General features: G+C 46.8%; 3 protein-coding genes across 3 annotated transcripts in view; all 3 read left to right on the top strand.

Annotated features, from left to right (window-relative positions):
• Positions 1-12,527: 12,527 nt before the first annotated feature.
• On the top strand, positions 12,528-37,362 carry WIPF2 (WAS/WASL interacting protein family member 2). Its single transcript, XM_021704159.2, has 7 exons — positions 12,528-12,654; positions 19,601-19,733; positions 20,450-20,566; positions 20,924-21,580; positions 30,422-30,631; positions 32,198-32,299; positions 32,541-37,362. The coding sequence occupies exons 1-7, from the start codon at positions 12,592-12,594 to the stop codon at positions 32,579-32,581; spliced, it is 1,323 nt and encodes a 440-aa protein (XP_021559834.1). The 5' UTR covers positions 12,528-12,591; the 3' UTR covers positions 32,582-37,362.
• A 3,255-nt stretch (positions 37,363-40,617) lies between these two features.
• Positions 40,618-52,296, top strand: CDC6 (cell division cycle 6). Its single transcript, XM_021704304.1, has 12 exons — positions 40,618-40,636; positions 41,368-41,555; positions 42,979-43,260; positions 43,385-43,584; positions 43,828-44,003; positions 44,411-44,517; positions 45,405-45,544; positions 46,555-46,655; positions 47,805-47,869; positions 50,620-50,822; positions 51,488-51,628; positions 52,150-52,296. Exons 2-12 carry the CDS (start codon positions 41,381-41,383, stop codon positions 52,237-52,239), a joined length of 1,680 nt encoding a protein of 559 aa, XP_021559979.1. The 5' UTR covers positions 40,618-40,636; positions 41,368-41,380; the 3' UTR covers positions 52,240-52,296.
• A 15,446-nt stretch (positions 52,297-67,742) lies between these two features.
• The window catches only part of RARA (retinoic acid receptor alpha), a 35,048-nt gene continuing 32,988 nt past the window's right edge, over positions 67,743-69,802 (top strand). The window contains exon 1 of the mRNA XM_044921934.1: positions 67,743-67,931. The gene's annotated coding sequence lies outside the window, so the exon portion shown is untranslated. The remainder of the gene's footprint in view (positions 67,932-69,802) is intronic.

Consider the following 69,802-nt stretch of genomic DNA (forward strand, 5'->3'; position numbering starts at 1 on the left):
ACACAAGCAGGGGGAGCAGCAGAGGGAGAGGGAGAAGCAGGCACCCTGCTGAGCAGGGAGCCCGATTCGAGGCTGGATCCCAGAACACTGGAATCCTGACCTGAGCCAAAGGCAGACACTTAACCGACTGAGCCACCCAGGCCACCCTATTTATTTTAAAGATTTTATTTATTTACTTGAGAGAGAGAGCACAGAGGGAGAAGGAGAAGCAGACCCCCGCTGAGCAGGGAGCCCAATGTGGGGCTTGATCCCAGGACCCTGGGATCATGACCCGAGCCAAAGGTAGACACTTAACTGACTGAGCCACCCAGGTGTCCCTGTTTCTAGGGTTTTAAACAAACCTAGGACAAGAGGAGTGTCACATTAGGAGGAAAAGCTGCATCGTTGGGATGTGTACTTAACGTTTCTTATTAGAGAAATTATATTGAAAGGATTTCATCATACAGTTACATATCTTTATTCTACGTCTTTCCTTTTCTCTTTCAGGCTTGTGTGCTGCTTGTAACAGTGAAAAATCATTGATGTGGAGAGTTAAACATTCAGGTTTAGTTGTAGGAGTTGTAGGATTTTCAGTTTAAATATTCATGGTGCAGGGCGCCTGGGTGGCTCAGTTGGTTAAGCGACTGCCTTTGGCTCAGGTCATGATCCTGGAGTCCCTGGATCGAGTCCCGCATCGGGCTCCCTGCTCGGCAGGGAGTCTGCTTCTCCCTCTGACCCTCCTCCCTCTCATGCTCTCTGTCTCTCATTCTCTCTGTCTCAAATAAATAAATAAAATCTTAAAAAAAAATAAAAAATAAAAAAAAATTCATGGTGCATATGTGATTTTTTTTTTTTATTACTTGTTTTGGAACAATCAGATTTGCTGCATAGTTGAATTTCCATGATGGAAAATGCCTGCAGTTGGAAAAATGATTTTTTACCCTTCGTGGAGTAACCTTGGAGTTTTAATTAATTCCATCTCTATGCATGACAGAAATCTGTTTCACCGGAGGTTTGACTGAATTGAATTTCAAGGGGAAGGTAGCACCTTCTCCATTGAGAGAAGAGGGCTGTGGATTATTTTTAAAACTATATAAAGCTTTTTTTGCACGGGTTAGGGGAAGGGTGGTAAGGTATCTGTAACATGAAAGTTATTCTAGTCTGTTTCTTTTTATTTAGAGAAACCAAAATGTTTTAGTGGAAGCCCTCCACTATATTCTGTCCTAGAACACAGAAAAGCGTGTTCATAATTCTGTGTTGACATCCGTTCCCATGTAAGTATAGGAACCTGTTTGGCTCCTGCTGTTTGTTAGTCTCCTGGAGTGAGTGGCATGTGAATACTCTTAGGTAGCTCCTGGCACTTCTCCCATGTTGGGGTTCTTTGGTTTGGGAACTGGATGCCATTGTGTTTACTGTGGTAATGAACTCCTACCTTGCCGTGCTGTACTGCTTTTCAGGAGCAAAATTGAAGGGCAGGTGGACAGGCAGACATTATCATCAGGTGATTTTTAACCCTGGAAGGCTTCCAGTTAGAATCTGGGTCCCTAGCTGTGCTTAAACCAAGCGATCAAGTACAGTCTGTGGGATTAATGAGATAACTGATTGAACTTGTTTACTTTGGGTATGGAACTGTTAGTTGGTTTAAACTTCTTTGGTATAGGCATATTGGATGGAGAAGGATACTAGTTTTAAGGGATTTGGAGAATGGCCTGTAAGGTCTCTTTCCTTCTGCCACTCTTGTCTGTACTCTGTTCTAGCTACCCTGGCTTTCTTACTAGTTCTCTGACATGTCAAGCTCGTTCCCATCCCGGGCTTTTTACTTGCTGTTTTTTAATTCTTGGAGTGCTCTTCCCCCAGATGTTCATAGGGGTTGCTCTGCTCATGGAGAGACTTCTTTGTGGAGAGCCAGCCCCCCTCCCTGCAACCCTATCTAAGAGAACATTCCTCCATACTCCTACTTTCACCCTTCATGATTCTTTCTTTCTTTTTTTTTCATTCTTTTTATCAGTAACTGAGATATGAGATTTTATTTGTTTTCTTGTTTATCTCTTCCCCTAGAATGTAAGCCCTAGGATTGTAGAAACTTGTTCAGCCTCTAGAACTGGGTTTATCAACCTCAGCATTATTGACATTTTGGACTAGATGATTCTTTGTTGTGGGGGGGGCTGTCCTAGGAATTATAGAATGTTTTCTATCCACTAGAGGTCAGTAATACTCCCTAGTCATGATAATCAAAAATGTCTCTAGACATTGCCGAATGTCTCCTGGGAGACAGAATCATTCCCCTTAGAACCATTGTTATACAACAATGCTTTGGCACCTAGTGGAGAAATATTTATTGAATGGATTAAGTGATGGGTGCTCAATAAATATTCACTGGATAATAAATTCATAAATGAATGAATTCAGCAAGTTAAAAACGTTTGGAGCACTAAACCAAGCACATAGCCTCCTTGTTTCTTCCTTTTCTCTTTTTCTTTTTTTAGATTTTATTTATTTGTCAGAGAGAACACATGCTTGCACAAGCAGGGGGAGCGGCAGGCAGAGGGAGAGGGAGAAGCAGGCTTCCCTGTTGAGCAAAGAACCTGATGTGGGGATTGATCCCAGGACCCTGGGATCATGACCTGAGCCTAAGGCAGACACTTAACCGACTGAGCCATCCCGGCGCCCCTCATTTTGAACTTGATGTGAGTGTTTCTAGGGTTTGTTGTGTGGTTATGAACATTTGATTCATTAATGGGTTTTAATGTCTATGCTTGGAAAGTCTTGCCACCCCACCTACCTGGATTATTGAACCCACATTAGGCAAGGCTATAGTTCCTTCTGGCTGGGATTAAAGTACACCAAACACAAACCCCATTTTGCATTGTGACTTTCTTTGTTCCAAAGCAACTGATTTTCTATTTCTGCCAAACATTTATGTTCCATCTCTGATACTATTAGATTTATTTTGATTTGAACTGTTGAATCAGAATTCCATTGAGGGGAATGTCTAGAATCTTTCCTCTTGAAGACACAGCTCTCTTCTTTAGATTATCTGGAGACAAGAGTAGGCAGAGTTACTGGTCTTTCAGAGAGGATCTTGAAATGTCTCTTTCATCTGTCTCTCTGTTTCTTTAAATTTATTTATTTATTTATTTGAGAGAGTGCACCAGTGGGGGGAGAAGGGGGCAGAGGGAGAGGGAGAAGCAGACTCCCCACTGAGCGAGGAGCCCAATGTGGGCCTCCATCCCAGGACCTTGGAATCACAATCTGAGCCGAAGGCAGACATTTAACCGACTGAGCCAGCCAGGTGTCCCTTCTCTGTTTCTTTATATTGGGGAGAGGTTTAATAGGATATTAAAGACTTGAACATGGGGGCACCTGGCTGGCTTAGCTGGTGGAGCCCTCAACTCTTGATCTCGGGGTTGTGAGTTTGAGCCCCACGTTGGGTGTAGAGATTACTTAAAAATAAAATCTTAAAAAATAAAAAATTGAACATGTATTTAAGAAAGGAGAGGGGGGTGCCTGGGTGGCTCAGTCAGTTAAGCATCTGCTTTCTGCTCAGGTCGTGATCCCAGCGTCTTTTGATCGAGCCCCACATTGGGCTCTCTGCTCAGCAGGGAGTCTGCTTCTCCCTTTCCCCCTCCCCTGACTCATGCTTGCGCTCTCTCCTTTTCTGAAATAAATAAATAAAATCTTTAAGAAAGAAAGAGAGGGGGGCGCCTAGCTGGTTTAGTCGGTAGAGCATGTGACTCTTGATCTCTGGGTCCTGAGTTTGAGCCCCATGTTGGGCATAGAGAGTACTTAAAAAAAAAGGGGGGGGGGGAAGAATTTTCTTATTGACATCCCAAATTCATATTCATATAACGGATTCCTGTAAGGTAAAACTAAGGCCTTTGAGACTTTGCTGAGGGAGGGAGCCTACTTTTTAAGGTCAGTTTTTTTTTCTCCCCTATGGGATTTTGTTGGGTACTTCAATACAAAAACTGTAATTTACTTGGTAATCAAAGCTGAGATGAAAGGAAAGTGCTGTTACCTAAGGTCTCTTAGCATGAAAGTAGATAGCATTTAGATTTAGAATTAAAATTTTTTTTTTCTTTTAAAAATAATTTGCAATTGAAACTTGAGTTTTATAATAGCAGAATGCCATTTGAATAAAGGCCCCAAATGGTAGTGGTAACTAGAATACTTTTGAGATAATTTTAAATATATGAAAAAAGCAACAACTAAATTGGATTTTTCATTTATCAAATGTGAAAGGTCAGTGTCTTTGTACTTGGGAAGTCTCCTACTCTTAAAATGTAGGAATACATATTTGGAATGAAATGTTAGGAAATTGAATAGAAAAATAGGTTTTGTTTTGAGGAATAGAAGAGAGTGCTTTTTAAAAGTGCATTGCTTGAGTTTTATGAAGACTTATCTCTGAATTCTGTGATAAATTTGACATCAGGAAGATTTGAAATAATGCTCTCTGAACTTGATTTCAAAGAAACTGACTCCTGAGGATGTGAATAGCTTATTCTATCACGGTTTCTAAGATAGAAGGGCTTAAAAAGGTAATGAGAATTGGTGTGTTGCTTAGCTGGAGGCAGCCTCATAATATTTTTGAAAATCAAGGACTCTGAAGAACACAGATGGTGAGGTTTGTAGTTCTAATTTAAAAGATCAGAAAGGAAATACTTAAAATTCTGGAAAGAACCCTTTTTTTTCTTCTTAGGTTTAATCTCAGGAATGTTACTTTTTTTTTTTTTAAGAGATTTTATTTATTTATTTGACAGGGAGGGAACACAAGCAGGGGGAGTGGGAGAGGGAGAAGCAGGCTTCCTGCTGATGTGGGGCTCGACCCCAGGACCCCGGGATCACGACCTGAGCCAAAGGCAGACGCCTAACGACTGAGCCACCCAGGCGCCCCAGGAATATTACTTTTTAAAAAATTGCAGTACACAGTGCTTCCAGAAGGACTGAATTTGTCCTTTGATTAAAAGTAGTTGGTTGGGGTGCCTGGGTGGCTCAGTCAGTGGGCCGTCTGTCTGCCTTTGGCTCAGGTCATGATCTCCAGGTCCTGGGATCAAGTCCCACATCAGGCTCCCTGCTCAGTGGGGAGTCTGCTTGTCCCTTTCCCTCTGCCTCTCCCCTCCACTTGTGCTCTCTCTCTCAAATGAATAATGAATAAATGAAATCTTTTTTTTTTTAAGATTTTATTTATTTATTTGACAGAGACACAGCGAGAGAGGGAACACAAACGGGGAGTGGAGGAGGGAGAAGCAGGCTTCCCTCCGAGCAGGGAGCCTGATGCGGGGCTCGATCCCAGGACCCTGGGACCATGACCTGAGCCGAAGGCAGATGCTTACGACTGAGCCACTCAGGCGCCCCTAAATAAAATCTTTTTATAAAAATAAATAAAAGTAGTTGGTCACTAAAATTTGTCATTCTGTGGGGCACCTGGGTGGCTCAGTTGGTTATGTGTCTGCCTCTTGATATCAGCTCAGGTCTTGATCTCAGGGTTGTGAGTTCAAGCCCTGCATTGGGTTCCATGCAGGGCATGAAGCCTACTTAAAAAAAATTGTCATTCTGTTACAAAACTTTATGAAGGGTTTTTGGTTCACTTGTTTTTAACTAATGGTAGTTCTCAAAGCAGACCCTCTGCTTTGGTTTAATGATTGTATCAATATTAAATTAGTTTGAATAAAGCTTTTGGGGATTTTCAGGGGAAGGAATGTTGTATTAACGTAAATTTACTTAAGTTGGGCTGCTCTTGGGAAACATAGAAAGAGCTGTTTGTATTCTATTAATAAAATAGAAATTTGGGGTGGGTTGAATTTTCATTTGGGGAAAATAGTAGGAAATTGCTACACCAAACCAGTTTCCATTGCAAATGTTTTTTGGGGTGATTAGTGAAATAGCAGGGGATCAGAAGATCTAGATTTGAGTCCTAAATCTGCAGTTTGCTACAGAATGATCTTGGGCAGGTGCCCTTAGATCAGTCTTTCTCTCTAGTGTGCTTGCATGCGATTGCTCCCACTTCTGGAGCTTTAGTGTCCTCGCCTGTAAAATGGGAAGCAGTGATATTCGACCATAGTGTATCATTGCATACTCAGTGTCAATAATAGCATGTCACTCATGCAGTCTTTGTGGAGGCAGAAGAAAGGTTGAGAAGCACTGCTGGTTGTCAGCACAAAAGCCTGTCTCTTGATGAAGGTGATTTTTTTTTTTTAAGTGGGTCTATTTTGAAATTGGAGTTTGAATTGAGCCTATTTTAAGAAGGCATCTGTAACTGTGTATTATATTAGTGGTCTTTTCCAGTGGATTGCTTTAAAAATTTTTTTTTTTTTAAAGATTTTATTTATTTGCGAGAGAATGAGAGACAGCATGAGAGGGAGGAGGGTCAGAGGGAGAAGCAGACTCCCTGCTGAGCAGGGAGCCAGATGCGGGACTCGATCCCGGGACTGCGGGACTCGATCCCGGGACTCCGGGATCATGACCTGAGCCGAAGGCAGTTGCTTAACCAACTGAGCCACCCAGGCGCCCCTCCAGTGGATTGCTTTTAAAAAAAAGATGTGCCTTGCTAGAGAATTACTGTTTTGCCTTATAAACGGTGCTCACTGTTAGGCATAAGGTTGTTCCTCTAAGTGATTTCTTACTTTGTAGCATGTAGGTTGGATTACCTGTGGATATGAAAAGAATTAGGGACTTGTCTGAGTCTCTTTTCCCGATCATTCTAGGAGACTGTTTCAGTCCTGGCAATGGCAAAGGTAGGTAGAACTGGAAACTCAGAAAAGGCAGGAACTGAGGTGACTGGAATTAGTTGAAAATGTTTGTTTCTGAATAGATTATTATTATTTCCTATTGTTTTCTGCTAGCTTTTTATTTTTTATTTTTAAAGATTTTATTTGAGGGGCGCCTGAGTGGCTCAGTCATTAAGCATCTGCCTTCGGCTCGGGTCATGATCCCAGGGTCCTGGGATCGAGCCCCGCGTCGGGCTCACTGCTCCGCAGGAAGCCTGCTTCTCCCTCTCCCGCTCCCTCTGCTTGTGTTCCCTCTTTCGCTGTGTCTCTCTCTGTCAAATAAATAAATAAATAAAATAAAGTAAAAATAAAGATTTTATTTGGGAGAGAGAGAGGGGAGTGCATGAGTAGTGGAGAAGGGAGAGAGGGAGAGGGACAAGCAGACTCCCTACCGAGTGCGGAACCCGACACAGGTCTCAATCCCAGGACCCTGAGATCATGACCTGAGCCGAAGTCAGATGCTTGACCAACTGAGGTACCCAGGTGCCCCTCTGCTAGCTTTTTAAAAAAATGCTTTGGGGGAACTGTCAGAGTGAACCCAGAGAATTCAAACAGAAGAAAGTGTTTTTGTCTATGTCTTCCTTTTATTTTAAATTTGCATGCCCCCCCATTATAGATGAATCATGAGGATTTACTGTTTTGATCAATTTTTATTTATTTTTTAAGATTTTATTTATTTGAGGGGCACCTGGGTGGCTTAGTCGTTAAGTGTCTGCATTCAGCTCAGGTCATGATCCCAGGGTCCTGGGATCGAGCCCCGCATCAGGCTTCCTGCTCGGCAGGAGGCCTGCTTCTCCCTCTCCCACTCTCCCTGCTTGTGTTCCCTCTCTCGCTGTGTCTCTCTCTGTCAAATAAATAAAATCTTAAAAAAAAAAAAAGATTTTATTAGAAAGACCATAAGGTGGGGGGGGGGGTCGCAACAGGAGAGGGAGAAGCAGGGCTCAGTCCCAGGACCCTGAGATATGACCTGAGTCGAAGGCAGACACTTAACCGACTGAGCCACCCACGTGCCCCGATTTTGATCAGTTTTTGTTTTTATTTTTATTTTTATTTTTTTTAAAGATTTTATTTATTTATTTGACAGAGACAGAGATAGCGAGAGCAGGAACACAAGCAGCAGGAGTGGGAGAGGGAGAAGCAGGCTTCCCCCCGAGGAGGGAGCCTGATATGGGACTCGATCCCAGGACCCTGGGATCATGACCTGAGCCGAAGGCAGACGCTTAACGACTGAGCCACTCAGGCACTCTATTTTTATTTATTTTTTAAATATTTTATTTATTTATTTATTTGACACACAGAGAGAGAGAGAGCACAAGCAGGGGAGTGGCAGGCAGAGGCAGAGGGAGAAGCAGGCTCCCCGCAGAGCAGGGCAAGCCCGGTGTGGGACTCAATCCCAGGACCCCGGGATCATGACCTGAGCCGAAGGCAGTCACTTAACCAACTGAGCCACCCAGGCGCCCTTGATCAGTTTTGAAAGTCTAGTATGATCCCTGGCAAAGAAAAACTAGACTTAGCTTTGAAACCAGACATCAGAAGGTGTTTTCCCTTGAAGGATGGTCAGCTGCTCAATTCTTGAAGTGAGTTCAGACACCATTCCCCATGGGAACCATTTAGCCAAAGTCTAGTTGTCCAAAGTGTACTGTCCAGTTCTTTGTGATTGGAGCAAAAAGCTCTGTTGGGCATCCAGCCTGTAGTGGCATTATTGGAAGGGTTAAGATTGTGAAGACCTTCACAGTCATGTTTCTGATAAATTCTACCCGCCTCTAAAGGTTCTTGGTTTTTAGAACCTTTGGAATATTTGCCCTTTACTTTCATCATTGAGAAAGTGTTTAAATGGTTTTGAGAGCATTGAGGGAAATGTTTAAGTGGTTACTCCTTTATTCACAGGGAAATTGTGATCACCTGTGTCAAGAGTTCAGAACCAAACTTCCTCAGTGGATTGCCATGCTGGTTTGATCTTTTAGGCTTGGCTTGGTGCACATGGTCTCTCATCTGTGCTAGGGGCTACCTGTGAGATTTCCTGTGTCCTAATCTCATTAATCACCGTGCTTGGAAGCAGTTCTTCCCTGGATTAATTCGTGAAGTTGATTACCGTGTCTTGAACCTTTCTTGTCATCTGTAAGTTGTATTCCCAGTGGTAATGTTATTTTGGCTCTGATTTGGAGGGGGGAGCAAGAAGTGGGATTTCCTTGGAACAGCTTTTTGGGTGAATTATTGGTCTTGAGTTTTAGTTTTATTTTTGCCCGCCACTTTAATGTCTTAGGGCAAGACAGTTCCCTGGTTTGTCTCATTTGTAAAGTGCGGATCACTAGCAGACTGTAACAGGAGGACAGCTGTATAGTTTTTTTTGTGACCTGATAAGTAGCTAAATTCTCACATGGTATTTATGCTCTGATCAGATTCCAAGGATGTGACTATACTGGGAGTCAGTAAACTATGGCCCACGAATCAGATCTGGTCCATAGTCTGTTTTAATAATGCCCATGAACCATGAATGGTTTTTACATTTTTAAAACGTAAAAATGTAGGTTTTTTTTTTTTTTTTTAATTTTTATGGATCTGACAGAGAGAGACACAGCGAGAGAGGGAACACAAGCAGGGGGAGTGGGAGAGGGAGAAGCAGGCTTCCCGCGGAGCAAGGAGCCCGATGCGGGGCTTGATCCCAGGACCCTGGGATCATGACCTGAGCCGAAGGCATACACTTAACGACTAAGCCACCCAGGCACCCCTAAAAATGTAGTTTTAAAATGTAAAAATCAAGAGGATGAGAAGACAGGCCACACACTGGGAGAAAATATTTGCAAAAGACACATCTGATAAAGGACTGTTATCCAAAACAGACAAAGAATTCTTAAAACTCAACAATTAGAAAATAACCATATTGAAAACTGTGCAAAAGACCTAAACAGACACCTCACTGAAGAAAATACACAGATGGGAAGTAAGCATATGAAAAGAAGTTCAACTTCATATGTCATCAGAGAATTGAAAAATTACAACAGTGAAATTGCACTACTACAGACCTATTAGAATGGCCAAAATCTAAAACACTGAAAGCACCAAATGCTGACAAGGATGTGCAGCAGCAGGAACTCTCCTTCATTGCTGGTGGGAATGCAAAGCGGTACAACCACTTGGAAGACAATTTGGCAGTTTATTATACAATGTAACTCTTTACCATAGGATCTGGCAATCACAGTCAGTGGTATTTACTCAAATGAGCCAAAATTTATGTCCCCACAAAAACCTGCACAAGAATATTTATAACAGCTTTATTTATAATTAGTTAAAACTTGGAAGCAACCAAGATGTCTTTCAGTAGGTGAATGGATAAACAAACTGTTGTACATCCAAACAATGGAATATGATTCAGCACTAAAAAGAAAAGAGCTATCAAGTCATGGAAAGACATGGAGGAAACCTAATGAGTATTACTAATTGAAAGAAGCCAATCTGAAAAAGGCTACATATTATATGATTCCAACTGTATGACATTCTGGAAAAGACAAAACTATGGAAACAGTAAAAAGGACCAGTGGTTGGGGGAAAGGAGGGATAAATAGGCAGACACAGATTTTTAGGGCAGTGAAACTATTCTGTATGATGCTACAATGTGTGCAGTTGTCATTATACATTTGTCCAAATATATAAAATAAAGGTTGCCAATATCTAATCAACGATTTTATTTTAAAGGAGATATCTCAAAATATAAAGGTTATCAAAAAGTTGAATATTTATAGTTACATCATGGGCTACTATTAACAGTGTAGAGCATAGAATATGTAAGACTTTGAATAGGAACTCTATGAAGTATAATAAACAGCAAGGCTATATGTCACTGTTTTGCCACTCTACAATGGCAACTGTACAGTGTCTATGACCTGAGAGTCTTTCTTTTTTCTGTATCCAGAAACCACCAGGGGTAGAAACTTGGCCTCCTGCACAGGCCACTCACTGCTCCACCTCTGTTCGCAGGTACTGGGTACAGTCTGAGATTTTTTTAGTTGAGCGAAGTTTAATCTTTCTGAACACATAGGACATGTGCTTTCAGTGTTTAACATGATCTTAAATTCTGAGTATAGAGCAGGGAAGTCGCAATGTGGACACAGTCCAGTCATCCTTCAACATGTGTTGACCTGTTGCAATGCAATATGGGATGTTATTTTTACATCCAGGACAGAGGAGTTCACACTCTGGGAGAAAAAATTCACAGAATGGACACAGGGTTGTGGCCTCTTCTGTCTCGGATGTATCAGGTCTCCTGACCATGGCCTCGATCTTCTTTTTGTATTTGGCATCTATTTTGTTGTGGTACTCAGGCCTCATCAACATGGCTGCAAAGCTGAAAGCAGAGTTCTTGAGGCCTTCTCGGTGACACTCGATCACCATGGACGTCAGGATTGGCACAATGTGTGACGGAAACTTGCTGATGTTGGCCACCCGAATAAGCGTACGTGCCCTTTTCATATGCTCTCCATTTTTAACATGAATCTTCACTAGTATAGAAGATGCTGAATCATATGTGCAGAATCATGAGGTTGGTGGTCATCTCAGAGGGAATTTTGATCTGGGATTTAAGTCCTGCATACATGCTAAAGAGAAGGTCGTGAGCATTCTGATAGTTTCCGGCAGACTGCTGTTCTCTGGCAATGATGATGGTGGTCCAGGCGGTCTCTTGGTATTGCTTCAGGGCCGTGTACAAGCGGAACAGGTACTTGGCATCCTTAGGCATGCCATCACTCTCTCCCATCAGATGGTCTGTCGGCAGACTGGTCAGCAGTTCATCTTTGGCCTCACCAACAGTTTCAATTGCCGTTTCTGTTGCCGTATTACCTTCTGAGCTTGGACTTTTGAGGAAATGTTTAAGTGCTCGTGAATATTGGCCACACAGCAAGAAGAATTTTCCAGCCTGAAAATGTCTTTTTTCTCCTTTAAAATATAAGGCGATGCTTTGATAGTCTTCATTAGTGGTATCTTCAGAACCAATAATGTCTGCATAGGTTTCCATTTTGTTGTGCTGCTGAGCCAGTGTGAAAGCTTCATTATTACATATGGGCATAACAAGAAACTGGATGGCAGACCCGTGGTCACCCAACTGTAGAAAAAACCTGGCTACCATTTTGTCACCATCCAGAGACTGGATCTCTCTGACTTTGGGTGGTAATGAGGTATCGATTGTATCAAATGTCCAACTGCAGGATGTAGATAGTGGGGGAGGCCGTGTGTGTGTGTGTGTGTGTGTGTGTGTGTGTGTGTGTGTGTGTGTGTAGGGGAAACAGGAGTATATGGGTACTCTCTGTACTTTTCTGCTCAATTTTGCTGTGAACCTGAAACTGCTCTAAAAAATAAAGCCTTATTATTAAAAAAATGTCAAAATAAAGAATAAAATGTGACAGAGACCATATGTGGCCTGTAAAGCCTAAAATATTAATTTTTTTTTTTTTTTTTAGGGAGAGGGAGAGGGGCAGAGGGAGGGAACCTTAAGCAGGCTCCACACCCAGCACAGAGCCTAATGCGGGGCTTGATCTCACGACCTGAGATCATGACCTGAGCCAAAATCCAGAGTCACACTGAGCCCCCCAGGTGCCCCACTATTAGTATTTATTATCTGGCCTTTTACAAAAAAAGTTTACCAAGCCCTGGACTCTATCACAGAGGAACTAGGGGATGAGGTGCTTAGTTTCTCTCTCATGTCATGCCCTGTCCCCTAATTCTCCTGGGTACTCAGTGTCTCTGATGGCAGAGTTGTTCTCATTGAATTTACATTTCATTGCAGGTATATGAGTGACCTAAAGCTGCAAATTAAAACGGAGAGAAAGCAGTGCCAACTGCGAGCAGGGCAAGGATGCCAATTCCTCCACCCCCTCCACCGCCCCCTGGTCCTCCTCCACCGCCCACTTCTAATCAGGTAGGTTATCTTTCCAACTGGGTCTCTCAGAACCTTCATGGATACTTAGGGCTTCCTGGTGTAAGGCATACTCTACTCAAAGATATGTGGTGTAGAAAGATAGAGTATAGCTAAGTGAAGTCTGCCTTCATTAACTAGTTCTGATTTCTGCGAGATCCTCTTAGTACTGTAATGGCTTATCTTGTTTTCTTTTCCTGGTTCAGTCTAAATGGAGATTTGGACAGGTCACATCACAGTAGGAACTTGTCTTTTGCCCCTAAAACTATTTGTTCTATAAAGGTCAGTACAGCATTTCTCTGGCATCATTGAGGAAAGGGATGGCAACTCCTAGTGGTTGTTTCATCTCCTCCTCTTCTACTCCAAACAGTTCATCCTAAAGCCAAGTCCATCAAGTCTATCAGCCCATCAAAAAAGAAAGGAATTTCTGGAAAATACTATTAAGAAAGCTTAAAGGTTTGATAATGGGAGGACAAAAAGCAGTGTGGTTTCTGAACCAAGTAGGCAACCGCTTTTACTATATGTGGATTGTGATATCTGGTGTCACATGAGAAAGAAGCAACCTGGGTGCTCTGTCTCATTTTTTTTAAGTTTTTATTTTTATTTTATTTTATTTTTTAATTTTTAAAAAGGTATTATTATTTTGAGAGAGAGAGTAGGGAGGGGGCAGAAGGAGAGAGAGAATCTCAAGCAGACTCCAAGGTGAGCACAGAGCCCGACATGGGGCTCGATCTCACGACCCTGAAGATCATGTCCTGAGCCAAAATCAAGAGTTGGACAGTTAACTGACTGAGCCACCCAGGCGCCCCTTAAGATTTTATTTTTAAGTAATCTCTACATTGAACTCACACCCCTGAGATCAAGAACTGCATGCTCTACTGACTGAAACAACCAGGTGTCCCTGCTTTATTCAATTTTGTAAAATTTAGAAGCGAAAGGAACTTAGGGAATGAATACCTTGGGGGGAGGGGGTTGTTATATAACAGATGAGAAATAGTGCCCTAAAGTGTCGGTGTATGTGTGTGTTAGGTATTTAACATATGAGAAGTACTGCCTTAAAGAGGAAAAGTGATTTGCGTAGCTAATTTATTTTAGAACTAGGACTAGAGTAAGGTCTGCCAACTTGTTTTTTTCCATAAGTTCTTGTTTTTAGACATTTTGTTTGAGGATATGTATGAACCCCCTTTCTGGATGAAATTTTACATGGAAATTACACTTAGATGGAAGTCTAATAAGTGAAGTAGTTAAAAGCAGAGCTGCTCTGGTTATAGTGGGATGCAAGGACCCAGAATATATCCTTGGCTCTCTGTAACCTCTTGGAATACTGCCCTGCATCGTGCTGTCTTAGTCATTTACTCAATAGCCTTTTGTTGGGGGTTTACTGAGTTTCAGAGATTGGCTACGCATACGACTTAGAAAATCCAGATAATTTTACTTTATGCTTCTATATTGCTTGAGTCTTTCCCAACAAGCTTTATTTATATAATTAAAAGAAAGAGAGGGAAAACATGCAGATAAGAAAAAGAAGCAAATAAAAATAATCTGTAATATCATCAACCAGAAAAGAGACAACTTGTGCCTTCGAAGGCTCCCAGCACAATGGGCAAGATAGACAAGTCAACAGGGAAATTCCATGCTTTGCAGAGATAAATGAAGGCCACAAAGAAGCATGCCTCACATACTGGCTGGAGGGAGTGGAGGCAGTCAGAGAAAGCTTCTAGCCAGGAGGTGATACTTGAGCAGAGTTTTAAAAGATGAGTAGTGTTTAGCCAGAAAGAGAAGAGGGAGGGCAGGCACTTGGTATTGAGGAAATAGAATGAAAGGGTGCTGATTTGTGGGAAAGCATACTCAGGATTGGATCATGGCTTGAGGGGCCTGGTGGGAGATGAAGCCAGAGGCAAAGGCAGAGGGTTTTGGCTTTTTCTCTGGGCAGCGATGGGGAGGTAGTGTATTGTCAGCAGCAGGAGTCACCTGACTGGGCCTGTGTCAGAAAGGTCATCCTTCACAGTGTGGACAGTGGCTTGGGGTTGAGACTGGAGACAGGGAAGTCAAGACTTGGAGATAGAAGCCTATTACAGTTGAAAATCTGAGAGTTTGCACTAAAGCCATAAGGATGGAAGACTACGAGAGACACTTAGTAAAATCTTACGGATTTGGTGACTGATGCAAGGAAGAGGAAGGAGGTTGGAACAACTGTAGTTTGGGGGATTGAATGATGGTGCCATTTAGAAAGCGAGGTTTGTGGAGGAGGATGTGAACTCAATTTTAGATATGTTGAGTAATGTTTTAATAATTTTCTCTTTACAAAAGTAATATATTCAAGAAATTTATGAACCATGGCTGGGGCGCCTGGCTGGCTCATTTGGTAGAGCGTGGAACTTTTGATCTCAGAGTTGTGAGTTTGAGTCCCACAGTGGGCGTAGAATTTACTTAAAAAAAAGAAGATTTATGAACTGTGGGTAAGGATAAAGGAGCAATTACCCGTAATCCAGCCATTCATAATAGTTTTGTGTATATCCTTTCCCTCCTTCCTTCCTTTTATCTCTTACTTTTTTAAAGTAGGCTGTGCTGTATGTACCTACTGATTTTTTTCCTTTTTCTCCCTCCCCCATGCTGCTATGCGTACTGAGTTCTAATCTGCTCTTACTCATTCATACATGGTGAATGGCTTTTTACATCATTAAATGGTTAGTGATATCATTAAAAATTTTTTTTACTGTACTAACAATGTGGCAAAAATTAGAGAATGCCAACAAAAATAGAAAATATTAAGCTATTAATAATTAATCTTTGTTAACATTTTATATGTTTTACATATTTATTATAGCAAAACTAGAAAATTCAAATAAATATAAAGAATTATTACCCCAAATTAACTTTTGTTGATATTAGTGTATATATCCTTCTGGAAATATTCGGTATGTCTGTACCTTTTTTTCTTTCAATACAACTACTGCTTATTGAGCACCAGACACTGTGCTAAGCCCTTGAGAAGTGTTATTATCTCATTTAATTGTCAAAACTACCCGGTGAGATAGGTTTTACTATTATTCCTATTCTATAGAAGAGAATATTAATCTTGTTAAATGTTTTGTAATATTCTTTACTTGATTGTGTCAAACATTTGCTGTCTAAAGATACTTCCACATCATTAAGAGCTTAACTGGCATTTTCCCTTCTATGCTTATGCCATCAGTGTTCCTTTTGATTGAACTTGTAGATTATTTTCAGTTTTATGCTATTAATAACATCTTTGTGTACTTCTCTAGTTGTTTTCTTAAAGTTAATTCGTAGGTACAATTCTTGTGTAGACTTTTTATTTTTTTAATTTTTTAATTTTTTTTTAAGATTTTATTTATTTATTTGACAGAGAGAGACACAGTAAGAGAGGGAACACAAGCAGGGGGAGTGGGAGAGGGAGAAGCAGGCTTCCCACGGAGCAGGGAGCCCGATGCGGGGCTCGATCCCAGGACCCTGGGATCATGACCTGAGCCAAAGGAAGACGCTTAACGACTGAGCCACCCAGGTGCCCCTTGTGTAGACTTTTTAAAGGTGTTTGGTACAAGGGGTGCTTGGGTGGATCAGTCGGTTAAGTGTCTTATCTCTTGATTTCGGCTCAGGTCATGATCTCAGGGTAGTGAGATCCAGCCCCGTGTCGGGCTCTGCATTTGGTGTGGAGCCTGCTTAAGATTCTTTCTCTCCCTATCTCTTTGCCCCTCCCCACCATCTCTCAAAAAAAAAAAAGGTACGGGGAAAAAAGGTGTTTGATACATAAACTGGAAAGATCATACTAATTTACCTTCCTCCGGATAATACAAAAGAGTACCTGTTCCCCTCAATCCTTATGACCACCATACGAAGTTACATATTCTGTGCATTTTTTTGAGCATCCTCCGTGTGCCAGGCACTGTACAACAGTGAGCCGTAGACCCTGCCTTCATGAAGCTAGCAGTCTCCTGTTATAATTTTAACTTTTACCAGTTTCATTGGTAAATAATGATACTGTGTTTTAGCCTGCATTTTTAATTTTTTTTTCCATATTTGCTGGCTCCAGGATTTCTTTTACACAGTGTTTATATCCTTTGCTTATTATCCTATTGATTTTTTTTTTAAAGATTTTATTTATTTATTTGAGAGAGAAAGAATGAGAGATAAAGAGCATGAGAGGGAGGAGGAGGAGAGGGAGAAGCAGACTCCCTGCTGAGCAGAGAGCCCGATGCGGGACTCGATCCCGGGACTCCAGGATCATGACCTGAGCCGAAGGCAGACGCTTAACCATCTGAGCCACTCAGGCGCCCTATCCTATTGATTTATAAGTCATCTTTATGTTAATGTTGCATAGAGTTAGGACACTACCTTTGTGTGTCACAGATGACTTTTTCCTTCCAGTCTATCATCGACTTACTATATTCCTAAGTAAATAATTTATAATAAACAAGTCTTTCAGTCTTTCCTTGTATTTTAGTTGTCATGTCCTTCCCCATACTTATTTTTTTCATATAGTACTCTGGGTGTTTTTTACATTTACGTTTTATAACTCAACTAGAATTTGAGAGTAAGCTATAAGGTAGGGATTTAACTTGATTGTTTTTTCTCCAAACTTAGCCAGTTATTATTAGTAGCTTATATTTAATAGTCTGTGTTTTCTGCACTGCTGAAATACACTTTTATTATTTCTTTTTTTCTTTTTAAGAATTTTTATTTATTTATTTAAAAGAGAGAGGGAGAGAACTAGTGAGAGCATGGGCAGAGGGGAGGGTTGGAGGGAGAGGGAGAAGCAGACTCCCCGCTGAGCAGGGAGCCTGACATGGGGCTCTATCCCAGGACCCCGGGATCATGACCTGAGCCGAAGGCAGATACTTAACTGACTGAGCCACCCAGGCACCCCCACTTTTATTATTTCTTATGTAGACGTAGGTTTGTTTATGGACTTTTCTGTTTTCCATTTATCTGACTGTCTGTCCCTGTGCTCCTGGTCCTAGCTTTTGGTGGTACTAGTCCCATTTTCTTAGTTTTTTTCCTATACTTAATCTTCCAGATAGATTTTAGAATCATTTTTTAATGGTTTCCAAAAAATTCCACTGTGTGGTTAATTTAAAAAGCTCTACATTTAGGGCGCCTGGGTGGCTCAGTTGGTTAAGCGACTGCCTTCGGCTCAGGTCATGATCCTGGAGTCCCTGGATCGAGTCCCGCATCGGGCTCCCTGCTCGGCAGGGAGTCTGCTTCTCCCTCTGACCCTCCCCCCTCTCATGTGCTCTCTCTCATTCTCTCTCTCAAATAAATAAATAAAAATCTTAAAAAAAATAAAATAAAATAAAATAAAATAAATAAAAAGCTCTACATTTAAAAATTATGTAAGGAACATGGTATGATGTGTTGCATTTTAGGTATATGTGGGATATTCATTTGAAGATGTCCTGTGGACATTGGCACATATGGGTGTGAAGCTCAGGGCCAGGAGTGGTGATGAGATACAAAGATTTGAGATACTTGGGCTTTTCAGCAATATTCAAACCCTGTGACCAGGTGAGCTTGCTCGGGGGGATTTAGATGGAGGCTGAGGATAGGACTCTGAAATGGCATTTAAGAGGTAGGTGGAGGGTGAAGAACTCAAAAAGAAATAGGATGTTGGAAGAGACCATAGGGTAAGTGGGAAAGGCATGGGCTTTGACATAATCAGACCAGCTCTGCATTTACTAACTATGTGACATTAACTTTTCTAAACCTTCATTTCCTCATCTTTGGAATGGGAATAATACGGCTATTTTATTTTATGTTACTTTATTTTTAAAAGATTTTATTGACTCGTTTATTTGAGAGAGAGTTTGTGCACATGAGCAGGGGGAGGAGCAGAGGGAGAGGGACAAGCAGACTCCGCACTGAGTGTGGAGCATGCCACGGGGCTTGATCTCATGACCCCAAGATCATGACCTGAACTGGAACCAAGACTCGGACATCTAAGCGACTGAGCCACCCAGGTGCCCCAATATGGTCTATTTTATAACATTGTTTAGAATATAAAGTAATAAGGGGGAGCCTGGGTGGCTCAGTCGTTAAGCGTCTGCCTTCAGCTCAGGTCATGATCCTGGAGTCCTGGGATCGAGCCCTGCATCAGGCTCCCTGCTCGGTGGGAAGCCTGCTTCTCCCTCTCCCACTCCCCCTGCTTGTGTTCCGGCTCTCGCTATCTCTCTCTTTTTCTGTCAAATAAATAATCTTTAAAAAAAAAAAAAGGAATATAAAGTAATAGGGAAGCAATAAGGTCTGTTAGTTGAGATACAACAGGCATTTTGGAATCAACTGGGTTGGGATCCTTGCTTTACTATTTATTGGGTGCATAGCCTCAGGAAACATTTCAACTATTCGCACTTTCCAAATGGGTTATGATGATAATACTTATTTCATAAAAATATTTCAAGATTTAAATGAGATAATGGAAGTAACATGCTTAGCCTGAGGCATAGTAGGGACTCAGTCAGTGTTTGCATTCATACATGTAAAGCTTCTAACACACAAGCCCAGCACACAGGTACTCAGTATTACTTAAGGCCTCTTTTTTTTTTTTAAAGAGAGAGAGATGGGGGGGGTGTTGGGAGGAGGGAGAGCAAAAAATCCCAAGCAGGCTCTACGCCCGGGCTTGATCTCATGACCTCAAGATCATGACCTGAGCTGAAATCAAAAGTTGGACACTTAACTGACTGAGCCACCCAGGTGCCCCAGATAAGGCCTCCTTTTGGGAGCTTCTGAATAGGACCTGCACCCTTCACAGAAGGCACAACAGAAGAAGGACTAAGAAGAATGAGAGCGCACATTGGTACGGATATTTGGTGCAGGATCTGATTAGGTTAGAGAGGCATTAATGAAATCCAGCTTGGCTTAAGGTATTTATCCCAAGCTCCTGGTAAAGGGAACTATTTAGGATGAATAGTTATATTTTCCCCTCTTCCTCTAGGCACACACAGAGCAGCCCAAGCTGAGTAGAGATGAGCAGCGGAATCGAGGTGCCCTCTTACAGGACATCTGCAAAGGGACCAAGCTGAAGAAGGTGACCAACATTAATGATCGGAGTGCTCCCATCCTTGAGAGTGAGTCTAATAATCTTCATTTCCTAGTGAGCCACCAGGATCCCAGGATTGACTTGGAGACTTGGCTGTCATTTTTATTGTTGGGAACATTTTGTCCTTTAGGAGAGTTTTCTTGGAATGTTCTTTGGCTGTCTTCACATCTTTTTATTTGAATACCGTAGAAGTTTCTTTTTGACCTTTGGGAAGTATTCTCTGGGGAAAGGCTCCCATCTCCTACGGTAACTAGTGCTCTCGTTAGGGCACATCCTTGGCTGTTCTCTGAGGAGACCATCGTGTCACTAAAAACTGCTAAGCTGAAGCTAGTGAAGATTTTATAATTGCCACAAGTGTCCATTCTGATAGGCCTCTGGAGAGTTTGCTCACACCTGGATCCCTAAGTCCCTGGCCCCCTTACCATATGGGACTTGGAGAGGAGAGCCCAGAGAACTCTGCTGAAAGTGTCTTGATCCTGGTTTTCTCTTTGCCTTTCCTAAATGAGGGAAGTTTGGCTCCTTGTTCCTTACGTTCTTTCTCTTTCATCACAGTGAAGAGTTTCATCTCTACCTGAAGGTGTGGAGCTGAGAGGCCTAGCCTTTTTTTTTTTTTTTTTAAATGCAAAAGCAGGGTCGCTTTGTTTGCAAATTAAAGCCTAAATAGAGGAGGGGTTTCTACTCAGGATTGACTTGCTCACCAGCTCCCAGCATGTGAAGTGAAAACCCTAATGGTATGCTTTCCAGAACCAAAAGGAAGCAGTGGTGCTTATGGCTCTGGAGCAGCTGCCCTGCAGCCCAAGGGAGGTCTCTTCCAAGGGGGAGTGCCGAAGCTCCGACCTGTGGGAGCCAAGGACGTTTCAGGTATCTGATCAGTACTTTCTTAGGATGTTTCCCAAGTGCGTTAATTTCTGACTAGTCCCAAGTGGGTCATCTAGGGTTCAGGTGTGTGGTAGAGGTGGGAGGAAGGAGAAGTGGGAGCAGGGGAGGAGTTACAGAGCAGAATAAAGCCAAAGCTGAGGGATTAAGTAAAAATGTGTTCAACTTGTATCAGCAGTATTTGTCAGTGAGCCCTGAGCCTGAAACCAGATTAAAATCCAGAACTATACAGGTATTTAACCTGCTACCGTGCAGGTTACACTAAGGAGGCTGGGTGAAGCAGAGATACTGACTAACACGTATCTAGCTCTGTTGATCGCATGCTACCTGGTGTATTTGTAGAGAACCTAGCTGGTAAGCCAGCCCTACAAGTCCCCAGTTCTCGAGCTGCTGCCCCAAGGCCACCGGTGTCTACAGCCAGTGGGCGCCCTCAAGATGATACAGACGGCAGCCGAGCCTCACTCCCAGAACTGCCCCGGATGCAGAGACCCTCGTTACCGGACCTCTCTCGGCCTAATACCACCAGCAGTACAGGCATGAAGCACAGCTCCTCTGCCCCTCCTCCGCCACCCCCGGGGCGGCGTGCCAACGCACCCCCGACGCCTCTGCCCATGCACAGCAGCAAAGCCCCTGCCTACAACAGAGAGAAACCCTTGCCGCCCACACCTGGACAGAGGCTGCACCCTGGTCGGGAGGGACCTCCTGCTCCACCCCCAGTGAAACCACCCCCTTCCCCTGGGAATATCAGAACGGGACCAAGTGGCCAGTCTCTGGCTCCTCCTCCTCCGCCTTACCGCCAGCCTCCTGGGGTCCCCAATGGACCCTCCAGTCCCACTAATGAGTCAGCCCCTGAGCTGCCACAGAGACACAATTCTTTGCATAGGAAGACATCGGGGCCTGTCAGAGGCCTAGCGCCTCCTCCACCCACCTCAGCCTCCCCGTCGCTACAGAGTAATAGACCACCTCCCCCAGCCCGGGACCCTCCCAGTCGGGGAGCAGGTAAGTGCCTGGAAGCACCTTTTCTTCCTATCAGACAGAGAATTGAGTTTCTCTTCTCACCCTTTTCTCCAAAGCTCTCCTTCAGCGATTGAAGAGAAAAAAGAATTCACTTACTCATTCAACAGGTTTACTGAGTGCTTTTTTGTGTGTAAGACTGCTTTTAGCGAAACAGCAATCAATAGAAAAGACAGAAGATTCCTGTTCTCTGTGGACAGTCAAGCAAATAAACTAGTAAAAAAAAAAAAAAATTAAAAAAATACATACATACATATATATAAAGACACAGTATGTAGATGCTTTAGAGAAATACAGAGCAGAGAAGGGGAATAAGATATACTGAAGTGGAGGGTGATGGTGGTATTTTTTATTGCAGAGGTGGGTGAGAGTAGGGTTAGGGAAGGCCTTACTGATAGAGTAACGATCTGGCAAAGACCTGAAGAGAGTGATGGAGTAAGCTAAGCAGTTATCTGGGAGAACAGCTATTGCAGGCATTGGGAACAGCAAATACAAAGGCCCTGAGACTGGGGACAGCAGGGAGGCCATTGTGGCAGGACTGGAATGAGTGAGGGGGGAAGAGTGGCGGGACATGGAGGTCAGGAAGCTAGATTTCCACAGGAGAATGCTGTAGGACTTTGTCAAGACTGGGATTTACTGGGTGAAATGCTGAGCAACTGGAGGCCGTTGGAACCGAGGAGAAACATTGCTTTAGCTTTTATTTTTTATTATTTTTTAAAGATTATTTATTTGATAGGCAGCAAGAAAGGGAACATAAGCAGGGGGAGTGGGAGAGGGAGAAGCAGGCCTCCCGCTGAGCAGGGAGCCAGATGCGGGGCTCGATCCCAGGACCCTGAGATCATGAGGGATAATGACCTGAGCCGAAGGCAGACGCCCAATGACTGAGCCACCCAGGCGCCCCTGCTTTAGCTTTTAAAAGGATGACAAACTCGGGGTGCCTGGGTGGCTCAGTCGGTTAAGCTTCTGCCTTCGGCTCAGGTCATGATCCCAGGGTCCTGGGATCGAGCCCCGCATCGGGCTCCCTGCTTCTCCCTCTCCTGCTGCTGCTCCCCCAGCTTGTACTCTCTCTGTCAAATAAATAAATAAAATCTTAAAATAAAATAAAAATAAAAGGATGACGAACTCCTGTGTTGAAAACAGACTGCAGGGGACAGAGGTGGCAAGGGAGACCACTTAGGAGGCTGTTGCAGTAAACCAGGCAGGTAGGTAGGACTGCAGCAGGTTTTGGGGGAAGAAGACAGGTGTTCACTTTCAAACAAGTTTGACATGCCTGTTAGCCAAACACCAGTTCATTATTTTCTCTTGGATGTCTGTCAGACTCTGAAGTTGAGGTGAAAGATCTGGGCTAGAGAAATTTGAATGATACTGAAAACCACATGCTGGGTGAGCTCACCTAGGGAGTCAGTCTAGATAGAGAAGAGGTTGAGGCCTTTATAGTAGAGGTCAGAGATGGAGAGTAGCAAGCAGAGGAAGCTAAGAAAGAGCCCCTAGTGAGGAAGAAAACGAGGATGCTGGAAAGATGCCAAGATGGAGTGATTAGCTGTGTCCAGACTAAAAACTGAGAATGGCATTGGTCTTAGCAACATGGAGTCCTTTGGGGGGATCCCCAAACAACATAATATCCTTTTGGTAGTTTCAGTGGAGTGGTGGAGGATGAGGGTGAAAGTCTAAGACGTGTTTGGGAACTTGGGGATAGGGAGAGAGGAATTGGAGATAGCAATGTATAGATCTCAGCTTGCTTAAAGGGGAGCAGGGGTGGGGGCGCAGATAAATGGGATGGTTGCTGGAGGAGAATGTGGGATTGAGGGTTGGGACCCCTCCTCTCCAGGATGAGAGATATTTCAGCATGTTTGTATACTGATGAAATGATATAGTAGAAAGGGGGGAAATTACCTGAGTAATGTTCCCTAAAAGGCTAAAAGGAATGGAATCTGATCCATAGGTAATGGGTTGACCTTAGATAAGAACACGGTTCTTCCATGGTAACAGGAGGGAAGGCAGAGTGCATAGTCATAGATGATAGATGTAAGTGGGTAGGTAGGCGTAGTGATAGGAGCATGTGCAAAGTTTCTTCTGTTTGTTTGGTTGTTTTTTTTTTTTTTTTAGATTTTATTTATTTATTTGACAGAGAGAGAGATAGCGAGAGCAGGAACACAAGCGGGGGAATGGGAGAGGGAGAAGCAGGCCTCCCGCTGAGCAGGGAGCCTGACGCGGGACTCGATCCCAGGACCCTGGGATCATGACCTGAGCCGAAGGCAGACGCCCAACGACTGAGCCACCCAGGCGCCCTGTGTTTTTTTTTTTTTTTAAGATTTTATTCATCTGAGAGAGAGAGAAAGAACAAGTAGGGGGAAGGGCAGAGGGAGAAGCAGGCTCCCTGCTGAGCAGGGAGCCCGGACATGGGGCTCCATCCCAGGACTCTGGGATCATCACCTGAACCAAAGGCAGATGTTTAACCGACTGAGCCAACCAGGTGCCCCTTCTGGTTTGTTTCTTATTGGTGAAATAGAAAACAAGGACATCTGCTGTGAATGAGGGGAGGGAAGGAGAGAGAGGGGCATGAAGTGGTCCTCTGGGAACGTGGGAGAGTGAAGGGGGTGGGGAAGTGTGCTGGGATAACCAGCAGCATGAAAGGCTAACTCAGGATTAGGAGCCATACCCTCAAAGTGAGGTTAGCACAGTGTGTGTTCAGCTATGTGTTTGCAGGTGCTGAGTAGTGGCAGCCTGGTGTTTAACCAAGGTTAGCTTTTTTAGGCATGTGGGGCACTAAGGGAGAGTGGGGCAGGGAAGCTAAGGGTGTAGGTCAGGGAGTGATTTTAACAGTGGACCATGAGCCTAAACTGGGTGAAGAGGGGATTAAGGAGCTCTAGAAAAAGAAGAAGAGGTTGTGTAGTCCTTTTACAAAATAGCATGACTGAAAGTAGAGAGTTAGGGAGACCATGAAGCTCTATGGGACCTTCTTAGACTCAGGAATTTTGGCTCTGGTGTCCTCTTTTATCATTGGACTTTGAGCCACATCCTCCACAAATGGCTTTTGAGCTTTTAAACAGTCCTTGCAGGTTTGGATCATTGATTAAGAAATTAGGTCATCAGGAAGCACGTATTGAAAGCCCTTTAACCTGTGCTGCTGCTTGGTGAGGTACGTAGAGATTTGTATTCTGGGAGCTGGCAGTCCAGCATACGGCAGTCGTACGGTAACCTGGTACATTCCTGACCCCGTGTCTCCCTGGCTTTAGCCATAAGAATCCTAGTCCTAAGGTGGCCTTTGATTCTACAAAGTTTAGGTTAAAAATGATTTTTTAACTTAGGGATTTTTTTTTTTAATATTTTATTTATTTATTTGACAGAGAGAGAGAGAACACAAGCAGGGGGGGAGCAGCAGGCATAGGGAGAGGGAAAAGCAGGCTCCCTGCTGAGCAGAGAGCCCGATGCGGGGCTTGATCCCAGGACCCCGGGATCATGACCTGAGCCAAAGGCAGACGCGCTTAACCAACTGAGCCACCCAGGCGCCCCAGGGATTTTTTTTTTTTAAGATTTTATTTATTCATTTGTCAGAGAGAGTGAGAGCGGCAGGCAGAGGGAGAAGCAGGCTCCCTGCTGAGGAAGGAGCCCAGTGCCAGACTTGATCCCAGGACCCCAGGATCATGACCTGAACTGAAGGCAGATGCTTAACCAACTGAGCCACCCAGGCGTCCCAGGGATTTTTTTTTTTAAGACTCTAAAGCGAAGCAGAGCCCATATCTTTCTAATCCTATCCAGGAATAGAAGCGGGGAAAAATATAATTTCTGTGGGTTTAACTGAGTAGTTTTATTTTTTTAATTTAATTTAATTAATTTATTTTTTTAAACTAAACTGTAGGCCTAATGTGGGTCTTGAACTCAAGACCCCGAGATCAAGAGTCACATGCTCTACCGACTTAAGCCAGCCATGCATCCTGAATTGAGTAGTTTTAAATGTCTGCAGACTTCTTGCTTCCCACTTCGCTGTTCTTTCTTTGTGGTTTCTTCAGAAAAATGTGAAGTTATGAGCTTTGTTCTTTTGTCCCTTAGCCATCACCAACTTTGAGACCTGATGGAGGCCTTGGCCAGCTTTCCATCTCTGTAACCAGAGCAGCAGTTCTTAGAGTGATAACGCAGAGAGAAAATTGAGATATTTTAGTCAGAGATCTTGTGAGTATTGGCTCTCTTTGTTGTGTGACATTGGGCAGATAGCTCTGATTCTGAGTTGTTTTTTTTTTTCCCTAAGATTTTATTTATTTTTTGAAAAAGAGACAGCGAGAGAGGGAACACAAGCAGGGGGAGTGGGAGAGGGAGAAGCAGGCTTCCTGCGGAGCAGGGAGCCCAATGTGGGGCTTGATCCCAGGACCCTGGGATCATGACCTGAGCCGAAGGCAGACGCTTAATGACTGAGCCACCCAGGTGCCCCTGATTCTGAGTTTGTTTCCTCACGTGTTCATAGTACACCTTCAGGGGTGGTTGTAAATAAAAGTATGTATGAAAGTTCTTTGTAAACTGTAGTATGCTGATAACTGTTAATGGTTTTATGCAAGGGTTTCCAGGTAGTTCATGGATTTATCTCTGTTATTAAATCATATGACAATATTATGTGATAATATACTTTTGTTTCTATATGAATTATTTACATTTGAAAAAGTATGGAGTCTTTTGTCTTCCCAGGGTGCTCAGGGACCAATTTTATTGGTCCATAGGGTTTCTGAATTTTTTCTTTGCAGAGTAAAACACACTATTTTTAAGGGAATTTTTAAATTTTGTTCATTTGGGGGCGCCTGGGTGGCTCAGTTGGTTAAGCGACTGCCTTCGGCTCAGGTCATGATCCTGGAGTCCCGGGATCGAGTCCCATATCGGGCTCCTTGCTTAGCGGGGGGTCTGCTTCTCCCTCTGACCCTCCCCCCTCTCATGTGCTCTCTCTCTTTCATTCTCTCTCTCAAATAAATAAATAAAATCTTTAAAAAATAAATAAATAAATAAAATAAATTTTGTTCATTTGTTTATTTTTTGCTTTCCTCAAAATTGGGTTTCTCTAGGTTTACAAAAGGTGATCTCCCACCCCAAAGTTTCTTCTACAAACTGCTTCTTTCTTACAGTCCTTGGGTTCCAGCTCTGTCACTTGAAAGGGTCCTAAAATTGTATGTGACAAAGAGCTCAGAAACTTACTGGAGATGGCAGAACCTGGTTGGGATGACCATCCCTGAGGGAGGGCAGATTACTCTTAGTCCTGCTCTATTTGGCCAGTCTGGGGTGGCTCTAATCACTGCCACCTGCCCAATGTCTAGCTGGTGTCCTTTTGAGCCTAGCTAACCCTGCCTTACACTCCTTGACCTCCCCTAGAGTAGATACAGACTCTTAGGGTCCTGAGAAATCTGGGTTTTAGGGAAATATTTTGAAGGTGACCTGAAAGAGCTTTGGTTTGGGCAGATTTGGGATGAAATCAAGGTTCAGAGATCTACTAGGTGGTGGTAAGGAGGCTTCTCTTTTTTTTTCTTTTTTTTTTTAAAGATTTTATTTATTTATTTGAGAGAGAGAGTGAGAGAGAGAAAGAGCACAAGAGGGGGGAGCGGGAGAGGGAGAAGCAGACTCCCTGCCGAGCAGGTAGCCCGATGCGGGACTCGATCCCAGGACTCCGGGATCATGACCTGAGCCGAAGGCAGTCGCTTAACCAACTGAGCCACCCAGGCGCCCCAGGAGGCTTCTCTTTAGTTATTGCTTCTAATAGCCCCTGTCCATACTTAAACCTTGAAAAGAGTGAAGGAGACATTCAGAGTGCATCTTAGGGGAAGTGAAAACTAACATTTACTGGGCCTGCAGTGCTGGACCCCTTGTCTACATAAGTCATCCCATTACTGCATCTTTCTTAACTGCGGTCACTCTACAGAAATTCCAACAGTAGTTCAGGAGGAATAAGAAGATAATACTCTTGGGCGCCTGGCTGGCTCAGTCGGTAGGAGCATGTGACTCTTGATCTCAGGGTCATGCATTCAAGCCCCACGATGGGTGTAGAGCGTACTTATAAAAAAAAAGATGATGATGATGATACACCCTTTATCACTAAACCAGTGTTGTCTGTTAAGCTGAGTAGTCTCTCCATGTATTATTTAGGAAACAACTATTTATTGGACATGGCGTTGGTACCAAAAGATAAACTTCTGTCTCAGTGGGTTATACATTTTGGGGGGAGTTAATATAGTACTTAGGGTAGTTAAGTAAAGCAGTGTGGGCATAGTGGAAAGAGCAGATGTGTGCCGAGTCTATTAAATTTGTGACCTCAGACAAACAGCCTGAGTCCCAGTTTCCTCATTGTGAAATGGGGATAATACCACATACTTTGCAGGAGTGGCAGAAGAATTTTTAAAGTGCAATGCCTATAAAGTACCTGGGACAGTGCCTGGAATATAACAGAAACCAAATAAATGGTAGCTGCTCTTTTCGTTAGTTAATGAAAAGAATAGAACAACATAATACAAACACCTTACTCAGAACCTATTCCAGTGATGTTGCCATGTCTTCATACATGTTTTTGATGTTACCTTCTACTTGGTGACACATTTTTATCTTTTTTTTTTTTTTTTAAGATTTTATTTGAGAGAGTGAGCTAGAGAGAGAGCGCACAAGCAGGGGCAGAGGGAGAGGGAGCAGCAGACTCCCCACTGAGCAGGGAGCCTGACGCAGGGCTTGATCCCAGGACTCCGGGATCATAACCTGAACCGAAGGCAGACACTTAACCAACTGAGCCACCCAGGCGCCCCACATTTTTGTCTTTTAAGAGTGAATTCGGGCGTCTGGGTGGCTCAGTTGGTTAAGCGACTGCCTTCGGCTCAGGTCATGATCCTGGAGTCCCGGGATCGAGTCCCATATCGGGCTCCTTGCTCAGCAGGGGGTCTGCTTCTCCCTCTGACCCTCCCCCTCTCATGTGCTCTCTCTCTCTCATTCTCTCTCTCAAATAAATAAATAAAATCTTTAAAAAAAAAATGAATTTGATTTTTGAAAAGAGACATAGGTATGAATATTTTTATTGATGGTTGTGCAACCTCAGAAATGAGATATGAGGGACATCTGGGTGGCTCAGTCAGTTGACCATCTGATTCTTGGTTTCGCTCAGGTCATGATCCTGGAGTCGTGAGATTAAGCCCCGCGTTGGGCTCTGCGCTCAGCACAGTTTGCTTGTCTCTCTCCCTCTGCTCCTCCCCCAAGCTTGCACACATGCGCGCATGCACTCTTTGTAAGATAGATAGATAGATAAAATCTTTTAAAAAAAGAAAAATGAGGGACGCCTGGGTGGCTCAGTCGGTTAAGCATCTGCCTTCGGCTCAGGTCATGATCCCAGGGTCCTGGGATCGAGTCCCGCATCGGGCTCCCTGCTCCGCGGGGAGCCTGCTTCTCCCTCTCCCTCTGTCTCTGTCTCTCTCTCTGTCTCTCATGAATAAATAAATAAAATCTTTAAAAAAAAAAAAAGAAAAATGAGATATGAACATCATATAATATTTACGGATCTGCCTGGTTAGAAACTGGGTTTGGAGACAATTCCCAAAGAGGCATTCCCAGTTTTTCTGAGCAAGGAGCCTATCATCGGAGATACGCAACTCTGCAGATGAACCTACTATACATATTTTGAGAATCACTCATTTTAGTCTGTACTACTAAATGCTAGAGTAAGTGACACAGCCTATAAATGCTATGGGAGAACAAAGAAGGAGGGGATTAGAATAGAGTGCATTGCTTTGGGAAAGCCTGTAGAAGATGGGGCTTGAGTTGAATCTTAAAGGAGAGGTAGGGTTTGGTAGTAAGGGAAGACGGATCTCATTTATGCGTCTTTTGGGGGAGTCACATGAGCAAAGCATATGTGGTTTGGTTTAGTCAGCACATGTTGATTGCATACCTACTGTGTGCTATACATTTGGCTGAGCTTGGGAACTCAGATGAATGGACACTACCCTGACTTAGTGTGCTGGAGAAGAGGCACATAAAATGAAAAATTACAATACAAGATGTAGTAGAGAGATACAGAGGCGACAGTGGGAGTCTCAGCCTAGGAATCAAGCAAGGAAGAGGACAAGGTGAAATCAGGCTGCCTGGCATGGTAAGTTACTATGTAAGAAAGGAGGCGCCTGGGTGGCTCAGTCGTTAGGTGTCTGCCTTCGGCTCTGGTTGTGGTCCTGGGATCGAGCCCCGCGTCGGGCTCCCTGCTCCGTGGGAAGCCTGCTTCTCCCTCTCCCACTCCCCCTGTTTGTGTTCCCTCTCTCCCTGTGTCTCTGTCAAATAAATAGAATCTTTAAAAAAAAAAAAAAGAGGATGATGGGGTGAGACCCAGTTGGGGTTGAAGCTAAGGATTTGAAACTTCATGATAGAGGAAATGCAAAGCCCTTGGAAAAGTTTGAGCAAGTATTTTGGAGGAGATTAGTGAGTTGGTATGCAGAATGGATTGGTCAGAGAGGAGAAGCAAGGAGAACATTTGGGAATCTTTTTGCAGTAGAACAGGCTAAATATGAGAAAGCTTTGAATTAGGATTGTGGAGGAAGGCATGGAAAGGCGGGGAAAAGACCATCAAAAGTAGGCAGTTCTTGACTGACTTGTCACAGGAAATGAAAAGGGTCACACATTTATTCCGGACTTTGAGACCTGGAAGAATGTTCCCGCTGTTAAATAGGGGTGAGAGGAGGTTGAATCTGATACCCGACATGCTGCCTGGAGGCTCCTAGAGCCCTGCTCTTTGGGAAAGGCACCAAAGCACTCTTAGACCACGTCTCTCAAATTCCCCCACCCCTCACTGTCTCTGTGTCCCAGCCTAACTGCTTTGGATTTTGCTTGCAGCTCCTCCACCCCCGCCACCCATGATCCGAAATGGTGCCAGGGATGCTCCCCCTCCCCCCCCACCGTACCGAATGCATGGGTCAGAACCCCTGAGCCGAGGAAAGCCCCCACCTCCGCCCTCAAGGACGCCAGCTGGACCACCCCCTCCTCCTCCACCACCCCTGAGGAATGGCCACAGAGATTCTATTACCACTGTCCGATCTTTCTTGGGTAAGTAACTAGGTGTTTTAGTCTTATAGTTCCTGTGTTGACTTCACTAATTCCAGTGGCCACTCTAGAGTGGGAATGGTCATTGGGTATCCTTTGTTCACAACAGTTCTTCTCCTGACTTTCCCTCAGATTTCTGGGCCCCCTCTATTGACATCCCTTGTCTTATATGAATTCTAGGTATGATTGCTTTAGAAGAGATTGAAGTAAAAGCAGGAGGTGGTGTGCTAATAACTCCAAAGCTATACTCTCTTGCCCCCCAAGGATCATTTGTGGTTAGCTTTTAGGTCAGAGACTTTATCCTTTTCAGGATTATTCAGACAGGAATGATGTATCTTCCTAGGAAAGAGAGGGCCTTTTCTGGACCTTTAAAAAACAACAACAAAAACAACCCATGGTACACAACATTAATAATACAGAGCCATTACCTGGCTGTGTTACTTTGAAGAAGTTACTTCACTTCTCTGGGACTCACTTCCCTCATCTGTGAAATGAGGAGGTTGATGAGATCAGAAGTGTATCAGATTTAACTTTTTCAAGGTTATAAATGAGTCTTAGGCCCCACCTAAGAGATTCTGATTCGTTGGGTCTAGGATGGAGCCCCAAGGAAAGGTTGTCTGTAGGGTTTCCTCAGACCCTCTGTTGAGGACCCTGGAAAGATCTCTACAGTCTCCTTCAACCCTAACATTCTAGGTTCTTTTTTTTTTTTTTTTTTTAAAGATTTATTTATTTATTTGACAGAAAGAGAGCGAGAGCAGGAACACAAGCAGGGGGAGTGGGAGAGGGAGAAGCAGGCCTCCCGCCGAGCAGGGAGCCCGATGTGGGACTCGATCCCAGGACCCTGGGATCATGACCTGAGCTGAAGGCAGACGCTTAACGACTGAGCCACCCAGGCGCCCAACATTCTAGGTTCTTGAATGGTTGCCTCTTCTCTGCACCCAGTCTAGGCTGTTCCTAATTGGGGGACCAGGGTTTTTGGAATGTGTTTGAGCCACACCGATCGAAAATCTGAGCCTTCTAGAGGGGCCCACAGAAAGTGGGAGCGGAGACCGTGAGATGGCTGCCCCAACTCTATTGTATAGAGTTAAATGAGGGTTATCTGGGCCAGAGGGGAATTATCTAGTTAGATCTCTCACTAGCTGGTGACAGAAATTCCCATTTTAGGTTAATGTCTACCAGTCTGTGGATTCAGTTCAGTTGGTTTCCCATGGTGACAGTCTCTAAGATGACTGTTAACTGAAACAGAACTGTATTTCCTTCTCCTCCATGCAAACAGCTGGGCTCCTTTCCTGTGAAGTGCCTGATTTTTGGTGGAAAGATTTGAAGAACCAATTCAAAGACTCATTCCTTAATGTAAAGAGCCTCTGAGCGTATCCTCTGTGTGTGCAAGGTGCATAGAGAAATGCTGTTGCTGGCCTCAGGAACCTTGGTTTAGTGGGCCAGGGAGGCCCTAGTGGTCCATCAGAATTCGAGGGAGGTTAGCAAGGGGGTGGGGGGCTCAGAAGTGATACAGAATGTGTGGGAGCACAAGGAAGGGTGATATGACTTAATATTCTGTTCCTTTCCCAGATGATTTTGAGTCAAAGTATTCTTTCCATCCAGTAGAAGACTTTCCTGCTCCAGAAGAATATAAACACTTTCAGAGAATATATCCCAGCAAAACGAATCGAGGTGAGAAGAGTAGTCAATGAAAGTATTTCCATAATTCCATAGAAAGTAGAATTGGTGTGTTTTTCTTAGATTAAAATTTGCTTCTCCTCATCTGCATTTTCTAATAAAACAAGGAAACAACAAAACCAGTCCCTAAATTTTGAAGGTTAGCTTAAAGAGTCTGTCATTTCAGGAATGTTTGGGTTACTCAGGGTTTGGTGGTTGACCTTATGTATGTGGTTTTTATTTTTATATTTTTCAGCTGCCCGTGGAGCCCCACCTCTGCCACCCATTCTCAGGTGAAGCCCGGCTTGGTCCTGTTCCTCAGGAAAAGGATGGACCCTCTCCTCTGCTCAGATGGTCCCTTCCATTCCCCTGAAACCTGCATGAGAGCTCCTGATGTGTTTCTCCAGTGCAACCCATCTCTAGACACCAAGCGTCCTCCCCACTCACCTCCATCTATGCATCTCGTCTCTAGACTTGGTGATTGGACTCTTTATATTGACAGTAGGGTCTCAAACCCTGAATCCATGCCTCCTCTCGCAAGCCCTGCTAGCCAGATGAGGAAAGGGTTTCCATGTCTCCTGCTTTCCTCTTGGGGAAAGGTGCCTTGTTGTGATGAATGAATTCATTGTTGGGGCAGGGTGGAGAATTGTACTCCTACTTTCTCCTACCCACTGTGGGGGAAGCGTGGTGGGTATATTATGTTTCCTCATTTGGGAGGCTGGCATGGCCAGGACTTCTTGGGGGTGGGCATTTTTAGTGAAACAGGAAAGGAATTTGCAGAGAAGTGATCTGTTTTAAAAGGTCAAGTTTGAAGAAAGGGCAAAGAAATGGGTCTGCTTTCTTTTTAGGGGTATTTTGGTTTTGCTCTCACCCCACCCCATGCCACCACCCCAGGGAGAAGTTGGATATTATAAATACTAAATACTAATCAGTTGAACTAAACATCTAATAAAAAGAGAGGGTGAAATAAACGGGGGATCCTTTTAGAGCTAGTCAGTTTCTCTGCAGCAAAGGGGCCAGGAGCCATTTGTGTCCTCTGGGATTCCCTGCCCATTTGCCTGTTTCCTCAGGGTGCTGAGGCTGAGGGCTGTTATTCCTCTCTGCACTGCCCATCCCCTCAAAAGAAAAGTCACTTTGATTCATTACGGATTCACAAACTCCAGAACCCTGCAGTGGGAGATGGAAAGATCAGGCGTTGGCCTTGACACCTCTGAAGTCTTTTCTGACTGGCCCTGACGGCCTGCTCAGAGACTTTAGCCCCTGATGGGTGCCCAGGATGACAAGGGAAGGGTGAAGCACCTCGTGGAAGGGATCAACTCTGTGGGCTTTGAAGGATTTTAAGGCCTGCTTGTTCCAAAGTTCACAGCCCATCTGAGTGAGCAGGTACTTCCTGTTCCTTTCCACTACTCTTGCCTTCGGAAGACTGCAGGGGTTAACACAGCAGAATAGAGAAGGGTGAAGAAGCTTATGGGGACAGTCAAAGATTGCTCTGTGCCAGGAAGCACAAAGACTTTGGTGAGGTGTGCCTCAGTTCAGTTGATCTTCCTTGGCAGCCAGCAAGCAATATGTTTCTTCGTCTTCCAGGTCCTAGTTCAAGGGCACAGAGGAAATAGAGGGTCCTAGTCCAGGTAGGAACTGAGCTTGGATGGTGGGATGGGACTTCACCATTCTCCAACAGCAGGATGGAGCTCCTGGGCTCTACAGGTGGGATGGTTTAGTTTGCTACAACTCTTGCCAAGTGCAGAGACTGCTCAAAGTTCGGAGTGAGAGCAGGGAAGGAGCCAAGGCTATTCTTGAAATGGATGGGGAAAGTCAAAAATTTTCACCAGGTACATCACAGGCTTAAATCGCCTTCAGGACCTCTCCAATCTCTTGGATCACAGACTAAGGATCTGTGCATGGTGCCCAGAGAAACCCAAGTCTTCCCGTGCCAGATGGGAGAGCTCTCGGCTTGGGTTCTTTGTACAGGGTCTGCTATCCTCTGCCATCCCCTGGACTTTATCGACTTTTGGAACAAACCATGTTGAGGTCTGTCACCATAGCTTTTCTAATCATTCTCTTTATCATTTTTATTTTCAAATCTGTTAGCAGTTATCTCTCAGCAGTATCCGCAGCATTCTGAAACCCTTAGTGCTGAGACAGGGCACGCACGAGTGGAGGGAAAAAGAGAGAATACAAGAGTTAATTAACCCTGCAGCAGAGTTCCAGGGGAGATGCTGACCAGTTACTGAACTTGGACTGTGAAGTCTTCCCATTTGTTTTTGAAATGGGAGTTGATGCCTTTTGTATAATGTTATTAAAGTGTATCCTTTTTTTTTTCCTTTACGCAAACACAAAGCATCAAAATAAGAATCACAAGTAAAAGCCAAACCCTAGCTTTTCATTGGGGCTGATATCTTCCTCTTCTGTGACCTGCTGCCCCTCATATTCCCCAGCATTTGGACTGTGTCACATGGGTATTGATTGTATTCTCATTTTCTTGGCCTCATGAAAAAAGGCCTGGGCCTGGATCTAATCAGACGGATTTTCTTCTTGAGAGCATGTTGATGGCACAGTACCTATTTAAATGTCTTTGCCTTATACATTATTTGGTCCCTCTGTTAATAACAGATTTATTATCATGTATATTTACTATCGAAGAATGGGAATGTGATCCTCATAGTTATTGGATCTATTTTGTATGTTGTAAAAAGCTTGTAATATAGATTTAAGGTGGGCCGGCTGCAAGAGCACTAAAACTTCTCACCTTTTAAACTGCTCTTTTTATCTGCTTGTGGGAATGTCGTCTCTTCAGTGGAAGATTGGGTGGTCTCATGTTGAGACTCTTGCCCAGTCCCATTAACCCCCTTATTCCCTCCCTCCCAGAAGGAAGAGACATTGCCCAACTAAGCATCAGGAAGCTGTGTTATAAGCCCTTGTGTGGGTTTGGTTTTATGATGTTTTTCTCTAGTGGGGAAAACTTAATTGTTTCTTTCCGCCCTTTCTGGGAAGCAGAGCAGTGGCTTCCAGATTTTTAAATGAGCTAGATGCCCCTCTTCCCCCCCTCTTCTTTGGTCACCAAACTTGGATCAGATCACTTTGATATTCCAGGTGTGGTCTTTCTGTTGTGAGGATTTCCTCCAGCTGCAGAGCCCCATCATCCTCACAGTCGGGCTCCCAGAGGAGGGCGCCTAGGGCTACCCAACCTGATGGATGTGAGGCTGCTTGTCTCCAGAAATGCATCCCAGCCCTCCCAACTGGCCAAGGCAAGGAGACTAGCCACTGGTCATTGCACTGGGGGCATCCCCTCACCTCATAGCTTCCCAACTTGAAATCCAGATTTACCTCCAGGGAGAGGTGAGAAAAAATTGTAAATAGACTTGCTACAGAGCAACTCAGGGTTGGGGTGTGTTTTAATTCTCCTGATCACTTGAAATAATCTGTAGGCTGAGTGCTTATGGGAGTGGGGGAAAAATGTGACTCCAGGGTCCTTTCCTTCTGCAAAGCTCTGGGGGTGGAGTATAGGGCATCTGAGGCCCTTTGATGGCACTACACTGAGCTGTCTGTCCTTCTGGAAACCCAACCTAAAATCAATTGTAAATCCGATTCTTCACATTCCAGTTGTAGCCTTTCTTTCCCTACTGAATCTCAGTCCCTGGCAATGTGGTCAAGGTGGCTTTCTGTAAGCCACCCGGACTTAGGGAATGGAAGGCATTACAACTCTGCCTTCAAGACTCCTCTCTCAAAAGCGAAATGAAACAAAACTACAGCCACCTTCAAAACACATACAAAAAGAAGGATAACTTTTAACTGAAGGAAGGATTTGGTTCCATTCAACTCCACGGTCATTGTGCCTTTACTTGTGTTAGATTTCTGTGCTTTCTTCCTCTCTTTCTTTGAAGCAATTAAAATCTTCCTTGATAACTGTTTCCTTCTTTCTACTCTTGTTTCTAACAACCTAGTGGGTTTCCTCTCTAATTGTCTTAAATCTCATTCCACTGGTGGCAGAGGGGCCAAGCCTTCTTTTCTCATGTCTAACCTTTGTCCTTTCCCACGGACCAGCATGGAAGTCCTAGTCAACACTGAATAAAAGACTAGAGTGACGTGTGCAGAGTGTGTGTGTGTGTGCACGTGCGCGTGTGTGTGGTGTGTGTGTGTGTGTGTGTGTCCATCTTTGCATGTGGATCAGTTTTCTTTTAAAAATAATTTATTGTATGATTTATTTTGGAGTTATATCCCAATTGCAGTGCTCCCTCCCAATAAGCAGTGATTCCTCTCTCCCCCCCCCCCCCCCCACCCCTCTACAATGTATAATCTGGTCTCAGGTTGGATTCTTTGGTACATTTCTTTCTTCTGGATGCTGTGCAGTTTAATTAAACCTTGCTGAAAAACAAAAACCAAAACCTGAAAACTGTGTACTCTTGTCTGGAACACCACCTCCAGTGGTGGCATAGGGAGGGGAGAACATCTGTTGCTTCTGGTGAGTGTAGTGGTTTGACTCTAGAACCTCTAAGAAGGTAGCTACACTGACTTGGGCAGAAGCATCTGCAGCTTCCCAGGGGTCTTCCCTCCTCCCTTCCTGCTGTGTTTTGAATATCATAGTTCTCATTAACCATGCTCACCTGGGTGACTCTGGTAGTTTTGGTCATCATTTATGTTTGCCACCTACCTTCCCGAGGCCCATGATTTCAGGGGACCCAGGAGACGCTCTGGCCTTGTGTCCTCTCCTCACATCTCTTAGGATTCTTTCTACCTGTGTTGCATGGCAGATTGTCCCACTGAGGTATGGGAGAAAAGGTGGGGGCAGAGCAGACAGACTGTGTTTATTTTTATTGTGGGTGTTGGCTTTTTTTCTTCCCTGCTTTTTAAGTTGCAATCTTGGCTGGCTTTCTTGAACTTTGACTTGGGGTGTAAAAACTGAGCCAGACATTCTCTGCTTACTGTGGTCAGCTGACATAATCATCGCTAAGACTTAATGAGCTCACCTTGCACTTTCATCACTAGGAGAGGTCTTGAAATTATTTCCCATACTGATTCATAATGGGTGTGTGTATGAATCACTTTCACATAATTTAGATATAAAAACCTATGAGAGGGAGGGGGGAAAAGGCCTCCTTTCATTTTCATCTATACTTGCCAGATTGGCTGAATCCCTGATTATTGTTATTAATCTGATTAATAAACTACCTATTTATTGATTTAATTGTTCCTCCTGTGACTTTACATAGCCCTCAAATGGAGCTTGCCTGAATGACCCTCAACTTCATAAACCTGTAAGGTTTCTCTGTCCTGTTGGGGTGGTATTGCTAGTTTGTGTGTGAGTGTGTGTGTGTGCACGTGCGTGTGCACACACAACAAGGCTATTGGAACAGGTCCTTCCAGGGTGATTTGATTCCTTCCCTCATGATACTGTGTATCAGCAGGTGATAAGGACACTACTCTCATTATTACTGAGACACAGCTGCTTACTGTGAGTGTTCCTGTTTTAAGTATTTCCTGGCCCAGCACAGCCACAAACTGTGACTCTGAAGCTGCAAGGATGCTGCCTGTCTGACTTCCTATTACTCTGCAGACAGAGGTAAGAGAACCAAAATGTCAACCTCAGGATCCTAACCACCCCAGAGGATAACTGCAGAGAAACGCTTCGCATCTGACATCACTGGAGCCCAGTCTAGATCGCTTTTACACGTAATTGAATTCATTTTCCACTCCTAGGTTTAGGGGTATGAGATTTAAAGGACTATGTGCTATCCAGCCACAAAGTGTTCATGAAAAATGTGGAAATTCATTTGGCAGGGATGTCCTCTCCATTCCTGTAGCAAGCATTTATTGCATACTTTACTATGTGCCAGGCACCTGCAATATGAAGATGAATAGGACTGACTGGTCTTTGCCTCCAAGGAGCTCAAGAGTCTAGTAGAACACTTCAAGGCAGCTACCAAGAGAAACATATGTAGGTTATTAAAAGGCTTTATGGCAGTCAGCCCGGGAAGGTGGATGGTGTGTGGCCTTCCAGACAGAGGAGAGAGCAAAGACAGAGGCCCAGAAGCAAGACACAGTCTGGTGGCATGTGCAGTGTGTTCCTGTAGTATCAGAAAGAGAGAGCATCATGTAGGTAACCTGATAGAGACCTTTCAATCCGGACCTTCTGTGATTCTCTGCCTGCTTCCACAGTGGTCCTTTAATCTTGTAGGCTTACCCTGGACCAGTGCTTTTCTTCCTTCTTTCCTCATAGGCTCCAGGATGAATACTAAGTACTCATTGCTTTCCGGGCTCCCTCTAGCCACACTGTAACCGAGGGAGGTTTTCACCACTATCCCTTAAAGTTGGCTGGGCACACACTACCACTTCAAGTTATGAAGGATGTTTTTTAGGTGCCCAGATTATCAAAATACATGAACAGTGAAGATTGCTTCCTGGGTTCTGTTGCTCTATTAAGAGATCAGAAATGCCATCTGGTCGAAAAGCCTCCATTCTGTGGGAACACTTTTCCCATTCACAGTGAGCAGCTAATCTCTATTGTAGTTTTCAGCTCCTAGAGAGCCTTCCCAAAATGTGCTCCCTCACTGTCTCTTCCTATTTATTTTTAAAACTTTATCTAAGTGATCTCTACACCCCACATGAGGCTTGAACTCACAACCCTGAAATCAAGAGTCACATGCTCTTCTGACTGAACCAGCTGGGAGCCCCCATTTCTTCCTATTTAGAAGTGTACTGAAGGCTTCCTATTTAGGACCTGCGTCTAATACTTCCTCCTATGTTTAAGTGGTCAAGTGTTTGAGCTCCTGTCAGACTTCTGAGTTCAAATGCTAGTTCTTCCACTTACTGGTTGTGTGACCTTGGGCAAATTTACTCAACACCCCTATTTCAGTTTCCTCATTTGCAAAATGAAAATAATACCAACTTCATGCAGTGCTTGTGAGAATTAATAAGGTGGTGTAGGTAAAATACTTGAGCTCAGTGCCTGGCATACACTTGAACACTCAGTATTTGCTCTTACCTCCTGTATGAACTAACCACCATTAACTGGCAATTGTAATAGTGTTATTTTCCTATTTCTCAGCTTCATTGTTCTATTTCATTTGAAACTGAAGGATGAAAGATAAATGCTTGCCATCACCTAGAATTGGGTTTTGGCCTTCAAGGGAACCTGAGGCTTAGCTAGGTTATTAACTTTGGAGGCTGGCCTGTAAATTACTGCTCTAATTTATATTTTTCATTAAAAGCTCAGCTTGCCTCTTCTTCTATAGCGGTCTTCCCTGGCCCTGAAACCCTAGTGTTTAGCTATAAAACAAGGTTTTAAAATTAAGAGGCCATAATTCTCTCAACTCTCCACAATGTGTGGATTAATGGAATTAATGATAAGAAGGTGCACAGAATATTATTTTTAACAAAAGCAGAGACCTGACCCTATTACCTTTGAAACATAAATCAGAGAGATACTGTGATGAAGTGTAGTGTATTTCTTTATGTATGTGTAGAACTTGACAAAAAAACATTGGGTGTCAGGAAATCTGGGTCCTAGGCTCTTCACTGCCACCAAGATGCTGTGACCTCTAATTAACCCTCCACACGTTGGCTTTGTGAGTTTTGCAGGGTCTAACATTAGGTAAGTAAGTGACTAGTATTCTGCCTGGCACCAGAACCGCCCCCCCAAATGATAGGTGTTACGTAGTAGCTCACTGAATATGTATTCCATTAGGGTAATGGAAATGGATACGTTTGGCCGCCAGAAGGGGCAACCGTATCCTCTGCACCTCCCATGGAAAAGGGCGTGGAAACAGAGTCGCGTGAGCTAAGACTACATCTCCCGCTGCCCTTTGCGGCTATCCTGGTTCGCCTTACCCAGAATCGCTCCCTCCGCAACCTTGCGTCTTTCCGCGGAGGCCCCGGACGTAGAATCCCTCTCAGTTCAGTGGGCGTGGCTTTACAATGGCTCGGAGACCTGGGGCTCCCTTACTGGTTGTGGTCCTTCCGACCGGATTGGACGCGAAGGAGGGGGCGTTGGCCAAGGCGCGCGGTGCTCTAGCGACAGCCAATCAGAAACCTGGTCGGCCTTTGGCGGGAGGCGGTAAAGCTGAGGCTTTGCAGATTTGGCGCGAGCGCGGCTGGGCTTCACTGACGCTGGTGTGTAGTTTATTCGGTAGCTTGGCCTGAAGACTCCCTGAAGCCGTGTGCGAGAGACGTGAGGAAGAGCCGGTACTGAGGTGACTCAGCCTTGTGAGGTGGAGAGCAGAGGATTGCTCGGGGAGGCCCTGGGTCTGGGAGGCTGCGGAGTTGGGAGAAGGGCTATGGCAAGGGCCGCTGCCTCCCTTGAGGCCCGAGGTGAAGTGAGGGGAGAAGAGCTCAGATCGCCGGAGGTCTGAGGTCGGGGTAAGGGAAAGGAGTAGGCTGGCAGTCGTGCGTGGAATAAAGGGGCTGAATGTTGTAGGAGGGAGATGTTCCGGGGTGGGGTTGAGAGGGTGTGGGGTGGGGACCGAGTGCCGGGCGGAGGGAAGACTAAACGTGGCAGGATGCTGGGCTAAGCTAGTGATAAAGACACACCCCGTGCCTGGAGTGAGGAAATTAGAAGTACCGTAGAAATCTGTTGAGATGAACTTATTGCATCACTCAAGTGTTAAGAACTTGAGCTCTGGAGCCAGAATGCCTGGTTTGCTATGACTTTGGGCCTCTGTACCTCTGAGTTTTCTCATCTGTAAAATAAGGATAATAAGAGTGCTGACCTCTAGGGTAGTTGTAAAACTTAAATGAATGAGTGCCTAAGGGGCGCCGGGGCTGGCTCAGTCGGTAGAGCGTGCCACTCATGATCTGGGGTGGGGGTGGGGGGTCGTGAGTTCGAGCCCCAGGTAGGGTGTAGAGATTCCTTAAAAAAAAAAAAAAAGAATAAAATAAAAGTAAAATGCTTATAACAATAGTCTTTCACATAGTAGGTAGACAATAAGTGTTTATTATTGCTCAGATTTGGCTGTGAAGCAGAACTGAATGCTAAAATATTGTTATAATTTACTTATGAAATGTTGATCATTGGTATAAATTCCATGTTAGCTATTTTTCCTTCATTCTTAGCTATTGACTGGCTGTCCTGTTCTTTTTTTTGTACCCAGCCGTGTTGCCGTCATGCCTCAAACCCGATCCCAGTCACAGGCTACAATCAGTTTTCCAAAAAAGAAGCTGTCTCGGACATTGGACAAAGCTAAAAACTCTGGTGACACCAAACTAGAACTGACCTATGTCCAGGCCACCCACCGTTCTAATGTAAAAATTCTGCCTCTCAGCCCCAGAAAACGTCTGGGTAAGCTATCCATTGAATATAAGTACAACTTTTGGGCTGGTAGCTGTTGACCTCTCTTTTCTCAATAATAAGATGCCTAGTCCTTTGAAGCAGCTTCCTAAGTTCGGTTAAGACCACTTTGTTCACTTTGGTTATTTTCAGAATGATTGCTGTGTTCATTTACTGAACTTCAGAGTTAAGCCTCTTGTTGAGATCATTTTCTGAACTGCTTCACAGTTCTGGTGTTCAATTCCTTAATTTTGCACTTAGTTCTGTCAGTATTGTAAGTGACTTTGCAGTTAGCTACCTAGTATTTTGAAGCTTTCACCTCATTAGTGGTGAAATTAAGAGAAGCAGGTGATATTCTTGTTTTAGAACACTGGTTTTTTGTTCTAGATCATTTTTTTTTTTTTAAAGATTTTATTTATTTATTTGAGAGAGAATGAGAGACAGAGAGCATGAGAGGGGGGAGGGTCGGGAGGGCCAGAGGGAGAAGAAGACTCTCTGCCGAGCAGGGAGCCCGATGCGGGACTCGATCCAGGGACTCCAGGATCATGACCTGAGCCGAAGGCAGTCGCTTAACCAACTGAGCCACCCAGGCGCCCTAGATCATTTGTTTTTAAAGATTTTATTTATTTATTGTTAGAGAGAACAAGCACAAGCAGGGGTGAGGGGCAGAGGGAGAAGCAGACTCCCTGCTGAGCAGGGAGCCCAATGGGGACTCAGTCCCAGGACCCTGGGATCATGACCTGAGCTGAAGGCAGACACTTAACTAACTGAGCCACCCAGGCGCCCAGATCATTTGTTTTTAATGAAGGGTAATGTGGCAGTATCTGAAGACATTTTTGGTTGTCACAACTGAGGGAGTGCTACTGGCATAGTGGATAAAGGCCAGGGATCCTGCTGAACATTTTACAATGCACAGGACAGCCTCCAACAAGAATTATTTGGTCCAAGATTACAATGGTGCCAAGATTGAGAAACAGGGTTTTAGAACAATCTTAGCATTTTCATCTCACTTAAACCCCTTTGCTCTCTACCAAATAGTTGTAAGATTCAGTGGTGCCATCTGGTGACCAATATTTGCTTCTTGATGAGAGGCATTCTATTTTGGTGGTTTTGACTATAGAGATTTGCCTCTTGGGGGACCTGGGTGGCTCAGTCGCTTAAGAGTCTGTCTTCGGCTCTGGTCATTATCCTGGGGTCCTGGGATCAAGCCCCACGTGGGGCTTCCTGCTCAGCTGGGAGCCTGCTTCTCCCTCTTCCTCTGTCTCTCCCCCCTGCTTATGTTCTCTCTCTCAAATAAATAAATAAAATCTTTAAAAAAAGAAAGAAAGAAAGAAAGAAAGAAATTTGCCTCTTTCTGGGAAAAGCAGAGATCTTTGCAAGTCCTTTCACTGTCCACTACTACGAATGACCATGTTTTGATTTTAATATATTTCAGGTGATGACAATCTGTGTAACACTCCCCATTTACCACCCTGTTCTCCACCAAAGCAAGGCAAGAAAGAGAATGGCCCCCCTTGCTCACGTTCACCTAAGGGGCGCAGATTGGTATTTGACAATCAGCTGACAATTAAGTCTCCTAGCAAAAGAGAACAAGCCAGAGCTCACCAAAACAAAATCCATTCCTCAGTTCGAAAAGGTCAAGAGATCACAACAAATTCTGAGCAGAGATGTCCAGTGGAGAAAGAATCTGCATGTGTGAGACTGTTCAAGCAAGAAGGTTCGTTCTTACATGGCAACCGTTAATGCAGCCTTGAAAACAAGGCTGTTGACTCCAAATGAAACCCAGTGGATCTTCTCAGTCATCTCTGTTGTATCTAATTGTCCTTTCACATCTGACACAGGCACTTGCTACCAGCAAGCAAAGCTGGTCCTGAATACAGCTGTCCCGGATCGGCTGCCTGCCAGGGAAAAGGAGATGAATGTCATCAGGAATTTCCTGAGGGAGCACATCTGTGGGAAAAAAGCTGGAAGCCTTTATCTTTCTGGTGCTCCTGGAACTGGAAAAACTGCCTGCTTAAGCCGAATTCTGCAAGACCTCAAGGTACCCTAAGAGTCTGAAATATGATGCTCTTGCTAAAATGACACTTGGTTATTAAGGGTTAAGAAAGGTAGACGCGCTTAGGGGATTGAAGTCTCCCCTCAAATAAGAAGTTTCATTGTCTAAATCTTCCCAAATGAAAGTAGAGTTTATTCTCTTATATGCTGTTAACTCCCCAGAGACACTTCAGGTTCCATCAAATCCTTATCTGAGGGCAAAATATCTCTCATATTTGCATTTTTCTAGAAGGAACTGAAAGGCTTTAAAACTATCATGCTGAATTGCATGTCCTTGAGGAGTGCCCAGGCTGTATTCCCAGCTATTGCTCAGGAGATTTGTCAGGAAGAAGTATGCAGGCGAGCTGGGAAGGACATGATGAAGAAACTGGAAAACCATATGACTGCAGAGAAGGGCCCCATGATGTAAGTACAGCTCTGCTGCATGTTGTTCCATGAAAATCTGCAAGGTCTGCTGCCCACAAACTCACATTCTAGTCTCTTGAATTTATCAGTTTGTACAAGAAAAGAACATTTCCTATATTTGCTGTACAAGAGATAGTTACATATGCTTAAAGGGAAAGAAGAGAGGAAAAATACACCTTCTAATTTTAAATTGGAAAAAATGTTCTTAAACTAATTGCTTGAAAAACCTGTATGTTACTTTTGTGTGATGGTAGGGGTATCAGTGTAACAGTGACTGGAGAGAGGACAGATTATGACCTTGAAACTGGTGTCAGCTGTAGGAATGTGAGCTGTAGTCAGCCCTGATCTAACAGATGGGAAAGTTAAGAAGGTGAACATGGATACTAATTGTTTCTCTTTCTACCTAGTGTGTTGGTGCTGGACGAGGTGGATCAGTTGGACAGCAAAGGGCAGGATGTATTGTACACACTGTTCGAATGGCCATGGCTAAGCAATTCTCGATTAGTGCTGATTGGTTAGTGCTCAGTTGCTAATGTTACAGGATGGGTCTAAGGAATTCTTTTTTTAATCATCTGTTCATCTTACTTATCACCTATTTTATCCTAAGCCAGCTTTCTGCTTTTTTATTTTTATTTTATTTATTTTTAAGATTTTATTTATTTATTTGACTGAGAGAGACACAGCAAGAGAGGGTACACAAGCAGGGGGAGCGGGAGAGGGAGAAGCAGGCTTCCCGCGGAGCAGGGAGCCTGAAGCGGGGCTCGATCCCAGGATCCCGGGATCATGAGCTGAGCCGAAGGCAGACGCTTAAGGACTGAGCCACCCAGGCGCTCCTCTGCTTTTTTATCAAAATGAACAAATTACTATAAAGTAATAGTAGTTTTAATCTAAAATCAATTTTGTTAAGTCTGAATAGAAATGACATAATACTTCATTTCAGAGACAGTTGATTTTTGGAGTATCTGGTCCTGCTTATCAGTGAACAATTCTAAACCTAACTTGAAAAGAGCATTCTAGGGGCGCCTGGGTGGCTCAGTCGTTAAGCATCTGCCTTCAGCTCAGGTCATGATCCCAGAGTCCTGGGATCAAGCCCCGCATCGGGCTCCCTGCTCAGCGGGAAGCCTGCTTCTCCCTCTCCCACTCCCCCTGCTTGTGTTCCCTCTCTCGCTGTGTCTCTCTCTGTCACATAAATAAATAAAATCTTTAAAAAAAAAAAGAGCATTCTAAAATGGCTATGTATATCTTACCTAATAAATGTGGGGGTGGGGGTGGGGTGGCGAGTAGGAAGCAACAGTTAGAATGCTGGATTATAACTGGAAATTGTATTAAGCTTTCAGAGGGTTTAGTTTTCTTTTGAGATGATTTGACTGTGATGATTGGTAGTATTTATCTCCTCCTCAGGTATTGCCAATACCCTGGATCTCACGGACAGAATTCTGCCGAGGCTTCAAGCTAGAGAAAAATGTAAGCCTCGGCTGTTGAACTTCCCACCTTATACCAAAAATCAGATAGCCACTATCTTGCAGGATCGGCTTGATCTGGTAAGTGCCACCCATTGTACCACATGATGTGTCCCTTGGATCACCTCTGGTGGGGAAACCTAACAGTCCTTCTAAAATATTTTTGCGTAGAGAGGTGCCTGGGTGGCTCAGTCAATTGAGCATCTGACTCTTGGTCTCAGCTCAGGTCTCAATTTTAGGGTTGTGAGTTCATGCACCACTTTGGGCTCCACACTGGGCATAGTGCCTACTTTAAAAAAAAATTTTTTTTTTTTTTTTTGCTTAGATTGCTTTCCTCAGCAGGGAGTTCTTATGGGCCATCGTGAGAACATTTTTATATGAATTTCCACCCAAGGCTCCATTTATTGGATGCCTCAGTGTTGGAATAAAAACAAGAGAGGAGGGGCACCTGGGTGGCTCAGTCACTTAAGCACCCCACTCGATTTCAGCTCAGGTCTTGATCTCAGAGTTGTGAGTTCAAGCCCCACAGTGGGCTCCACGATGGGCAGAGAGCCTACTTTTAAAAGGGGAGGGGTGGCATCTGGGTGGCTCAGTCGGTTAAGTCTCTGACTCTTGATTTCGGCTCAGGTCACCATCTCAGGTTCTTTTTTCTTTTTTTTTTTTTTAAGTTTATTTTTAGTAATCTCTACACCCAATGTGGGGCTTAAGCTCACAACCCCAAGATCAAGAGTCGCACGGTCTTCTGACTGCACAGGCCAGGCACCCCTCAATACTATTATAATGGCCTGTAACAATAGGGCCTGCGAAAAAACTTTCTTTTGAAAATGACCAAAGAAATTTTAGTTTAGTTTAGTTTTGCTGATTTCTGGTTTCCTTTTTTTCTACTACTCATGAGCCTCTACCACATGCCTACAAAATGTTTAATTGTGTGAAATTTCCATTTATTTATGAACAGAAAAGGCATCTCTTAGACCCTAAGGGGAGGCCAGTCAAATTTAAACTTAATGTGAAAATATTTATGTCTGGGACCTAAATTACAGAGAGGGAGAATCTTATAGTTCATGCTGTCATCTCCTTTGTCTTGTCCAAAGGTATCTAGAGCTCAGGTTCTGGACAATGCTGCAATTCAGTTCTGTGCCCGAAAAGTCTCTGCTCTTTCAGGAGATGTTCGAAAAGCGCTAGATGTTTGCAGGTGAGTTATGGCACTGTTGGCTGCTTTTATTAAAAAAAGAAATGCTGTTAATTGTCTCGTGTAACTCAAGTGAATATGGCTTAAGAGGCTGTATTCTGCCACTTTTTACACTCGGAAAGGGGGACTTGTTTCTCAGTGGGGAGCTCTGCATTTCCACCGTGTTAATGTCTGAAACATTATCAGTCCATTACCTACAGAGGGAGAAACAAATGAGACGTTGCTGGCACTCCCTGTGGTGATTATAGATTGGTTAATTACATTTGTATTAAAAAAGACTCCAGTTTACTTTTCCATTAGCTGGTCTCAAGCAGGTTTATTTATGGACCTGAACCATCTTTGCCTTTAGACTTTTTTTCCTTCCTTTGCTTTTGTGAGCACCCCATCCTCCAGTTGGTGGTCTCCCACACTTGTACTCCAGACCTCTCTCTCTCCCTTCCCATCCTCTGCCCCTCCTGCTGGGGAAAGCCTCTGTGCTGACGGATGAAATTTCTTCCTTCCCAGTAGGGACACTGGGTCCATTAAAATGATACTTGCTGTGCTGGCCCACTGGTCCAACCTCCCCCTACTGCCATGCAAAAGATCCAGGTCTGGCTTATGGCTTCCTGTGGGCAAAGTGCTTTGGAGACAGCAGTGGGAGAGTAAGCTCTTCCTATTGCTAGATGGCATGATCCTGGATTTGAAAGTTTCCCCTAGTCAGCAAACTACTTGAGTAAAGACTGCAGCTATGAGCAATAGTCATGTAGGCTGGTGTGGTTTAGCCTACACATAGCATATGTATATAGAACTGAGGACTCCCCTTTTAGGTCCAGTGTGTATGGGTGGTACTGGATCTCTGTAGGCAGTCACCCGCCCACATAGCCTTTCTGCTATCCATGACATTTTTTCCTCCTTCAAAATGTTATTATTGGCTTAATGTATGATGACCTACTTGGCATCTATAAGAGGAAACCATATCGTGTTGAAAGTTTCTCAGATTCCCTGGTCCATGAATTATTTCAAGCTAACTAAATCCCCTTTAGCTGAGACATAACCCAGTTTTGTTTGGGGGCTTTAAAATTATAAAACATGTGTCTGTTTTTGAGCTTGGTGGTTTGGTGTGGTGTTTGGTTTGGCTCAGCCTAAATTAATTTTAGAAATTTTTTTTTATAGGAGAGCTATTGAAATTGTAGAGTCGGATGTCAAAAGCCAGACTGTCCTCAAACCGCTGTCTGAATGTAAGTAGTTTATCTCTTTCCCGTCTTCCTTTATAATTGGAAGCTTAACTTTTCTGGGGAAAGAGGTAGAAAGATGAAATGAACATAGTTAAATCCATACTTACCCTTTTCTGTATGTCTGTGTTTTTTGTCAATTTCATCTACTTTACTTCAATCTGGCCTGTCTGTGCTATAGTCCATGCATTGCTGGAAACAAGTTCCCCAGGGGGTTACATAAAAGGCTGGATCATAGTAAGTTTTCTTTCTAAGCTCTAGAAATGAAAATTGTGGATGGTAAGGCTTGATCAGCTTCTCTCTGCGTTCTTCTGTTGAGTTAACTTTAGGTCTTGATACAGGTGAGAGGAAAGTTAAGTAAGAGTCAGACAGTGAAAGAATCCATTTCAACTTGGGATATCTCAAGCCTTTAGACAAGTCTAGGAGGGTGGAGGTACAAAGATGATATTGCTATAGTAGGCTGTTAGAAAAAGGACAAAATTATTTTCCTTTCCGTTAGCCTTGTTCTCTTAGTCATGGCAGATGTAAAATGGCCATGAACTACATATCTTGTCAGTATTTAATATCCAGTGTTAATCTTTAGAAACAGGACAGTCTGATTTGATTGTTTCTTTCCTCTTTCACTCCTGCACTGGTTGAGATTATCAAAATTGTTTCTAGCACTACAGTTCCACAGAAAACAGTTTCTTTCTTTCTTTCTTTTTCTTTTCTTTCTCTGTCTTTCTGTCTTTCTTTCTCTCTCTTTCTCCCCCTCCCTCCCTCTCTCCCTTCCTATCTTTCTTTCTTTCTTTCTCTCTCTCATCAATTTGTTGAAAGAAAATTAATAAAAATATTTCAGAAGTAGGGGTGCCTGAGTGGCTCAGTCATTAAGCGTCTGCCTTCGGCTCAGGTCATGATCCCAGGGTCCTGGGATCGAATCTTGCATCGGGTTCCCTGCTCAGCGGGGAGCCTGCTTTTCCCTCTCCCACTCCCCCTGCTTGTGTTCCTTCTCTCGCTGTGTCTCTCTCTGTCGAATAAATTTAAAAAATCTAAAAAAAAAAATCATGTAAAAATATTTCAGAAGTAGCCAAACTGCTTAGGTTGACAGTAGGTAATATATACCAATGCATAGATTAGATACTGGTTTCTCTTTAACTTTTCAGATTATTCCTTTTTCTCCTACCAACGACATTTAGGCTTGTCGTTGTCCCTGTGAGCACCACTGGCACACACATAGCTAAAGGAGTTTGTAAGTTTCTGGCATAAGTTATTAGACTAACCTAATTCCTGTCTTTTGACCTCTGGTATGTGTGATTAGTTTTTGATGGTTCTGGAAAGCTATATGGAGGCTGACTTCAATTAAATATAAGAAGGCACTTTTTTTTTTTTAAGAGAAGGGGAGAGAGGGAGTCCTCAAGTGGGGAGGGGCAGAGGAAGAGAGAGAGAGAGAGAGAGAAGCTTAAGCAGGCTCCACGCTGCGGGGCTCGATCTCACGACCCTGAGCCAAAATCAAGAGTCAACGCTTAACTGACTGAGCCCCCCAGGCACCCCAGGATGGCACTTTCTAATAAATAGCACTAACTGGGCTTCTGTAACACATAGGTGGGTTCATTAGCTTTGAAGATGTTCAAACAAAAGCTGGATAGATGATCACTAGTTGGGATTGTTTTGGGTAGGGAGCAAGAAGAGAACTCCAAATTCCTTCCAACTTTAAGATTCTGCTACTTGATCAGTGATGTCTAGTTTTCCCGCTACCGTTAGTTCTTTGCAGCATCCCGGTTATGGTCATAAAATAGAAGCAGATTGCTTTGGGGCAACTGCACATGGTCTAAGGAAGTAATTTAGGCAAAGGTTGTTACAGAGCAAATCCCTCCTCTGTCTTGCAATTCATGCATCTCTAAACAATGAGGCCACAGGGCGCCTGGGTGGCTCAGTTGGTTAAGCGACTGCCTTCGGCTCAGGTCATGATCCTGGAGTCCCGGGATCGAGTCCCGCATCGGGCTCCCTGCTCAGCAGGGAGTCTGCTTCTCCCTCTGACCCTCCTCCCTCTCATGCTCTCTGTCTCTCATTCTCTCTCAAATAAATAAATAAATAAATAAATAAATAAATCTTTTAATAAAAAACAAAACAAAAAAAAACAATGAGGCCACAGTCCTAGGCATCTTGTTGGCAGTTCCCCAACCTCCGGCCTCTGAGATGGTGCTATCTGCTAAAATATCCAATGACATTTCTCAAGTGTTGCTCTATTGTGGATCGTCTTAGGCAAGTGAACCTACTCAAGGGTCATTTGGGGAAGCTATCTAGAGGACTTAAGTAGGATTCACTTTACTGTCCACACTTAGCCACTCATTTGAAAGTATTAGGTAATTCTTACAACTTTTTTTCCTTTCTTAATTAGCAGGCACAATCATCTTTGCTTCACGGTTCTGTACTTTTTCATCTTCAGGATACTGAGAATTTCCAAGGCAGAATACAGTAGTCCTCTGTCTAGTCCTTATTCTTTCATGAGGTGGATTTTGTCTGTCTGACATTAAATTGCATTCTACATGACCTAATAGCCTACCATTCTGCTCAGAAAAAGGATAACCCTATTTTCCAAATCATCTTTCTGAAGGTAGCACCGTCTCTCATCCTTTGGCTTCTAGTTACAGAGTTGGAACCTGCTTTGCCACCACATGACTGCACTTGAATTTCCTTCAGCTAAAACTTAGTATCTTCTGTCTCAATATACACAATATTTTAAAAATCTAATGAAGCCTGATTTATTTACTTTTTAGGCAAATCACCCTCTGAGTCACTGGTTCCCAAGCGGGTTGGTCTTATTCACATATCCCAAGTCATCTCAGAAGTTGATAGTAACAGAATGACTTTGAGCAAAGAAGGAGCACAAGATTCCTTCCCTCTTCAGCAGAAGATCTTGGTCTGCTCTTTGCTGCTCTTGACCCGGCAGCTGAAAATCAAAGAGGTCACTCTGGGGAAGGTGAGTTGAGAATCTCAGCAGATGGAACTGGGGTGGAGATGAGACTGCTTTGCAGAGCAGATATTGTCCAAAGGGCCTGTTATTATGCTCCAGCTGATAGGAATTAAAAGTGGGTTTTTATTTTTATTTATTTATTTAAAGATTTTATTTACTTATTTGACAGAGAGAGAGAGAGACAGCAAGAGAGGGAGCACAAACAGGGGGAGCGGGAGAGGGAGAAGCAGGCTTCCCGCTGAGCAGGGAGCCCGACGCGGGGCTCGATCCCAGGACCCTGGGATCATGACCTGAGCCGAAGGCAGACGCTTAACGACTGAGCCACCTAGGCGCCCCTAAAAGTGGGTTTTTAACAGTAAGAATAAATACTGGTCCCATATAAAAGGCAAATGATTTTATTTCCCTTAGGTTGTGGTTGAGAATTTCCCATTCATCTCCTCCCCTTCTTTTCTACCTCTCCCTAAGAAATACATAAAGCTCCTCTTCTGCCTTACAGTAGAGGTTTTGGCAATATCTACAGAATGCCCGTTCAAGGATTTTATTGAAAAGAGGGAAAACTGTGGTATTCAGATAACTTTTACAAATGCAAATTCACATTTTTAAAAAAGACTCTAAGGTGACAAGAGATAGAACTTTTAAACAACTTTCGTGTTCTCCCTTGTTCCTCCCAGTTATACGAAGCCTATAGTAACGTCTGTCGCAAACAGCAGGTGGCAGCTGTGGACCAGTCAGAGTGTTTGTCACTTTCAGGGCTCTTGGAGGCCAGGGGCATTTTAGGATTAAAGAAAAACAAGGAAACCCGCTTCACAAAGGTACAACTAACTGCTTCTTTGTGACAATGCTCTTAATTGTCCTGTTCTGGAGAGCTTATCTTTTCTTGCTATTTAAATATGACCACAGTTAGGTAAACAATTTGGTTTTTGTTAGGTAGAGTTTAAGATCTGTGAGGATGGGACTGTGGTATGAATGAGGTATTTTCTTTTTTTAAATTTTTTTTTTTTAAGACTTTATTTATTTGCGAGAGAGACAATGAGAGACAGAGAGCATCAGAGGGAGGAGGGTCAGAGGGAGAAGCAGACTCCCTGCTGAGCAGGGAGTCTGATGTGGGACTCGACCCGGGACTCCAGGATCATGACCTGAGCCGAAGGCAGTCGCTTAACCAACTGAGCCACCCAGGCGCCCTGAATGAGGTATTTTCTGCAGGCCATTGAAAAAGCAGTGTTTAACTTGCTTGCCTCTCGGGACAAAAGTTCAACATGGTAGAAGTTTATGTAATAAAAACTTGGCTTTTGTGAGTTCTCCACCATGAAAAGTCCTTTTCTCTTCTTTCCAGGTGTCTTTGAAGATTGAAGAGAAGGAATTAGAGCATGCTCTAAAAGACAAAGCTTTAATTGGAAATATCTTAGCTACTGGATTGCCTTAAATTATTTTCTTTTATACTAATATGCTACCCGAAAGTATCCAGCTGGTGTTGAGAGCTCTGGAGTCTTCATTTTAGTACTTTATCCATTCAGGTCTGAAAACAAATATGACCTTTTTTTTTTTTTTTTTTTTTTTTTAATTAATCTACACCCAACATGGGGCTCGAACAAAAGTTGCATGCTCTTTTGACTGAGCCAGCCAGATGCTCCTAAATATGACCTTTTTTAATGTGAAACTGATAAATTTTAATCTATAGACTGATGAATATTAACACAATAATAATTTTGGGTCTTATTTTTATGCATTAAAAATCATCAAGTAGACTCTTTTTAATTCTATTCACTACCTCCACCTCTTGTGTCTCGAACCGGTATGCTTGTATTACAGTATACAGGATTTATATGGTGGAATGTGCCTGTATTTACCTCTTAGTTTCTTCAAACATTGGTGTATTTTAAAGAACTTTGGGGCTAGAGTAAGAAGAATGAAAAAGGATGTTCCAGGAAAATAAGCAAGTCTATGTGGAGATCTGAAGACACTTTGATCAAAGAATTTCTTTCTTTTTGGAGTATACTGTGTTCACTTCGCACATACTTCCACACTGTGACATTTTAGAGACTCGTTAAGTTTCTTGGGCACTCCCAAGGTTGTGGGGGTGGTGAAAGGAATGTAACTGTACGGATTGTGAATATATTTATTTCCTAGTTGCATTCTTTGTCTTTTTAAGCATGCACATTTCAAGAGAGCTCCAACTTTCAGCGAACAATGTGAATATTTCTCCCCAGACTGTCCCACAGTCTTAGGTGCCCTCAGATGAAGCCGCTTGTTTCCAGATGCCCTCATTTGGGGTTGGATTTTCATCTAAAACCTCAGATTTTTCCAGTCTTATTAGATAAATTAATCCATATGGCTACTCAAGTCTCCCCTTTTCTGGGTTTGGCTTCCAGTGGCATTCAGTGGTAATTTGCGGCGGGGACACCAGAGGGCACCATTCTAACACTGAGTGCCTTGAAAATTCAGGCAGCAGGGCTGGGGTAGTTTTGAGGGAAGGGGGAGAAATCGTTAAGTTTGATCCTTTGGGGAGATGGCTATGTTGTATAACTCCAGCAGATGCTTGGAATGCAAACCATGTGCGATAGGAATGGTCTGAGAGCCAGTGACCAAGTCTGTGCTGCTCCCTGAGCTCTTTGGCCTCTCTGACTTGACTTGAGTTTAGGAACTTGATATTGTCCAAATGATCTGTTGGCCACTGTTTCATTCATGCTGCCCACTGTATCCTTGCAATGTGATCTGGGCCGCAACAGATGGTATGGGCTAGAAGGACACACAGAGAGAGCCCTCTGAAATGAACACCACCCACCAGTGGGTGTGGCAGAGCAGTCCATAGAAGAGTCTGAGTCTGAATCTGAATGTCATTCTCGCCCTCTCACCTTGACTAGAGCACTCACTCCCTGTGAGGGTCATTTGTGAGTGGAAAACACAGTTCCATACCTAGGAGCCTGAGAGTGTCTGGGGCTGCAAGGGTTAACAAACATAATTGCAAAGACTGTCCGAAGGCTGATGGAAAGCAGAGACTGAATGGGATTGAGAACAGATGCGGGGCTTGATTTAAATTACATTTTATTGGATGCTGCAGCCTTAAGAGACGTGACTGCTTTACAGTTTGTTTCCACACTGTGGGCAGCTGCTGTCTCTTCTGTGTCCACAGTAGGATCCTGCCCAGAAAGGAGTGGCCTCCCCACCTCGTTGTGTTTGAGGCTTGGCGCCTTCCTCTTAACTGTAGGGCTTGAGTCAGGAACATGGCTTAACTCGCAGTGGGGCTGCTATGTATCCTCCGTGGCTCGGAGCCAAGATCGCATTTGCAGATTCAAAAGGGCCAAATTTTCCCCTCTACCTCTTTTCTCCCCCTTTCCCCTGGTATTTGGAAATAGGGTTTTCTCTGTACTGGGTTGTTAGTTTCCTTTCCTTCAGTTCTCCCCCCACTGTCAATTTCTAGGTCATTGCTGCTCTTAAGACTTCAGCAATTGGAGCAGGGTTGGTTCTGTCAGTGATGCGTGAAGCAGACTTAGAGTCCCTGCTTGGCTTCCGCTGCCCTTGTGGGAGCAAAAGCTGATGTATGTTTGTCAGTGAAGTCTTAAGGGTAATTCAGATAGCCAGGGAGCAGACAGAAGAGGAAGAAAAGTCCTTTTCTTGCTGGCTTTTCTCACTGAAGCTCAGAGCTATGGGAAGGTAGTGGGATTTTTAGAAGGATGGGCTGGGCTTGTGGTTACTAGTTTCTGCCAGGATCGTAGCCTGTTTCACATGGAGTAGAGGCGAAGATGCTGACCCACATTCTTCCTCTTGAAGGTGGTGGGGTGTGTGTCTATATCCTGATTTGTTTTTCTTCAAAGAAGCAGATGAAGCTTCCATAGAATGTTAGTGGGTACTGCCATGGAAAGAACATAGACGCAATAAAATTTTGGTGTGAGTTTCAACCCCAGAGCTGCCACTGACATTTCTGGCTCAGTGAAGACTTGCCTGTGGCTAGATAACTAACTGGGAAGAGTGTGTGAGGTCCAGGCTTCCCAGAGATCAAAAATGTTGGCAGGGCTCTATTTGCTACCCACCCCCCACCCGTTCCATTGCTCCCTGCCTTTATTAAGTGCCTTTTAAGATCTACCAATGAGGGTCGCCTGGGTGGCTCAGTCGTTAAGTGTCTGCCTTCCGCTGGGTCATGATCCCAGGGTCCTGGGATCGAGCCCTGCATCGGGCTCCCTGCTCCGTGGGAAGCCTGCTTCTCCCTCTTCCACTCCCTCTGCTTGTGTTCCCTCTCTCACTGTCTCTGCCAAATAAATAAATAAATAATCTTAAAAAAAAATCTACCAATGACGGGTGCCTGTGTGGCTCAGTCGTTAAGCGTTAAGCGCTTCTTTCGGCTCAGGTCATGATCCCAGGGTCCTGGGATGGAGCCCCCGTCGGGCTCCCTGCTCTGCGGGAAGCCTGCTTCTCCCTCTCCCACTCCCCCTGCTTGTGTTCCCTCTCGCTGTCTCTCTCTGTCAAATAAATAAATAAAATCTTAAAAAAAAAAAATCTACCAATGAGACCTGGAAGGGAGGGAGGATGGAGATACATCTTGGGGATTTTCAAAAATATCTATTGAGAGGTGTTGCCTTGACTACCGACGGAGACCAAAAGAAAGAGCCAAGTTTGAGATGTTACTTACATTTGTGTCTGTCCGCAGCACTTAGGACAGTGTCCGGGACCTGGTAGGTATTCAGTAAACGATTGTTGAATGACTGGACAAATGAACCGAGGAAGGCGCTGCTTTTCCCTCCATCTCCGGGCCGGTTCTCTTCAGGAGGTACACGTTGCTGGTGTTTCTGCACGGAGGTGGAGTGGGCCCCTGTAAAGGAAGGGCGCTTCATTGTACAAGATGTGTCTTGACATTGTGGAGCGTTTATTGGCCTCATAGATGCGTACCCATCGCTCCTGATGTAGTGGCATTTTGCTTGAGGCAACTTCCATGTTGCTCCCAGGAAGCCTTGGGTTTGGGGACAGTCCTAGTCCTACCCGTGGGCTGGGAAGATGGGGGCCTGTCTGGAGGTTCCTAGTGTCCCTAGAGATTGGCCAGAAGCTGTGCCTGTCGTTGGAAAGGGATTGGGGAGGAACACACCTTTGGTATCCCACTTTTTAACTCCTGAGGAAAGTTGTGATCTCGGGTTCCTCCTGAAAATGTAAGGTACCCTCTAATACATTCTCTTGTAAAGCTGCAAACAGCACACTTCTCCCTCTTCTCAGAAGTGCATTCTGTAGGGGGAGAAGGTGTGCCCTCTGGCCTCCCTTGATTTTCAACCCCAGCCCCAAGGCACTGGCAGTAGAAGCTAATTGGGTGCAAGGGGCCTGGGTAGAGGCTGTCTGAAGACTGGCGAAAGGAGAGAGCCAGCTCCTTTTTAAAAAAGCTCTAATTGAGTTCTGAATCAGCCTCCCTCTCTTTGATCCCTCCTCTGTTTCCCACACTGCCTGAAAGAGCTAGATCAGCACTTTATAACAAGGGTGCGCCTGCTCCCCGCACCGCCCCCCTCTCCCGACGCTCCGCTGCCGCCATCCACTGCTTGTCTCCTTCAGTTAAGATAATGAAGATGCTGAGAGATAAAATGTGTATTTAATAAGGGTGGGGGTAGGGAGGCAGAAAGGGGCAGCCAGGGCCTTCCCTAGTTTGGGGCCTAGCCAAGACTAAAGCTGAAAGCAAAGCTGGAGTAAGACTTGGCCCCAGGGTGTGGGGGTTTCTGGGCCTCAATCCAGCTGACTTCACTGCCTGCTGTTTGCCCTAAATTCCCCCACCTCCACCCTCTCATCCCCACACTCCTTCCTTTCCTCTCTCCTTGCTCCTGATGGGGAAAGGGAATCTTGCTTCTACTTTATTTTCAGCTGGTGAGGTGGCCTTTGGTGGGGGGCCCCCCCCCCCCCCCCCGAGTCAGCTGCAAGGTCGGGCTAGGGCAGCCCCCTCTAGCCTAGGCCTGTAGAAGCCATGGGTTCACTGTGGGGGGTGAAAAAAAGCTAGAGTTAATGAAGACCAGCTGCTAGTCTGGGTTCTGCCTGCAGTTAGCTGGAGGCCAGCCTTTGGTGGTGGTTGGAGGTACTGGGGTGTGTGACCTCCATCCCTGGGCACCAGGATATCCTGTGGCAGCTGAGGCTTGTGCTCCTCTCTGAGCTCGGTTTTATCCTTAGTTTGTAAGAGTAGTCTGTTTCCCTGTTGCCCTACTCCTCCCCTCTCCAAATAACACTCGGCCTTATTGGCCTTTATAACTGTAGTGGCGGCCCAGCTGAGATCTGAGGATCTCCAAGTTCTTTTGTAAACACTCATTAACTGCCTGGGAAGAACCAAGAGCCCTGGTTAACAGCTGGGAGGGAACTGAGGCACGTTAGGGAGAAAGGCTTGACCTGCGCTCACCCCATGGACTCCACCCTGGGGCCTCCATCCTTCCTATCTGGCTCCTTTCCTCAGTTCTTCCTGAAAGACCGAGAAAGAGGTAGATGCAACACGGCTGCCCTCTCCCCTTCTAGGCCATGCTTTCTTCCTGCCCTCGAATCAGTCCCTGACTTCCCCCGGCCCTTCACCCCATGACACTTTCCCTGCTCTGCTGCTGGAGATCTGTGCAACTCTCCTTGCAAAATATTCTCACGCCAGCCCTCTGCAGACCTCCCATCCATCCTTCCCTGGCTCACCAGACCCAAACCCCAGTGCCTCCTTTTGAGCTGCTGAGAAGATCGTCTATCCTAAACTGGGTCTGTAACCTTGAAGTTGATCTAATTGTGCTAAGAGGCCCCTCTGCCCCCTATATTTATCCCAAATGATACCTGGGAAAAGATTCTCTTTCTTTACCGTATTCATTCTGATAAAGTTTCAGGATCCTATTCAGGGCTGGGTAGCAGCACTAGGGCCCTAGTGGACCCCTAGGTTCTACATCTCGTTCTTCCATTGACAATTGCCCTTTCTGGTGATGGGTGTAACTCAAAGTCCCCCAGCTCCACCTGCTCACACTCTCACCTGTTTGTGCATGTCTGCCCACTTCCGACACACTCCCAGGTCCACACACCCCCGCCAGGGTACGAAACTATACAAGTCTCCAACTGTCATCCATGTCTCACCGCCCTGTTGCCATGTAATTTGCTGGGGGTGGTGGTGGGGAATCGCCCCCCTCCTCCCCTGGGTGGCCTCCTAGGTATTTAGGAATAGTGAGGAGGGATCTGCAGACTCTGCTATGTCTATGAGGGGGAGGATAGGAGTGAGCACCTGTCCAAAATGAATGCCTCTATCCCCAAATTCTCAATGGCTAGGTGGTTTAGCAGAAGTGATAAGGAAGGAAATTTTAACCCCCATCTTCAGCACCAAAGCCCAAGTCATCCGCTGGGGACAGGCAGGAAGAAATGTCTTTTTCCTCCTGTCGAATATTATCCTATCCTCTGCTAAAGTCATCCCTGTGCTGTGTATTTGAGACTGAGGACTGTTCCGGTCCCCAGCCCATGACTCAGACCGCCGGCTTTCTCCCAGTGAGTTCCTTCTGCCCCATCAGTCAGCTCTGTACCCGCTGACCCAGTCAGGGAGGGTGGAAGAGGGCGGGGAGAGCCTACTCTTTGGAGAGTGGGCTTTAGGACCCAACGGGAACCCGTGCCTCTTGCAGCAGCCTAACCCAGAAGCTGGGGGGAATCCTGAATCGAGCTGAGAGGGCTTCCCCGGTTCTCCTGGGAACCCCATCGCCCCCCTGCCAGCAAGCACCTGAGCAGGTAGGACCGCGCACACCCCTTCCCAATTCCCCCTCGGCCGCCTTCCGTCGGGTTTCCCCGCTGCTGATCTGGTCGTTTCCCTCTCGCCAGTTCAGGCTTTCCCCATCCCTCCTCCCCCACCGCTCCCTGTGGTCCTGGGAGGTGGGGGCCTGGGAACAGTGGGGTGTCTGAGAGCTCGGAGCCCCCGCGCCCCACAGCGCCCTTCCTGCACTCCCCCCCAGGGACTGCCGGATCTCAGGCTAAGAATGGAAAGTGGGGGGAAGGTCTGCCCAGGCCCCACGCCCTTGCACCCTCCTTTGCAGTATTGCTTAATGCCCCTTCCCCCACCTCACCTCGGCGGGTGGAATTGGCAGTGCCGGCCGATAGCTGAGCGAGCGGGAGAGGGACCCGAGCCTCCCTGGGGGATTTCTCTCGGGCTTCCTCCCGGCCTCCCAGCCCCAAGAGCTTGGGACTTCGGCAGCCCCCCAGCTCCCTACTCACCTTGTAGGGGACCTAATACCCCTTTCCAGGCTCCTCTCACACTTGGGTGGCTAAAGGCTTTGCTGGAGGGCAGTGGAGGTTGTGAGTGGTTTTTGGCGACCTGTTCCTCTAGGGAAAGTTCTTTCAGCTTAGAGCCCCCGTCCCTGCCAAGACCTCAGCACCTACTGCAAAGTCTCCCACCGCCCCCGTGTTTGTGTGTGTGTGTGTGTGTGGTGTGGACCATGTGGTTTTAAGATCTATAAGCTTTGGATAAAGGTGGCTGTGTGCATTGAAGGCGACAGGTCCCAGAGTGTGCCCAGGCCAGAACAGGCTCAGCCCAGATGGCTGGGGAAGGGGGTGTGGACCAGATCCGGGAGGCCACCCAGCCATGCCAGCTCCCTGGGTTCCTTGGCTTTCAGAGCCTCAGGCTCCTGGTGGTGTCCCTGAAGCTTCTGCCCTCCTGCAGGCTCTCTGGGAAAAGGCTGAACCGTACCTACTGTTTACAGTGGCTGATTTTTCCCTCCAGTTGGGGGCTGACAAAGCCTGCTCTCTGAAGATCTAGGGCATCTCATTCTGGTTTAGTGGGTTTGCAGGAGGGGTGTAGGACTTGTCTGAGTAACTGTGTGAATGAGCGGAGCTGACTGGGGAAGAGAGTGATAAGAAAGACTGGTCACGCTTTTGGGGAACCCCTCTAGCTCTCTGTTTGGTGGAGTGGGCGGTATGTCCCCATCTGGTAACTCTGTTGGGGTATGGGGTGTGCTTTGCATCTCTCCATGACTCCCCAGGTCCCCTAAGTGTTGGTTTTGGAGGAAAGGGTGGATAATGGAGCGACTTCAGACCTAATTCTGCTCTTGACCCAGGAAGCAGAGATTCTGAGCGTGAGTGGGTATGTGCATTTATACTGAAGGCTCAGTCTTTTTCTTTCTTTCTTTCTTTCTTTCTTTTTTCTTTCTTTCTTTCTTTCTTTCTTTCTTTCTTTTTCTTTTTCTTTTCTTTCTTTCTTTCTTCGTTGTTGTTGTTGTTTTGGTGAGACAGGAAAATAATTTATTTCAGTGAGGCCCACACCAGGAAGACAGCTGACTTAGTTTCTTCATTTGTAAAAATGGCTATCAGTAGCAAGCCCCACTGGCCTGATAGCGACACCTACATAAAGACCCCATAAGACAATGTATCAGACAGACCAGTGCAAATGGTAGTAATGGCTAGGGGGGGAAGAGTGGGGCTTCTAGGACGGGATTCTCTTCCTAAATCTAGGTCAGTCTCTCTGCCTTGGCTTTCCTTCCCCCATCCTTGCCCATCTGTGGGATGGCAGAACCAGGCAGGCCATTGCCCCCAGGGCTGCGGAATTACCCTAATGCAGGTGGTAGCTGTCGCCAGAGAGCCTGTGGTCAGAGAGGACAGATCTCTCCACCAGGATTTTCTTCATCTGGGGCTCCACACCTTCTCCCCCTGAGCCCTGTCTCTACCTTCCTTCTGCCATTCCTGCTCAGCGTCCTTGTCCCCGTCTCCCCTGCCCAGTGGCCTCCTTGTCCGGCTCACTGGACAGGGGCCCTAATCGGATTGGACAGCTGAGATCTGTGTGACGGCTGAGAGCAGGCGGGAGGGAAGCCAGTGTGAGGACCGGTATGAGGGCTGCCCCTGGCACTGTCCAGGCCTCCCAGGCACCACCTTGGGCCCACGGACTCCAGGCTTGGCTTGGCCCCGGGGAAGGGGTGCCAGAGGACGCAAGGAATGAAGATTAGGGGAGGGGGAAACCCCAGGACCTCTTTGATCTTTGGTGGCCTTAATGTCGCTATCTCTGACTGTGACCTGGAGGAGAGGACAGCGGGTGAGAACCAGGCTTGCCCTGCCCCCTCCCCCATCCCCATGGCCCCACTTTCTTCTCTCTTCTTGTTGGGAAATGTGTTCACTTTCCCCATCCAGCCCCTTTGGCCAGTTTCCCCTTACGGGTCACATCTGGGAGCTGCTGGGGGCACCGTGTGTCTGCCTCACTGTGGGCTATTTCCTCCCCTCCAAGGTATTTCTCTCACTCACTCTCTGGGCTGGGCGCCAGGACTCCTGGGTTTCCCGCCTGCCTCCTGGTGCAGGGCTGCCCTGCAGGCCTCCAGAGAGTCGCTAAGCTGGTTTCCTTCCTCCTGTGTGGGGAGGGCCTTCTCCCTGGGCTGGGAGGCGTCAAGAATCCCAGGTGGGATAGGGGTGGGGTGCCACAGCCCCTGTGCGCAGCACCCCGGCTCCTCCCTTCTCGCCTCTAACTCAGCTTGGGGGCAGCACATGTCCTGCCTGGTAGGCATGGCCTGTTCTCGCCTCCAGGCTTCCATCTCTACATATGGACAGCCAAGATCTTCTGCTCTTCTTTTTAGCTTTTTTTCCCCATGGTATCTGGGGGTGGCCATTGAAACCCCTATGTCTGTACCCACACATTTTGGGGAACAGGGGGTTAGCATCATTGAGGCTAGGGCACTATTTTGTCTTCTCTCCAGCTGGGCCAGGATGAAGGAAACCAGCACAAACTTCCCCATGCCAATTCCCTCTGCCCTTAAAAGACCAGTCAGTGGAGCCAGGCCCTGCCCTCTCAGTGCCCACAATGTGGTTGGCACTGATTTGTCAGAAATTGGGAAGGTTTCCCTCTAGACTGCTTGCCTCCTCTCTCCTCCTCTCGGAGGGCAGGGACAGCTCTAGGATTGTAGGCACTTATGGGCAGGCCTCCCCCTAGGGAAGGGGTGTGGGATGCCCCTGAGATGGCCAAGTTGGCAGGAGCCCCAGGCTGGAGTGCTGGACTTGGTTTGGAGCTGGGAGTTTATGGGGGAGAGCAGGACATGGGCCTCCCTGCCCCCCTCATTTCCTGCTCTTTGGGCAGCTGTGGGCGAGAAAGGCTACAGGGACTATTTTTAGTTGGTCTGTCCCCTGGCAGGAGGGACGTGCAGAAAAGCACGGGGCAGCAGAGGGACTGGCCAAGGTGAGGGTGAGCAGGCAGGCGGAGGAGTGAGGAAGAGCCAGAGGGGCAGCAGACCAGGCAGAGAGGCACGTCGGGCTGGGGCAGGGCCTTGCAGAGATGGTCCTGACCCAGGTAGATGGGCCAGGCCGGGCGGAGGAATCCTGGGGACCCCTCAGGGCTCTCTGTCCTACTAGACTTAGAACCGGAAGGGGCTTTAGAGACTGCCTAGACAATCCCTCCCCGTTACAGAGGGGCATCCCCTTAGACAGGGGGATGTCTCTTGCCCTAGGACACTCAACCAGTCCTCGGGCTGCACTGGGGCCCCAACCCAGACCCCTTGCGCCGATTTTCTCCTGCCGGGGTCCCTCACGGCACCTGGTTGTGCCTCCCTCCCCTACTGGTCTATTTCCCTCTCTGCCTGTTTATGCAGGGTCTCTGGTAAACCCCAGCTTGGTTTGTTTATAAATCTCCACTGTGTGGAGAGAGCCTGTGTCCGGGCTGGAAGGAGGTCAAGTGTTGGGGTTTGTTTCAGTGGCCTGTGGCCACTGGTGTGAATCAAGGTGCTGGGCATCTTCCAACAGGCTCACAGGCTGATGAGCCTGGGCTTGGAGACACCTTAGGGAAGGGGCATCTGGTCTTCTTCCATCTTAGAGACCCAGAGAGGGCCTGGACTTGTCCACAGTCCTAGGAAGAGTTGAGGACAGACCAAGGACTAGGATGTAGTTTTGCAGGCTCTCCAGAGCCCCCATCCTGCCCCACCTAGGTCCTTCTGGTTGTTTGCCAGTGCCCCCAACGAAGGAGGGGAGCAGGCCGAAGAGTGGGTAGATTACCACAGGCTTCCAGTCAAAAGTCAGAAGTGAAGTCTCCTCTGAGGCCTGGGGGCAGGGGCGTCTGGTTGAACTTCAGGAGAAAGTTCAGTGGAGAATTATGGTCCCTCAGAATTCAGTGTCCTGCCTCGGCCTCATCCCCAGGGCCGCCATGTTGCACACTGACTATGCTGGGAGTGGCGCCCCCTGGAGTTGTTCAGGGCCCTGCCTATGGAGCCGGAGGTGGCGCTTCTGTCCTCCACCTTCTTTCTTCCAGTCAGCTGCAGATGCAGCTGCAAGGAGGTGTTCCAGGTAGGCTTGGGCCCAACATGCCCCCCCACCTCCTGCCACTCAGTGTCTCCCAGTCCTCTGTTGCGCACCCCCTCTCCACCAAGCCCAGCGCGGTGGGCCACAAATTGCAGCACAGGAGCCCCTCCCCCTCCTCCACTCAGTCTCTCTGTCTCTGGGGGGCTGATTTATCATGCCCCCCCTCCATCAGGCCTGCTGCAGTGTGTGAGAAATCAATAGAGCAAATGGATTGAGGTTGTTCAGCCTGTCGACTCCCCTTGGGCCCCCCCCCCACTCTTCTGGGACTTGGCAAGTTACTCAGTCCCTTTCCAGCTCCACGTACACGGAGATCTACACACCTAGCGGTTGTGGGTTGTGGCTGGGGCACCGAGCGCAGGAATGACTCTTTCTGTCCATCTCTGTCTCTCTCCCTCTCATTCTCCCTTTCTCTCCTAGACTGGGCTGGCCTTAGCATGACAAATACTCTTGAACATTTATTTTCTAGCTTGGGTGGAGTGGGGGTGGAGGGGCTTAAAGGGCAGTAGGCTGCCAGCCAGAGGTGGGGGGAAGCAGGTGGGTGAGGGTGATTGTGCCCAGGGAGGACTAGCTGGGGAGGGATTGGGTGACAGCCCACCCCATCAGCCTCTGGTAACCCAATCCCCGCACCCCCCCCCATTCCCCTCCTGTTCAACAGCTTCAGCAGCTGCTGGCTGAAGCAGGGCTGGCAGAAGTGTGAGTGCATGTGTGTGCGCTGGGGGTGGAGAAGGGCTGTGGGGGCAGGAGGTGCTGCCAGGACATGTTAAAGGAGCCGCACAGCCCGGGTACAACTTGGGTGGCAGGAGGAGGTGGGGCTGGTGGGAGAGTGGGTGGTGAGTGATGGGCAGGGGGCAGGCCGCAGTGGGGCAGGGCAGCCTAGGGGTCTCACAAAACTTGTCTGCACTGGAACAGGGCCTGGTGAGCTGGGGGTGGGCCGTGATGGGGGGGGGGAGGGCAGGGGCGGGCACAGCCACGGCTTGCCCTGGGACGCCTGTTCTTCGCCAGGGGGCGCCTGTAGCCATGGAGGACGCAGCCTGCCCCTGTCCCCAATCCCTGGGCTGTGCCTGCTGGGCATTACAGTCTTGGTGACTAAGTCACTTCTGTCCTGGGGCTGGCAAGGTGCCAGGCTCAGCTCTTCTCGGTAGGTGAGTCACTGCCCTGGCATCTCCCCCGGATGCAGCTGAGTCACCCGGCCGTGCCTGCTGGGCAGGTGGGCACCATGCTTGGGGTGGGGTTGGAGGGGGGCCATGTGTGTAGCCCCCGGTGTCTTCTCTGATCTGTCTCTGGCATGTCCTGGCGCCACCCACAACCCTGCAGCGCTCGCACAAGGATGGTGTTTGTCCCATGTGCTCTATGGAGGGGGCGAAGGAGGACGCAGGAAGCAGCAGGGTACTGTGTGGAGATGTTTGATTCAGAGCGGAGTGGGGCAGTTGAGGAGGGGACTGTGGGTCAGAATCTTAGCTCTGCCGCTGGCAAGCTGGTGACCTTGGGCAAGGCAGTTTCCTTTCTGCACCTCAGTCTTCTCATCTGCACAATGGCAGCAGGATCCCTGCCCCAGATGACCCTTCAGGACTGTGTTAATCAGATGGAGTGGGGCAGGAATGTGCTTGCAGGAGGAGCTCCCCTTGGGATGAGGGGGGTGGAGGGCAGCCAGGGAGGGGAAGAAGAGTCAGGGGCTGGGCAGGTTCCAGCAGACATCTCCCACCCCGCCCGCACCCAGGTGGTCCTGCTTTCCATCCTCTCCTCACCCTACCAGGAGTGCTATTCTTTAGGAGTTCCTCAGAGGCTGTGAGAGGGAGGCCTTGTTTTGCTGGAAGTGTGGGCCTTCCTGGGGGGCGTCTCAGGGCTATTTTGTATCTCCTTTGGCTGCTGGGCGCTCTCTAGGGTTTCCTCTAGTTTGGAGAGGGATCCCTGTCTTGGGAAAAACAGTGGCTCGGGCTCCTTCCCCAGCCCATCGCCCTCTGTGTGCGGGAGGAGTAGGGCAGGCCCCAAGAAGGAGTGTCTTTCTTTCTTTCTTTCTTTTTTTTTTTTAAGATTTTTTATTTATTTATTTGACAGAGAGACACAGCGAGAGAGGGAACACAAGCAGGGGGAGTGGGAGAGGGAGAAGCAGGCTTCCCGCCGAGCAGGGAGCCCGATGCGGGGCTCGATCCCAGGACCCTGGGACCGTGACCTGAGCCGAAGGCAGATGCCTAACGACTGAGCCACCCAGGCGCCCCAAGGAGTGTCTTTCTTAAAGAGTGAGGAGCCCCTGGGCCTGTGGCTTTTCTCGGTCTGTTTGCCTCCTGCTGCCTCCTGCACTTTTCTCCCCTTCTGTGTGAGGGTCCCTGCAGGTTGGGGGTGGGGACCCTGCTGTGGGTCCAGCACAGCTGGAGTTCAGCTGCTGCAGATTGAAGACTCCTCGCCTCCCACCTGGGGACCTCTCCTGTTTCCTGGAGTCAAGCCTGGGTAGGGCTAGACACTGGACAGGCAGGACTGGGTGCCCTGAGCGGGGGAGGGGGGGGAGGTGCCCCAAAGGCCTGTGGGCTGTGCGCTTATTCTTATGGGTGTCTTGAGTGTCTGGACCCCTGTGGGGAATGGGTGTGTGGGTGCATGAATTTCTTCCTTCATCTGCACATGGGCCTATTCTGTGTCTGTTCAGGAGTGTGCCCCACACTCTGCCCCGTGACCTTGTGTGTGCACAAACGCATCTTATATGAGCTTGTTCCGTTCTACTCAAGAATGTGGATACACGTGTGTCCTGCGTGTGCATGTGGGGGTGCACAGATGTGTGCTCTGAGGGTGCACATGGGTGTGCACATATGGGTGTCCTGCATGTGCGTTTACACCTCTGAATCTCGGTGTGCACGGGTGTACATGACTATGTGCTGGTGGGTGTATGGGAAGGCTGCCCTTCGCGGGAGGCAGCGTACCTGTGTTTATGCATACTTGCGTTTTTGTGTTCATGGTCCTTCCCCTCTAGCCTTAGCTGGAAGGGATACTGGTAGAATCTGGGGCAGGAAGAGCCTGCGCGGGCTAGGGGTGGCTGGCGCTGAGCCCCCTCCCAGGCTGGTCTCTCACCCCCGGTGACGCCCCCTGCTGCTGGTTAGGCTCAGGCTGGAAGGCTTGGTGGGGCCGGGGGGGGGGGGGGGGCGCTGGGGGGGAAGGGGTTAAGCGTCGGCGTCCACATCTGGGAGCCATTGGCGCATTCCTGCCCGCTGAGCGCATGTTTGCGGATGGATCTGGACGGGACAGGACGGGAGGGGCTGGGCGGGCGGTTCGCACCGGTGGACGGAAATCCAGACGAGAGCGAGAGACAGCCGGGCCTGGAGGGCGGGCAGGGGCTTGGAGAAGCGCTGCCCGGGCACCCTTCCCCGGTGCGGAACCTCAGAGCAGAGCATCCCGCCGACCCGGCGTGTCCTACCTTACCAAGGCTGGGGGGCTAAAGCTGGAGGGAGGCAATCAGATACCTCAGTTCTCCCCCCAGCCGTGCAGCCAGTGCGTTGGCGAGCAGAACCCCGCGTCCGCTCCCGACCTCCGACCTCCGGTTCCTAGTCTGTACAGCGGGGGCCCCGTCGGGCCGGTGGCTTTGAGAGCTCTGCCAGCCGGGTCAGCCTGAGAGTCTCCTCACTGGGGTGGAGGCCTGGGAGTGTGACACTTCCCCTTCCAGTGGGAAGTCCTGTGGGGGCACTTGTGGCCACTTCTCTGACCAGGGAAGCGGGGGTTGTCCCTTAGTGATTCTGCTTTCATCCCCCAGTAGGCTGCTAGAGGTGGGGACGTGATCCCTCCAAACGGAGCGGCAGGCTGGGAGGCTGCCTGTGGCTGTGTTGGGGACTGGGGTCTCTGCAGATGGAGAGTGATTCAGATCCTGTCCCTCCTAAAACCAGAACGTGAGCTTTCCTGGCTCCTCCAGCCTGGGCCAGAAGAGAGAAGCTGGAGTCTGAGAGTCCTCTGATATGGAGGGGTGCTCCTGAGCGCCCCCTGCTAGCCTCTTGGAAGCTCCAAGGGCCACTGCCCTTTCGGGGGAAGGGTGCTTGGCGGGGAGATGCTGGGGATTGGATTGGGACCGAGTTCCTGCGACAGCTGGAGAGGTGTTTGGGGGAAGAGGAGAGCAGTTATTACTCGAGGGAGGTCTACCTACTCTTGCACTTCCTTTTTTGCAGATGAGAAAATTAAGATTCAGAGAAAGGAAGCGACTTATTCAAGGTCGCACAGCTCTCAGTTCCAATCGATCCCTGGAGGATTATAACTATGGGAGCCAGGGGCTTGATAGCCAGGGCCAGAGTCGCTGTATTCAGTTCCATATTATGCCCTCTTCCCTGTTTAGGTGTGGGGCGTGTGTGTGCTGTGTGTTGTGTGTGTGTGATCCGTGCCCCTGCGAGTGTGGGTGTGTGTGGTTGGGGGCAAGGGATTGCGACACCACACACTGCTGTCCTTTCTCTACGGAGCCCTCTTTCCGTTCTTTCTGCAGAACTTCTCCCCGCTCTGAGTCTCCTTTTGGGGCAGAGGGAGGGAATTCTCCCAGATTCCCACGGTTCAGCCTTCTGCTAGGCACGTCTCCTTTAAGACTCGCCCTTCCCTGGGTCTGGTAAGGAGAGGGGGCGTGATCCTGTGGGCCCGCCCCTGGCTGGTGATAGGTCAGTGGGCGGGCGGAGGCGGGCCGGGGGGAGAGGGCCTCCCCTCCTGCTCCGTACCCTCCGCCCCCGCCCCCCCCCCCACCAGTCTGGGGCTCCGGGTAAAGTTTCAGCCTCCGCACGTGACTCGCCATGGCCGCTGCCTTCGCCCCGCGCCCCTGAGCCGCGGCCCCCCAGACGGCTCCTCTCCCGGGACCCCGTACCCCTGACGCTTAGCAGCACCGAGGCGCCGGGTCAGGGCAGACGCCGAGCCCGCGGGCTCCCTGGACGGATTGCTTCCTCCCGCTGTGAGGTAACCTCTGCCCCGGGGATTTTGGAGAGCCCCCTGCTCCCGCGGGCTTCGGGGCCCCGTGGCCGGCCCCTGATAGGAGCTGCGGACGGGGGACCCGGTGCCGGGCGGGTTCCGACGGAAACCCGGGGTTTCCTGGGCTTCCTACCCCGCCGCCGCCGAGCCCAGGGTGGGGGAGCCCGGTCTGTGCGTCTGTCTGCGCCCGAGTGTTCGCGCGCAGCCGTGGGGCATCTGGGGCCGTCTGCCGCGCGTGTCCCCGGCGCCTGAGCTGTGGCAGGACCGCCGCTGGGAACTCCCACTCTCTCTCGCTTTTCTCTTCAAAAACAAACAAAACAAAACGACTTTCAAACCTGTTTGGGAAGAGATCGGATGCCCAACGGACTAGCCCCCTCCTTTCCCTCCTGTTATCTGAGCTGCCCTGTGGTTTGGGGGGAATCAGCCCGGAGGCCCACCCCCACCGGAGCAGCCGGCTGGGGGGCGGGGCCCGCTCAGCTGTGGCCCCCGTGGAGTGAGGGGAGCCGACTGAATTGGGTGCGGGAGTCCATGCAGTCAGGGGAGGCAGGTCTCTGGGTCTGGTGCTACCATGGGGTTGTGCGAGCTTTTTGGGATGTGGGGAGGACGGAATGGACTGGTTGTCTTTGCTCTGCTGAGGGTGTCTGGGACCTGGTGCCACCCACAAGGAGGGGAAGCTGCTAGCCAGATGTGTATGTGGAAGGGGGGGCGCTGGAAAAATCAGCTTGGCTGTGCCCCCCCCTTCTCTGGGCACTGCCCTATTGTCAGGCTGCTCAGTGGGAAGGGGGGCAGGCCACCAGTGTGCTAGGCTGGGGATGGGGACCAACTCCTATGGAAATCAGACAGGAAAAGCCCAGCAGTCTTGGGAGAGATTTCTCTGCCTCTCTCCATCCTCTCTTGGATAGGATGCCCATGTGCTGGCATGATGGGGTACCCTCCACACTCACCTGGTGCCATCTCCCTCCCCTTTTACCAGATTGCCTTATGTCTGCGGGCTGTGTGCACTTGTAGGTATTTATATGTTCTTAGAGGGACTTGTTCCTGAGAACACTCCCCCACTCCCCCACCCTCTGCTGCTAACTCCCCCTCACTTTTGCTCCTGACCATCATCCCTCCTCCACTTCCCTGGGTGGGAGATTCAGGGATGTCTCTTGTCCCCTTCCCTGGCTGCAGTGGTCATAGGGCAGGGTCGTTCTAGGGAAGTAATTCAGTAAGGATGCCAGGTCTTGCTATAAAAGTGCGCTCAAGCCCCAAACTCTCCTCCAGGGCCTTGTGCTTGATGGGGAGGCTGGGTCGGGGAAGCCCCAGATTGGAGTGGAGGTGGCTTGGCACCTTGGGGCTTCCCCCGTGGGGGGTGGAGATGAGTCTGGGGTAAGAACAAGAAAAAGAGTATTTGGAGCTGGAGGAAATTGGGGAGGGGGGTCAGGGAGTTTGCGGCTATGAAAGATTTTAGTGCACTGGGAGGGGCTAGGACATCAGTTTGCTTGGGAGTCTGGGCCATGTTGGTCCTGAGATGGAGCGGTCGCTAGGGTCAGACTGCAGTAGGCCCTTGGGAGCTGAGGATCTTAGCTTTGGACTTTGAGGGTGTGAGTGAACATGCATGAAATGGTCAAGGCAGGAATTTCCCCACCAGACTGGTGAGGGCAGTGCAGATGAAGTAGCAGTTCAGAGAAGACCCTGGGCTTGGAATGGCTTAATCAAGGCCATTTCCTCCTATAACCCCTAAATCTCCATCCTTTGACCCTAAATGCCCCTGCTACCATTCTCGGACACTTCTCTGGTCCACCTCCTACTCCCAACCATGTGGCAGCCTGGCAGGAAGCTAGCTGTGGGCAGCCCCATCCTGATCACCCTGTGCCTCC

This window comes from Neomonachus schauinslandi, chromosome 15 (assembly GCF_002201575.2).
Source record: "Neomonachus schauinslandi chromosome 15, ASM220157v2, whole genome shotgun sequence".
NCBI classification, from domain to species: Eukaryota; Metazoa; Chordata; class Mammalia; order Carnivora; family Phocidae; genus Neomonachus; species Neomonachus schauinslandi.

What these genes read in the sequence shown, in the direction of transcription:
- WIPF2 (XM_021704159.2), top strand. Translation starts at nt 12,592, where the DNA reads ATGCCAATTCCTCCACCCCCTCCACCGCCCCCTGGTCCTCCTCCACCG. An exon ending in GGGAGCCAAGGACGTTTCAG is followed by an intron (nt 20,567 to 20,923) that starts GTATCTGATCAG and finishes GTGTATTTGTAG; the next exon opens with AGAACCTAGCTGGTAAGCCA. An exon ending in TCCCAGCAAAACGAATCGAG is followed by an intron (nt 32,300 to 32,540) that starts GTGAGAAGAGTA and finishes TATATTTTTCAG; the next exon opens with CTGCCCGTGGAGCCCCACCT.
- CDC6 (XM_021704304.1), top strand. Translation starts at nt 41,381, where the DNA reads ATGCCTCAAACCCGATCCCAGTCACAGGCTACAATCAGTTTTCCAAAA. An exon ending in GAATTCTGCAAGACCTCAAG is followed by an intron (nt 43,585 to 43,827) that starts GTACCCTAAGAG and finishes GCATTTTTCTAG; the next exon opens with AAGGAACTGAAAGGCTTTAA. An exon ending in GCAGAGAAGGGCCCCATGAT is followed by an intron (nt 44,004 to 44,410) that starts GTAAGTACAGCT and finishes CTTTCTACCTAG; the next exon opens with TGTGTTGGTGCTGGACGAGG.